This window comes from Medicago sativa, chromosome 1 (assembly GCF_051527215.1).
Source record: "Medicago sativa cultivar Bolivia chromosome 1, Bolivia_mono, whole genome shotgun sequence".
Taxonomy (NCBI): Eukaryota; Viridiplantae; Streptophyta; class Magnoliopsida; order Fabales; family Fabaceae; genus Medicago; species Medicago sativa.
In genome coordinates this window covers 63963844-64035932 of record NC_140749.1, presented here as the reverse complement: position 1 = coordinate 64035932, position 72089 = coordinate 63963844, and the positions used below count along the sequence as shown (strand labels likewise).

The window sequence follows — 72089 nt, the reverse complement described above, 5'->3', positions numbered from 1 at the left end:
TAACTTCTTCAAAAAAAAAAATGTTGATAAAAAGTTCTTAATTTTATAAATATAATGTGAATTTATTGTTATAGGAAGCGAGTGTATCTTAACACTTCACTTTGCAAGTGTACCGTAAAAGCTCCCTTATATTTGTATATATTTTTTTAGCTATATCATTGTTCCGGACTAGACCCAATGGTCCATCTCATCATGACTCATCTCCAAATCACACTAAGCATAAACCTGGTCTAATTAATGGACATAGGATTCATGCAATCTGTAGCGTCTCAACATCTTCAATACCTTCCCACAACTATACGGCCAGACCATTGAAGAATGTCGTTTGTAACGGTCCTTCTTAAGTCCTCAATGGATCCTCTGATACACTACATATATATCTTTTCTCACAACAACACAATTTACACACTTATTTCTACTTTTTACCTCTTACTCTTTGTTTTTACACTAATTTGAGCGTCAGAATGCTTACATATACTCCCATTTCCCCCATTGTCAACATAAACAAAATGTTGCTCCAATTTAGCAAACCTTCTCGGTCTATCCAAATAGTGGGGGGAATTGGGTTTCCTTCATCCTCCATGGTCAAAAAACACTCCAACCCTTGAAACTTCAAAGATGGCCAAAGAGCAGCTATGTCCTAGCATCAATGTTTGCCATACTACCCAAAAGAACGAACGACCTACCACACCTTCACCCTTCACCGATCATGGAGAAGAGGTTGCGCATATTCCTCCGGTTGCAAGAATTGACAAAATTCTTAGTAATCTGGTCCAACTTATGCATAACCAGAACCATATTATTCAAGAGCAAAACTCGCGTCTTCAACGATTTGAAAGACAATAATATTCACCGGAATAACAAAATACTCTCGTGTACCTAGAGCGATCAGTCTGATCTCGTTGTAAGAACGACATTTCTTCCCATCATCCTTCTAGAATGAGAAGGCATTGAATTCACATATATTCACTTATAATTTTTATGAGGATCAATACGAAGTACATACTCCATCTTGTTTCGAACAATAAACAAAACTAACAAACCTCATATTTATTCCTAAAAAAAAACTTCATACTTATCGTAAAATAATCGATTAGGTACAACTAATTTTTTTAAGGGAAAAGCTACTTTTAGTGAAAAATGATCCAGCGAAAACATCACGATGATTGTGGCTAATTACCCTCCTTCACATTTTACTATTTTAACCCACCCATCCATCCATGTTTTCCAATAACTACATAGGATCCAACGATACAAATGTTTCGTGAAACGCTCTGGACGTTTTTTATTGCACTTCTGTTTTTTTAATCTCATTTGAAAACAAAGTGAGTGTATTTCTAAAAGCACTCTTCGTGATATTTATAACGGAAAGATGTTGAAAAATAAAATTTTAATTAAATGAGGAATACTATAAAATTAATATCATTAAATAATGAAGTATTTTTTTTTCAAAGAAATTAAATAATGAATTTAGTCCTTACAAAAAATAATGAATTTAGTGACTAATAAATCAACTACTCTAATAAGAAATTTGATTACCATCAAATTTCCTTAATTAACCTCTTTAAAAGTGACTAAAATCTTTCTTATATAGTTATTTTTTTAACGTATTATTTTTTGAAGTCTACTTCCTTTCACTTTCTTTATTGACAATTTAGCATAGTGTTAGTGACAGCTGCTTCCGGGAGTATAGAACCATATATTAGATATTGGATAAGATTTTTAACAATGGAATATAGGATTTCAAGATCATGGTGTATATTATCTATCCTCAAGATAATGTTTCATCAAAAACTTCTTTAATCATAAATACGTCAATCAATTGCACTACGATTACATGAAAACACTTTTAGAAAGATAGGAATCGTATTTCACTTTTTTTATATAATTTTGCAGTTTCCTTGATTAAATCGTGAATTCACCATTGGACTGGCCTTTACTTTTTCCCAATATATTTTATTATAGAAACTTTTTCCCAACATTACAATCTTCATGAAAGTAACTTGATTAAAGAATCAAGCAAAAAGAAATTTCGGTTTCGTACTTGGGGTTCAAAAAGCAACCCTTGTCCCCTATTAGTGTGTGATTATTATATCCTTGTAGATTTTTTTAGAGGTATAGCCCTTACAGCTCATTAGCTCATTAGTCATTCAGTGTATATATATTATCCTAAGTGGTTTAGGTTTGTGATCTACAAATGTGTTTCGAATCCTCTAGATTCTAGATGATAACAAATTATGTGTCGGACAAGCTCATATAAAAACTTGATCTTGCTTCAATTAAGTCTCAATAGTGGATAATGAATCGATTTTCAGATTAGTTGATCTTTAGGTCGAATACCAAATAAAAAATTTCCCTGCTCAAAATTTTCCACCGATTATATAAGTATTAAATAATTATAAAAAGTTTGATCAACTTCTCATTAGTGGTATGTATCTAATTAAATATTTTTAGAAATATCGTTATCTATGAAAAAGAAGAAAGCTAGTTTTCGAATCTTTAGCCATAGCTCTTTTGTCAAAAAGGAAATGTAGCATAGCATGCCTTTTATTAGCTTGGCAACATTGCAAGGAAGTCCACCATCAAAAAGGAATTTTATACGGACCACCAAAAAAAACTTGATGACTTGTGAATAAGATCCATGGCTCTCTGAAATGGATAACTGATCTGTCAGAAAGACACACAATTTAGGACTTCATGTCACTTTCAATTTAAATATATATATATATATTTGGTATGATATGAAAAAAGGGTTTAATTAAGAAAAGATATTATAACGATACAACATTGAAGAATCTTCTCTGATAACTTCAAAGTGCATGAAATTGATTTCTACAAGTATAAGCATCATCCCCGTCAAAAAAAAGTATAACACCATTAGTATCAATCAAGTACAGTGAGGCCTGGAGTATGATTGGGTACATTAAGAGTTGAATAATACATGGATCATACATAACAATCAAAATTCACAATAATTAGTATTAAATATGTTTCGAGTTTATTAAATTTATAAAAAAAAAATTAGTTTTTACTTTTTAGTATTTTTTTTTTTTTAAGTCCTCAGATATTATCGCTGCTAAAAATATATTGAAAGAACTGGAAATAAAAATAAACTTTGTTACAACGCATATTTTAATTGACTTGACATTTACATGGCAAGTAATCTTCTCCCTCTTATCGGCTTCTTCTAAAATACAAGCTCTTAACAATGTTCCAATGATTGAATAGTTCTTTTAGTATGACCATCTGTGTTGGAACACTAGTCATTCTAGTGAAGAAAGTTGGAAAGAAAAACACTATGAAAGAACTAGTGTGTGGGTGTGACTTAAAAATGTCCCACATTGGAGAGTCACCCCAACTAGTAAGTGTTTATATAAGGGTGGGGTGACCTCCAAGGGTGTGCCCTTGGGGTGCCCATTTTTGTGAACGGGTGAACGCTTACAAAAATGTATATATCACACGCGTGACGACGCCGCCGCCGTCCGACCGGCCGGGCCGGGCTTGGGCTTGGGCTTGGGCTAGAAAAATTGATATATATATTTTGTCACTTGAAAATGTTAAATTAATTAATTAATTTTTCATTATACGAAAGCGTTACGCGTAACAAATTGATGTGTTACATTCCGACCCGTATCCAGAAGCTTCCGGATATTTCCAATTAAGAAAACGCGTTTGCTTGAGGATTAAACAAACTTAATCCCCAAGTCACGCGTTTGCTTAAGGATTAAGCAAACTTAATCCCCAAGTAACTCTGCCTATAAAAGGAGAGCTCGCCCTACTCATTCTACACACCGAAAATTCACAGTCGATGCTTCCTGTGTTTTTTCCTCTCTTCTCCCTCCGACTTGTTTTTAACAAGTTTCTTCTGCTTCTACTCCTTTCTGTCCCTTCGGTATTAAGAGTGTTCTTAAGACCATAGTCCCTTGGTCTTAAGTTCATAGTCCCTTCGATAATATATGATTCTTCGGAATATATAGTACTATTAAGATCATATTAAAGAATGATCTTAACAGTATGTGTGTGTGTGTATATATATATATATATATATATATATATATATATATATATTATTTTAAAGAGAAATGGTGGTATCACCATATTTGAGTGGTCGTAGTGCCATATTCATGTTTTGGAGAAGTTAGAATGGTTGTAACACCATATTTGAGTGGTCTCAGCACCATAATAGAATGGTAATAATACCATATTAATTTGAACGGTTTCGAATAGAGCGGTTACGTACCGTATCGAGTGGCTTCGATCAAACGATTGAACCATATTTTGAGGGTGTAATTCTCGAACGATTTTTCTACAGTGCAGTAGTTAATCTAACAGTTGTAGCTGGGCTTGTTTTATCCTGGAGGCGGCGTGGTTGATAGTCTACCTTGCACAACTTTGGGTAGTGCCACGAAACGTCTTAAAGAGAGCGACCTGGTCGTGACTCAACCTAGTAACAACTTCGGTAGATGATAGAATTTGGAAATTCAAATTTAACAGTTTGGAAATCCAAAAACAACAATTTTAAGACGTTTCTATATGCTATGTCTACCGAAGAAGTTACATATTGAGGTTAAGTTGTCCCTAAATACATTAAGGATAAATCAAGCTATAGATTTACATCTTTCGAATGAAACGACGAAGTGATTGTTGTCTCAATCAACAACACTAAAAATTTATTTGATGAAAACAATAATTTGTTACAAAACAAATTATTAGTTACTAAAAATTTATTTGATGAAAACAATAATTTGTTACAAAACAAATTATTTGTTACAGAACCAAACAAGTTTAGTTTGTTACAAAACATAAAAAAAATTGTTTGGAGCAGAAAATAAAATAATGCAAGGCCGTTATTTTGTTATGGTGAATTCTAAAAGTGTTTTGTTAAACATTGATATCACGTACTGGTTTTCAAATCTTTAACAAGAATTGATAAACATATGCATCGATCGCTTTACATAATCCAAACTTGTAAATATGCAATAAGGAAAATAAATGGAATTGTGAAATTCTATTTATGTTTAAGAAAGAATCTGAATTTCAGATTTCTATTGAATAAGACTGAGTTGACTCAGACTTAAAGAGAGACTTGTGTACCATGCACTCTTGTGGAAAAAGATTGCACTTTGATGGTATGTTAAAAATTAAATTCTCCTTCTATGTTATTAGTTGTGTGATTTTAATATTTGACATATCAAAATTGATCACGAACAAGTGTTTAATTTTTAAACTTGAGTAACTTGGACTTAATTCCGAAGTTATATAATTAAACAATTTTATTTATTGCAGTCAAGATATATGAATCAAAAGTTCATATAAATTAGAATTTAGAGGATATGAATCTCTAAACATAATGATATGTGTTAATTTGATGACACATAAATTAGAAATGATAAAATAATATTTTTATCATATTTATTGATGACTGTGAACTTTGGAAAAATAAAATTGATATGCTTGAATGTTCAATTTTTTATAACGAAAATTGAAATTTATAGAGTACCCAAGTCTAAGAACAAAAATTCTAATTGAGAAATTTTTGAAGAAAAGACAATCCAACTTGTCTTATTTTTCGAACTTGGGATTGTCTGGACTATATTAAGATCCTAGACCCCAAGAGAGTTGAACTCACTAGTAGAGCCTATGAATGTGTATTCATCGGGTATACGATAAATAACGAAACATATAGGTTTTATGACCTAAATGTTAAAGTGATCATAGAATTTAAAAGATGTCGAATTCTATGTAAATATTTACCCCTTTAACTAAAGAATAGTGGGGGCACTAGTGGGGGCTCTAATGGGAGCACGACATTAGTGGGGGCAAAATAAATTTCCCTTTAAAAAATTAAGAACTAGTGGGGGCACTATATCTAATCACATTCATGTAATTAGAAATAGTTATGAAAACATCATACAAGATGTTATAGAACCTCAAGGAGGTAAGAAAGCTAAAATTGCTAAAGAGTATGAACTTGGTTTATACATTGGAAGAAGATTCATTAAGCCTTAAAGAAGTTATATCCTCATTGGATGCTGAATTATGGCAAAAGCAATAAACGATGAAATGAATTTTCTAGAGTCTAACAAAACATGAAACTTGGTTGACTTGTCTCATAGTTGCAAAACCAATCGGTTGTATTTGATTTTTTGAAAAAAAAAAAGGAACTAAAACCTGATGGTACGCTTGATGAATACAAGGCTTTCCTTGTAGTCAAAGGTTTTAGACAAAGAGAAAAATATAGACTTCTTCGACATTCATTCACCAGTCACTAAAATCATATCCATAAGAGTACTAGTCCCTTTAGCCGCCGTTTATAACTCGATAGTACTCCAAAAGGATGTGAAAGTTGCCTTTTTATGGTGAACTAGAAGAACAAGTCTATATGGAACAACCTGAAATTTTTTGCAATTCATGGACAAGAAAACAAGGTCTGTAAGTTAGATAATTATTTGAATGGTCTAAAATAAACTCCTGAGGAATGGCATGAAAAAATTTGACATTCTAATGTTATCGAATGAGTATAAATTGAATGAAAGTGACAAATAATATTTGCACGATCATATGTCTCTATGAAGACGACTTGCTCATATTTGATTTAAAGATTCATGTCATGAATGATGTGAAATCATTGTTTATCAACAACATTGATAAGAAAGACCTAAACAAAAATTGAAGTAATTCTTGGTTTCAAGATTACTAAATCAGAAAAGATAACTTTTTTGATAAATCTCACAAGTTGAGAATATCTTAAAGAAATGTAATTATTTCACCGTAAACTTGCAATCACATATTATGATCCAAGTGTAAGAACACTTGAGATGGATTTAGAAAAACAGAATATACGAGCATCATTGGCAGCACTTAGGTATGCCACTGAATGTATTAGATCCGACATTGTCGATGTCGTGAAACTCTTGTGCAAGTTTACTAGTAGACGGATGGAAAGCATTGCCATGCTATAGAAAGAGTCATGAGAAGACTATGACTCTAAGATTACTTCACTAGGAGTAACATATTGAACCTAAATGGTACAAGATATAAAAATAGAACGTCTTTCAGATGAATATTTAGCGACTAGTGTTTGCACATTGAGCATCACTAGAGGAGTTGTTTGTTAAAACAAATGATATTGACTCAGTCCACTATGGAATGAATTTGAGATGAGAACACTAGAGAAAAACTAGTGAAGAAGCAAGTTGGCTAAGATCCTTGCTAGCTGAAATCCCCTTATGGGATAAACCGTTGTCAGCTGTGTTAATTCATTGCGATAGTACCGCGGCTATTGTAAAGATTAAGAATCGTTATTACAATGGTAAGAGACTACAGATAAGGCGAAAACACAGCACGATTAGAGAGTGTATCTCTAAATGGAGCGGTTAGAGTTGATTTTGTACGTACGAATGAAAACTTAGCTGATCCTTTGACGAAAGGACTTAATAGAGAGAAAGTCCAAGAAACATCCAGTAGGATGGGACTAATGCCTATAGCCCACAAATGATGGTAACCCGACCTATATATGACTGGAGATCTCAAGACTTAGGTTCAATGGGTAAAAACAAGTCATGAAGTGGTAGAACATGCTATGAGAGAAAGAATTTAGAAAGCATGATCCTGCAGCGAAAGAAGGATGAGGTAATAGTAACTCTTAATGAGATCTATACTCTATGTTGAGTGGGGTACACAGCTACAGGAGTACCCTTGATAGACTCACCTATACGAATGTGGAACTTAGGCCGGTCCTATGGAATTTCGAGGCAGAATTCCTAGAGCATTCGTTAAAACCGGGATACACGTGCAGGGCCTTAAAACGCACGGGCTTTTAGAATACACCTATGAAAAGGTTTGTGTGTGGATTCTATGTCTGAGATAGAGTTCAATGCAGTAAGCAACTCTTGTTAAATCAGAATACCTTCCACTATGCAAAGGTTCAAGTTGTTGGCGGCACCTTTGTATATTAGCAAATCTTATGGAAACGTTTTACGTTATTTCTCGAAACCATTTTGAAGTCAAGTGGGGGATTGTTGGAACACTAGTCATTCTAGTGAAGAAAGTTGGAAAGAAAAACACTATGAAAGAACTAGTGTGTGGGTGTGACTTAAAAATGTCCCACATTGGAGAGTCACCCCAACTAGTAAGTGTTTATATAAGGGTGGGGTGACCTCCAAGGGTGTGCCCTTGGGGTACCCATTTTTGTGAACGGGTGAACGCTTACAAAAATGTATATATCACACGCGTGACGACGCCGCCGCCGTCCGTCCGACCGGCCGGGCCGGGCTTGGGCTTGGGCTTGGGTCGTGGGTTAGAAAAATTGATATATATTTTGTCACTTGAAAATGTTAAATTAATTAATTAATTTTTCATTATACGAAAGCGTTACGCGTAACAAATTGATGTGTTACATTCCGACCCGATCCAAACCCGTATCCAGAAGCTTCCGGATATTTCCAATTAAGAAAACGCGTTTGCTTGAGGATTAAACAAACTTAATCCCCAAGTCACGCGTAAAACGCGTTTGCTTAAGGATTAAGCAAACTTAATCCCCAAGTAACTCTGCCTATAAAAGGAGAGCTCGCCCCACTCATTCTACACACCGAAAATTCACAGTCGATGCTTCCTGTGTTTTTTCCTCTCTTCTCCCTCCGACTTGTTTTTAACAAGTTTCTTCTGCTTCTACTCCTTTCTGTCCCTTCGGTATTAAGAGTGTTCTTAAGACCATAGTCCCTTGGTCTTAAGTTCATAGTCCCTTCGATAATATATGATTCTTCGGAATATATAGTACTATTAAGATCATATTAAAGAATGATCTTAACAGTATATATATATATATATATATATATATTATTTTAAAGAGAAATGGTGGTATCACCATATTTGAGTGGTCGTAGTGCCATATTCATGTTTTGGAGAAGTTAGAATGGTTGTAACACCATATTTGAGTGGTCTCAGCACCATAATAGAATGGTAATAATACCATATTAATTTGAACGGTTTCGAATAGAGCGGTTACGTACCGTATCGAGTGGCTTCGATCAAACGATTGAACCATATTTTGAGGGTGTAATTCTCGAACGATTTTTCTACAGTGCAGTAGTTAATCTAACAGTTGTAGCTGGGCTTGTTTTATCCTGGAGGCGGCGTGGTTGATAGTCTACCTTGCACAACTTTGGGTAGTGCCACGAAACGTCTTAAAGAGAGCGACCTGGTCGTGACTCAACCTAGTAACAACTTCGGTAGATGATAGAATTTGGAAATTCAAATTTAACAGTTTGGAAATCCAAAAACAACAATCTGTTTGCATAAGATAGGCTATTCTAGCCCAAAATCAATTCTCTACAGTGCCAAAAGCAATTCTAGCCAAAAACAACGTGTTTGGTTCAGCTTTTCAGAATTGCTTTTATCCTCCAAAAGCAATTCTCCATGAAGCTACAAATCCTAGCTTCTAGCTTTTCTAGAATCAATTCTCCTTAAACAACGTGTATAGGTTTGTATATTTTATTATTACAACATGTTATTTTACTTTATTGCCCTTTATCAATTCTCATTCTTTATCAATTCTCCTTTAGCTATGTCTATTTTAGTAATTATACATTCAAAAGCAATTCTACATAATTGCATCCAAACATAAATCATTTTGTTTAATCAATTCTACATAATTGTATCCAAACATAAATCAATTCTCTCAGAATCAATTCTGTCAGAATCAATTCTATCAGAATCAATTCTCTCAGAATCAATTATATTCAAAGCTGAACCAAACGGGCACTAAGCTCTTCATTGGCCTGGTTCTCAATGTGTGATATTGACTTCCCCAAAATTTCAGAGTTTATGTTATACTCCCTCCGTTCCACAATAGATGACCTATTTAACAATATATAATATTGACTTAACATATTTTGACCGTATTTTTTTACTAATATACAAAGATAAACATTATCATGTAAGATGTTGTTGGATTCGTCTCGATGAGTATTTTTAAAATATTAAATTTTTATAATTTTTTCTAATCGAGAATTAAAGATATTAAAGATAAAAAATATGCATTGATATATGTGTCAGAGTCAACTGTGTCAAGTAATATGGGACGGAGGGAGTACCATTTAATACCAGATTTATTTAAAATAAACCAAAGCTTTTTTAGTTGACTTGAGTTTTAAGGTGTTAAAAAACATAAGAAGGGGGTGGAGTTAAGTCGAACGGAAGGTGAAATTATTGATGATTCTTCCAATCAATCCGATTTGTATACGTTCAAGGCGGGATATTTGTCTTCATAAAAACTTGAGTCATGTTAATTTGTGCCCTAAGGGCGCATGTTAAGGAACCCAAAAAAAGCAACTTTGCATTGAAAAACATGATATTTTAACTTTTTAGAAGTTGACTACACGACTTTTGAGGCGTATATTTCAATAAAGAGCTCTGTGCCCTAGAGGGCACAAGTTAACATTTGCCTAGAAACTTTTGTGGGTTAAGTGGGTGGGATATTTATAAACCTAAGAAGGAAGGAAATTTTGAAAGCAAAATATGTATTAGAAGGTGTAGAAATTTGGGGGGCCTAACGGTGAGGATTGCTTCCTCTATATAAACTCTTATCAAGAGTCTTATCTATACGATGTGGGACATAGAAGGAGATGATGATTTTAACTCATTATTGTTTTATTCTAAGAAAGGGGTCCAAGTATACTTTCCAATGGTGGAAAGACATTTGTGATCTTGGAAAGGTAAGGTGGTGGATCAATGTTGTTTTTTTTTATTTTGGTAAGAAAAAGACAAAGAATGGGGAAGCTACTTCGTTTTGGTGTGATCTTTGGATAATAAATTTGCCGTAAGCGAAATGTTTCCAAGGATCTTTCCTACGACAAATAAAAAAAATAATCTTCTATTAGTGAGATGGGGAGAATGGTCGATGGGTCTTTTGGTGTTGAGGTTTTTTGTGGCGGAGAAATTTCTTCGAATGAGAAAAATTACTTTTTGATGATCTCAGCGGGGGTTAATTGGTGATTGTCAATTGAGCGATGGGAAGAATTTTGGATTTGGAATCTTCACCAATCTGAAAAAAATTTGGTAAATTTTTTGTATTTATAAAAAAAAAATAAAAAAAAAGTTTCTTCCCAATAGCAATCTAAATGCGGGTTTGAGAAGAGGCAAGAAAGCTAATTGGCTAGTTTGACGACGACTAAGGTTTAAACTTTTGCTTGACAATTGTTCCTTCATAAATTATCAACCCGTGGAGACCTCTCAAAAAGGGAGATCTTTCACGGCGATACAATGGCGGATTGTGTGGGTGTCCGGAAAATTTAGAGGAAGAGGATCATCTTGTTTTTACTTGTCATTTTTTCGGCAAAGTTCAGTACCATATTTTTCAAATGGGTATGAACAAGGGTGATTTTGCTGGGAACAATTATTTCTCTTTTTGAACATATTTTCTCATCCTCTTTAAATTTTAAACATTGTAAAAGTTTGATGCTTATTTAGCATTCTACCATTTGGGAGATTTGGGAGGTGAGAAATGGTGTTATCTTCTCAAATAAAAGTCCGAGTGTAAAGGAGATAGTGGACGATATCAAATTTGCCTCTTGAAAGTGACTTCTAGCTAGGAAGAAATAGGAACCTTTGGTTGTATTATTAGTGGTTTTTGAACCCTCTTCGGTGTCTTTTGATTTAGGTGTTTGTCGTTGTTGTTTGATGGGTCGAGTATCCTTTGTACTTCTCCCCGATAGATGGGTCAAGTATTAATTGTAATTTTATCACTTTTTTCAATAAATTTCACTTTTCCATTAACAAAAAATAAGAAGGAGGTTGAATTGTGTTAAATTTAATATATATATATATATATATATATATATATATATATATATATATATATATATATATATATATATATATATAGGGGTTTGCTACAATAGACCCACTCTATTTTATGAAGGTTTATTTTAGCATGATGCACCTTTTCTTTTAGACACAAATACCCATGTTTTTGTTTTTTGAAAAGGATAAAACTAATGGACAAAATTGTAATTTACTATCCTTATTAATTTTGATCCCATCTCTTTCTCTATCCGTATTCATTGCTGTGAAAAGAAACTGAAGAAACAGACTTAATTTTTGGTGCATATTCTCTTTCAACAATTTTTGGTGCATATTCTCTTTCAACATGTCGACCAAATCCCTCTCTCACTCTAACTAAATCCTTCTTCTTCTTTTGATCAACTTCTTCAATTAATCCATGATTTTACAGATCACCTTTTTGACTGATCTAGTTTTAGAAAACATGAAAAGTAGACCAGGTCCTATTTTTATCGATTCAAATGGAACCACACCATCCTGCAATTATAGTGACTTATTCAAATAGCAATAATTTAAAACCTTGTCCAATATCTATTATTTGGAAAATGGAGATTGTTGCAGGTTTGTTGGAATGAGAAAAACATAAAGGGATTTTTTTAATCCACATACAAGTGTACAACCTGCATCATATTAGAAAATGGAGGAATCTTGGTAATACATATGAATTGAAATTTATTTTACGATACAGCTACTACAACGATACAACTACTACATATGATATGTATTGAAGGATAAGGAAGAAAAACAAAAACATGGCAAGTGAAGAAACCAGAAGAGAGAGAACGAAGAACAGTTTTCAATAATAAATAGTACTCCCTCCGTCCCGGTTTAATTGACTTACTTTGGTTTTTCACACAGATTAAGAAAAGTGTATAAATAAAGGGGAAAGTGGAATATATTGTATTGGGAATGATAAAAGTAGTATTATTTAGTGTTATATTGTATTGAGAATGATGAAAGTTGTATTGAAAATTGAAATGAGTCAGTTATTTTGGGACACTTTTTTTTAGAAAATGGGTCAGTTATTCCGGGACGGAGGTAGTACTAATAAAGACAACTAATCTTGGAAACCTTAAAAAGTAGAAAATTTAAAATAAATAAGAAAACATTTACGTGAATTACAATTTTGTCCATTAGTTTTATCCTTTTTAAAAAAGAAAAACATGGGTATTTGTGTCTAAAAGAAAAGGTGCATCATGCTAAAATAGACCTTCATGAAATAGAGTGGGTCTATTGTAGCAAACCCCATATATATATATATAGGAGGGATCCATTGACTCCAAGAGTAAGTATAAAGAGTTACTCCAAATCTTGACCATTAAATTTGATATTAATTGATGGTTGTGATTAATCACTACTAATCCCTACCATAAAATTCTACTACTCCTTCTTCCTGAACAACCCAACACCTATATGGAAATCTCGATTATCAAATAAATGGCTTACTTATTTTTGGAATTTGTTGTTCGTATGACTCTTCCTCAAAGAATAATATATCAACAACTATGAATCTTAGAAAATAACGCAATTTAGTGATACCTTACTATTTATTAAATAACTTTCTTGGATATTATGATTATCTACATCAATAAGTAAATGATCTGAAACAATCAACATAATACCTATGAAGCCCCGATACTTCAAAATGGATGACGTACCGTATCCCCTGCGTATCCTGCACCGATACCTGCCCGATACTTCCCGATACGTATCCGGAGAGTATCCAAATATTAAATTTTATTTTTTTAAAAATTAATTATCCGATACTTTCCGATACGTCCCGATACACACGGATACTTGTGTTTTTTATATTATTTTGATTTCTGTAAAAAATAAGAATAAAAACATTTTATTACTATAATATATATACATTTCCTTTATCTTTCTTTGGTGCCAGTACGACCCACACCACACAAACAATTGCATCTTTCCCTTTCTAAGAAATTAGGGTTTCAACTTTTTCTTCCAAAGTGGTCGCCGTCCACTTTGGCCACCGTCGAAGTCTTGGTATCGGACAACTTTGGCATATATTGCGTATGTAATTGACTAATGACCACTCTCTTAATCGTCAATATTATTTATATTTATGTTAATGTGCTACGAGCCTGGTTTCTTGTGTTTGTTAATATATTTGCATATTAAAAAAATGGTTATAATTATATAATTTTTTTTATTAACGTATCCCAGCCGTATCGTATCTTGATTTTTGAAATTTTTCCGTATCGACGTATCGGTGCAGTATCGTATCCGTATCGTATCTCGTATCCGGGCTTCACAGCATAATACTGATCTTCTAATAAAAAAAGGCTTAATTGCACTTTTGGCCCCCTATCTTTTCAAAACTTGCGGTTACAGCCCCCTAACTAATTTAAATACAAAACACCCCCCTAAGTATTGAATCTTTGGCAGTTTTGGCCCCCAACGCTGACGTGGCACCTTAAATGAGGTGTCACGTGTCATTTTTTTTAAAAAATTTTTGGCCTTGGGGGGCCAAAACTGCCAAAGATTCAATACTTAGGGGGCTGTTTTGTATTTAAATTAGTTAGGGGGCTGTAACCACAAGTTTTGGAAAGATATGGGGCCAAAAGTGCAATTAAGCCTAAAAAAAATGATTCAATTAAATTCATATTTGTCCATCGGATTCAATAAAAAATTGTATACTTCTTGCAAAATTCACAATTTAATAATTCACAATTGAATCAGATTTTTATTTTATTTTAATCAGTCTGCACTCAAGGTTCACAATAGACTCAACGTTTCAAATAAAATGGCTTTAGTTTATGTTTTAGTTTAATTGCAAGAGTTCGTAATTGGATACGCAGTTTATTTGGATTGTTTTAACCTGTGGAGTAAATAGGCAATCCCCCCCCCCCCGCGAAATTGCAAGGTTTGTCAAATATCCCCCTGTAGTAAACGAAACATCAATTACCCCCCTGAAATTGCATAACGTTAATCAATTTACCCCCTCCGTCAATTTTTCTGTTAACTGTTTACGGTTATGATCAATTACCCCCTGAAATTTTACACTTATGTGCAAATGCCCCCTGAACTTGAAAAATTTAAAAAAATTGAAAAAATTATGGAAAAATATTAAAAAAAATTAAAAAATTCTGGAAAAATTAAAAATCAATAAAAAAAAATTGAAAATAGATTAAAAAATTATGGAAAATTGAAAAATTAATAAAAATGAAAAAAATCAGGAAAAATTAATAAAAAAAATCTGAAAAATTTTTAAAATTATGGAAAAATTTAAAAAAAATCTGAAAAAATTAATAAAAATAAAAAATGATTAAAAAAATAAAATAATCTAATAAAATGAAAAAAATGAAAAAATTCTGGAAAATAAAAAATATTCTGATTAGTATATATGTCGAAATTTCGAAATTCTGGAAAAAAATGTATTTTTCGAAATTCCGAAATTTTGATTAGTATATATGTCGAGCTTAGGTTTTTTCAGTGTATTTTTTCCCTTATTCTCGGTTTATAAATACACAAAAAGTTCCCGGTTTATAAATACACAAAAATTCCCGGAAAAAATACTAATGAAAATTTTGAAATTTCGAAAAATACATAAAATACCTAAGCTCGGTTTATAAATACACATATTTTTCCCTTATTCTCGGTTTATAAATACACAAAAATTCCCGGAAAATTTTTGAGAAATACTAATGAAAATTTCAAAAATTTCGAAAATTAAAATTTCTTTTTTCGAGAATTTCCAGAATTTTTATTTTCCAGAATTTCATTAAAATTTAAAATTTCGAAAATTTCATTTTTCTAGGATTTTAATTTTTTTAGAAATTTTGAAATTTTATTTTTTTCCAGAATTTTTTAATCTTTTTTATTTTTTTTAGAATTTTTTCATTATTTTTCATTTTATTAGATTATTTTATTTTTATTAATTTTTCCAGATTTTTTTCATTTTTATTAATTTTTCAATTTTCCAAAATTTTTTAATATTTTTTTTATTGATTTTTCATTTTTCCAGAATTTTTAAATTTTTTTTTAATATTTTTCTAGAATTTTTTCAACTTTTTTAAAATTTTTCAAGTTCAGGGTGCATTTTGCACATAAGTGTAAAATTTCAGGGGGGTAATTGATCATAACCGTAAACAGTTAACAGAAAAATTGACGGAGGGGGTAAATTGATTAACGTTATGCAATTTCAGGGGGGTAATTGATGTTTCGTTAACTACTGGGGGGTATTTGACAAACCTTGCAATTTCGGGGGGGAAATTGCCTATTTACTCTAACCTGTATATTATTGTTTAGGAAGAAGGAGTAGGAAACCTTATGGTAGGGATTTGTAGTTATTAATCATAACCATGAATTAATATGAAAATTAATGGCCAAGATTTGGAGTAACTCTTTATACTTACTCTTGGAGTCAATGGATCCCTCCTCATATATATATATAAAGGGCAATATACTTATTGGCAATTAAAAAAAGTGGAAGGGTATTTTATGTCAAAAGTAGATGGGTGTAGGATGCTAATGCACACCTTCTAAAATTAAGGTGGGTGTGTATTAACATTCCCCATATATATATCATTTAAATGTTCTTTATCAAAGAGTTTTTCCTCTTTTTAAGAAAGACGTTAATTAAAAGGCTGTGAGAAAAATGCATAGAGGATGGTTGTAGACAAAACCAGAAGAGAAAGGATAGATAATAAGACATGAAGATTTTTATACTAATTCATAACAATTGTTGCTACAATTAGTCCTCTCTCTAGTCTTCTTAACAATTTTGGTAAACTTGCGCCGTTGAGAAAAGAGGAGTTTGTATCACTACTGAGAGACTTTACAAATGGTGTGAGTTTGTTATGTGATACAAAATCGAGTTTAAAATTCTTACTCTCAAAGAGGAGATAACAATTTTACTCCTATATCAATTCAAGCATATTAGATTTTATTTTTTTCAAAGGATTAAATATTTTTCATATTATAGATCTTAAAAATGATTTTTTTTTGAAGACCTTTTAATCCTATTATAGAAATATTTGAACGAAAACAAAACTACTATAGAATAAAATTATTGAACATTACTTCTTTTTTTTGTATTCTATCGCGTTTTTGCATTATTATTAGGTAGGTGAGCTTAAACCCATCTCGTCCATATATAGAGGCTCTGTAATTTTGTATTTTTGTTTGTGTCCACAACACTCACAATCATTTGAAAGCTTTGATTTCATACAATCATTTGAATGCTATTTAATAGGAAAAACTATTTTTAATTGAAAACCCGTTTTAAATAGTTTTGATCGTGTTTGTTTAAGCTTCTAAAATAGTTAGAAGAGAGTGTAAATGAGTGATGAGCCAATAAAATGCAACGATATATTAAAAATATTGCCAATCAAAAGTAATTTTACTTTATACAAAACAATGTTTGAAAACATGTAACAAGTTGTTTATACATTTGATTTTGTATTGAAAATAAAATTTTATAAAATAATTAATAAGAAAATCAATTTTATTTTGTATAAACATGATTTATTTATTTTTTTGGCTTTCGCATTGGTTTCCGACCCACCAAAGGTGGACGACTAATCCGGCTCGTGCATAGAGGTTGCGCACCGGCCAAGCATTGTTCTCCCTGAAAATTGAATCCGGTATTCCCCGAATACATCCTTAGAAGGAGCTCCTTGTCACCGGAGCCCAAGCAACTTGGTTTGTATAAACATAATTTATGTTAAAAACATTAACAGCCAAAACTTTGCAATAGATAAAGTATATAGTAATGGAACAATTTTCTTCAAAAAGCATCGGCGACAAATTATATCCGACAAGATCTAAATATAACGTCCGACAGAAAAAGCATCTTGGCTACGGGACAGGATTGCAAGTGCGTACAATAAGCTTTTGAAAGAGACGTTACATGTATTTCTAGACCTAGTAGATGTTACATGTATTTCTAGACCTAGTAGATATGCGTGGATAGGTTAAGAATCACAATATTTTCCTTCAAAATGATGGAATTTAAATGGGAAAACAAATTAAGGAAAATACACTTTATAGAGAGTCTGGTTTACAACAATTTGGTCATCATAAATGATATTCTGGCATCAACGTTTTGATGTCAAATATGGTATCGTTTGATTTTTATGTATATTTTTTAAGGGAAATGATATATGCAGTGAAAAACGGAATCACGAAAGCATCGCGAAGATGTATAATTACTCAGACTTATCTTCTATCCTCCCATGATTTTTGTTTAATAGTACTTTGATTGTTTGACTACTGTTTTAAAAAGGTGACATGTACTTCCTTGCGAGGATCCTGATTGGCATGCTTCACTGCAAATAGCAATCCTCATTTTTAAAATGTGTGTAAACTATAGAAGGGAGATTTAGAGCCTGGTTGTTATAGTTTTTTTAGGGAAAAAATCACTTTTTTTAAAGAAATAATCACTTTTAAGAGTTTTGCATCTGTTTGTTACAGTTTTTTAAAAAAATCAGAATCTAAAAAAAAATCTAAAAACAGCTTCAAATGAGAAGCTGTTAAGAGCAACTTCTCCAAAAATAGATTTTTTTTAGAGGAGAGAGAAAATATGGTTTAAAAGATTGAACTAATTTCGTAATAAAAAATCTCTTTCATATAGTTGTATCCAAACAAATAATATTATTTGTTTTAAAAAAGTGATTTTTATTGTGCTAAACAAACACAAAATAGATTTTGATTTTTCATAAAATCTCTAAAATATAATCTCTAAATTATTTTATGTGAAAATCACTTTTATTTTAATCCGTAACAAACGGACCTTTAGATCCCGTTTGTTATAGCTTTTTTAAGAAAAAAAATCACTTTTTTAAACAAAATAATCACTTTTAAGAGTATTGCATCTGTTTGTTACAGATTTTTAAAAAAATCAGAATCTAAAAAAAATCTAAAAACAGCTTCAAATGAGAAGCTGTTAAGAGCAGCTTCTCAAATAATATTTTTTTTTTAGAGGAGAGAGAAAATATGATTTAAAAGATTGAACTAATTTTGTAATAAAAAATCCCTTTTATATAGTTGTATCCAAACAAACTAGATTATTTGTTTAAAAAAAGTGATTTTTATTATGGTAAATAAACGCAAAATAGATTCTGATTTTTCACAAAATCTCTAAAATATAATCTCTAAATTATTTTATGTCAAAATCACTTTTATTTTAATCCGTAACAAACGGGCCCATAGTCTATGTTTCGATGTACTTTTTTTTGCAGCTAACACACGTTTACAAGCCATCCACCGTGAAAATAAAGAAGCTACTAATTGTAGCTTCTATGCAAACGCACGTCTACTTGGTTTCTAACGCCCGAACAAACAGACACATAGTCTATAAACATATACTCCCTCCGGTCACATTTATAAGCAAAAATTAACTTTTTAGATTCATTGAATGACTAATGTATATGGTCACATTTATAGGTAAGATACATTAGTTATTAAATGTAGGGTTAATTATGTTTCTAGTTCCTATAAAATAGCGACCTTGTAAGTTTAGTCCCTACTTAATTTTAATAGCATTTTTAGTCCCTATAAAAAAAATTTACTTATAATTTTAGTCCCTGCTAAAACAAAGTTTGATTAATTATCCTTAAACTCTTAAATTTTTGAACGATTTTTTTGAGACAAGATTAGAACACTATGAAAGGTTCGTTTACTAAAATTTAGAATTTTCTGACATGAAATGAATTAAATATGAATTTTTAAAACGACAAAAGTTAAAGATAAAAAGTAATAAAATCTGGATGTAGAAATCAAATTTTGCGATAATTTTTTGCGGACGAACTTTTAGTAATGTTCTAAACATGTCTGAAAAAATTGTTCAAAAATTTAAGAGTTTAAGCATAAATTAAACAAATTTGAATTGAGTAGGGACTAATACTCAGTGCAGAAAAACAAAATTAGGGACTAAAAATGCTATTAAAATTAAGTAGGGACTAAACTTACAAGGTCGCTATTTTATAGGGACTAAAAACATAATTAACCCTTAAATGTATCTAAAAAGTTACTTTTTGCTTTTAAATGTGACCGGAGGGAGTATCACATAGGGTATCTGTATTTTGATATTTAAATAACACGATTTTTAGGCATTTTGGTTGCTCAAAAACGAAATTAATTATCTTTACATATGGAAAGCTAAATATTTAATGAATTTATATATTCGAACAAAAAAAGCATGAATTGAAGGTGGATGGTGCTAATTTCTCTATGTTTATAAATATATACAACAATTTGATGAATAAAGGTGATGCATACTTTACTAACGGGGTGAACTCTAGTGAAAGATGTTATACTTCTAAAACGTGATGAATCAAAGTTTGAGTTGCGATTGAGAGATATATTCATATTTTGTGTTTGATAAGATAACAGGAAAGCAAAAAAAAATATGCATACCTAAAATTAAATAACGAGGTTGCTACCCTACTATTCTAACACCCTCAGTCTACATAATTTTTTTCTATAATATTCCTTTTTTTAAAAAAGGTGACATTTACATTACCCATCAACAAAAGGTTAGTAGAGTTACTCCAGTTGAGTGTATACTGTACATCAATCAAACCTCAAACTTATTCATTTGTCTTCCACTATTTATGAATGACTTTGAATATGAGTAACTCTACCCATCTTTTCTTTTATGGATAGATAAAAAAAATCTTTAAAAGTATACATTCAAATATATAAATTCGTTCAGAAAATTATTTTCATAAACTATTTATATATTTTGAAAGTATAATCTTGAAAAACTTGAATATGTCTTCTAAAATTTAAGTCCCATAATCTTTAAGTTTTAAAATCTTGGCAATTTTTTATACATTTTAGAAGTTAAGATTCAAAATGAAATTTACATTTTAGAATTGAACTTTTGAAAATTTTGTATATTCAAAATGTTTTAACATTCTCTGTGATTAGTTGTCGACTGTTTATCAATTTTCGTCTATTAGCCTATGTAGCTCACATCTTCTTAGCATGAACTGGAACCTCTATATATTTGGTCATCTTTGCAAAGGAAGGAAACAAAAGTAGTCCTATACAACAACAAAATTGTCTTCTTTATCATTCCCTAGATTTGATCTTCGTGACTATGTCTTGCGGCATTCTTGAATTCATGTTGCATGGATCACAGGGTGGAGACTGTGGCTGGAGAATATGGTTGTCAAGGAACATTGGAGAATTGAGGGAAAGTGAAGGTCTTTCGGAGATGGGAAAGAAGACAGAGAAGTAAAAGGGTGATAGTTCTCCACTATGCATGATATATTCACTCCTCATTAAGACCTTTATCAAACAAACAACTTAATGAGTTACAATTACTAAATGCAAATTTACTATTCTTATGACTCCTTTTAGAAAACAGAAACTGAGTTAACATAATGAAAATTGCTTTTCTGACATGGAGAAGTTCACATTGACACAAGTAAAATACTAAAATGCCCTCAACGGCAGTTAACTACCGTTGAGGACCCGGCGGCAGTTAACTACCGCTTAATTCATTTCTTCAATTCACTTTCTCTGTCTTCTTTTCTTCTTCTCCATCTTTGTTGCTGCTGAGCCTGGGACTGTGAATTCTGCATCTGTTGTTGCTGATTTGTTGATCTAATCCCATTAACATTCAAAGGCAAATTAGTAGGACTTTGAAGACCAACAAGTGGATCATTGGTGCTGAGCCTGAAAAGCCAAACCCAAATTACCATTATTTCCAACATTACCAAGATCAAGAAAAACACCATCATTTGGCTTAGCATCTTCTCTAACAACACCAGCTCAAACCAAAAACTCTTCCAAAGTCATCTCCTCCAAAGTTGGTTGTCAGCACTCCAAATATTCTTCAACAATTCATCCCTTCACTTCAATATGTGATATTTAATTGAAAATTAATCATCATTAAACTTCTTCAATTTCTTAAATTAATCATCATTAATCATCAGAAAATATCTCTGATTGAATCTTTGGAAAAAAAATTATATTTAATTGAAAATTTCACTAATATCTCCTTCACTCAGATTGTATTGTACCATGGTTGGTTCAGCATAACACCTGCCGTCAAGAAATGCCACAACAGAGTGGAAGAAGGAGAAGAAGAAGAAAAAAAGACAGAACGAAGAAGAAAAGATGACAGAGAAAGCAACAAAGATGGAGAAGAAGAAAAGAAGACAGAGAAAGTGAATTGAAGAAATGAATTGAGCGGTAGTTAACTACCGCTGGGTCCTCAACGGTAGTTAACTACCGCTGGGGGTATTTTAGTATTTTACTTGTGTCAATGTGAAGTTTTTTATGTCAAAAAAGCAATTTTCTAACATAATTGCACTTTATGAACGGAAACTAATATGGGCTTCAATTGGTCCATGTTGATAGCTGATGAAAGTATTTGCCAAGTGTCAGTAAACTTTTTCCTTAATCAAAGGATGAAATAATATTTCATCTACTCCGGTCCTAAATATAAGCAAATTTGACTTTTTAGATTCATTCAATTAATGATGTATGTGGTCCATAATATGAACCACATACATCATTAATTGAATGAACCTAAAAAGTTAAATTTGCTTATATTTAGGACCGGAGGGAGTATATAATTGTCTCACATGTAAAACAGACATTTGAAGTGATATACACCAATTATATATCCATTTATAAATAAAAAAAATTGTCAATTGTAGATCCAAAGCAATAAGCAACTAAATCTCTTCTTTAGATTAACAGCAAAAAGCAGCAGACAAATCATTTCATGGATCCAAGTAAATCAATGACTTTCTGGATCTCTAATCTTTTGAGATTTTGATGTTTATACCAGTCGGAGTCTGGTCAGATCTGAGATGACCAGAACCAATCAAATCACGAAGATGAAATCTCATATCAAGTGGGGACATTCGAAGACGCTTCTTTTCCAAAACGGCCAACATCATCTCCTTATATTGACGACGACTGAGAAGGGAAATAATTTCCTTCCTTCCCTGAACAAAGTAAAACAATTACATTATAATAAAAAAATACTTCCTAAAGACCAAAATACACAAACATTATAAATTTCCATGGAAAAAGTAACTGAGCATCTCTCATTATGTCAAAGAGTACAAATTTGAAAGTGTGTAAATACTACCCAAATCATACCCCAATCAGAATGAAATAACTCAATCCCCACAGACTATCCACCAGCCACTACATAGAATAGATATATCCGGCAATAGACATCAGAACAAAAATGGACTGGCCACATCTGTTGTACTAGTGGTGCTTAACAGTTCAACTCAACCAACAGAGATCAGAATTACGATGTAATCTATGCTTAGTCATTCAGTTGACAACTCTCCTGATATTTATTTACTGCCTTGTGAGCTTGAAATATGTACGACTTTAATGCTTGCAAAAAGAATAATTGTTTTTCAAAAATAAATTAATCCAAACAAGTGAGATGAGCGTTCAATTTAGAGGCTACCCACCTCTTCAGGTATTTCAGAATATCTGAGGTAGTTAACAAAGTTGAGATGTAATACAATATGCATTTGATCGAATACCCACCCACCTCACTCACCTCCTCCTTCCTAACACAATGCCCTTAAATTCCATGTAGTGGATTAAACCTCAAAATAGCAACACGTATTCAAATATTGAACAAACAATTGAAGTACATGCATTAATGTCAAAACATATTACATGAATGAATAATAGAATGGTTGTACTATGCACCACCTACTAGTAGTGCATAGATACACCAGAATGCCAAAATGCTTCCTCCTTCCACCCCCAACCTAACCAGCTCCCTCACCCTCTGGTCTCTCCCAACTCTTTGCTGCCACCCTCCTTCATCCCAACACAATGCCCTTAAATTCCATGTAGCGGATTAACATCGAAATAGCAACATGTGTTCAAATACTAAAGAAACAATTGAAGTACATGCACTAATGTCAAACAGATTACATGAATGAACAATAGAAGGATTATACAATGCACCATCTACTAGTGGTGCACAGATACACCAGAGGGGTGAAATGCTTCCTCCTTCTACCCTCCCTTTACCTTCCCAGCTCCCCCGCCCTCTGGTCTCTCCCAACTCTTTGCTACCACCCTCCATTGTCGCAACCTCTTTCTCCCACCATCACAACCTCTTTCAATCTCTCGAGAAATTTGACCAGGATTGATCAATTTGACCAGAAACGATGTCATTTACCCAAGTACTGTCAATTACCTAAGCCATCTCAGGAGCCACTTTCTAGAAGGTATGAAGCGAATTCTGAGGGCGAAATTTGACAGTGTTTTCTAGCTATTGTTGTTTATTATTTCTGCTTTAAAGCAGAAGTAAAAAAAGCAACTAGATGTCATTTTCTTTGAATTTTTTGGATAACTGAAACGAACCTGAAATCTGTGGGATAATTGATGGCGGAATTCTGGCACCAGATCTAGTGGTGCCACCCATGGGATTGGAGGTTGGACATCAGATGGGCACCATATGGAGCAATGCTCTTGTATTTGAGGAACTGCACAATGTAGTTGTGCATTTTGCTTCAGAGGGTGCGGTTTGAAACCAAAAACTAAAATGATAGTGTGATGAAGGGGGTGAAAGCTGGAGGGGGAGAGAGGAGTTGGGGTTTGTGGAAGTAGGTTAAGAGACCTGCACTCTCTTATTCTTAATTACTATATATTAGAATGTAAGAAAATATCCTTTCATATCATTTGATATTATATTAGAGTACCTTAGTTTATTTCTTGGAACCAGTTTATATTCTCAGAATATCTTAGATTATCACCTAAAATTAATTTCCATATTACTTAGTTATTATAATTTGTTTCTTGCTTTCTCATTTAGGATTTGAAGTCTCAAATCCCTATAAATAGGAGATAGTGTTTAGTCTTTTGTATGAAGCTATCATCAAAGTGTTGAGAAATACTTATATAGCCCAACACCAAATCAAAATCATTTAGGCACACACTCATTAAAATATATCATTTAATTATTTCAAAAAAGTATATTATTCAATTCCTTTCTTTTTCATACTTTTCCCTTTTGTGTGTGTGTGCCTAAATGACTTATATTTATGCTTGTGACCAAGCACGTGTATCTCCAAAGTGTTTAGTGTTTAGTCTCATATCCCTGTAAATAGGAGATAGTGTTTAGGATTTGAAGTCACATATCCCTATAAATAGGAGATAGTGTTTAGTCTTTTGTATGAAGCTATCATCAAAGTTATTACCAATAATGTTCAAGCTCTTATTATTTCTCTCCTTTTATCTAACACTCTTAACTTCAAGACTAAACCACCCTTTTACCTCTATTTAATCGGACGGTTTATTTTAATAGTCTGAATCTGAACATCTAATTACTCTTGTTTTGTGTGCACCAATAGACCATTTAAAAGATGGTCCATGTTATACATGACCACAAATGATATAGATTAAACTATATAGCAAGCATCCAGACATAAAGACATGGTAAACGTCAAATATTCGTACCTGAACAAGACCCTTAAGAAGCGAGCCAATATTTGGAATTGCTATCCAATACATGTTTGGATCAATAAGTTGCCTGGTCTGAAAAGTATGCACCAGAGTCATTATACATAATTATTAAATACTCAACCAAAAGAACATATATACGCACACATGTTATGGATGCAACTAAACAGGAGGAGATAATCAATATAAAATAAAACTACAGAAGTATCACATAAACAACGTTAAAGTAAAAGGGAAATTTGTGTGGATAGAGATTCCTAGCAGTTATAAATTAAAGATGCATATAATCAACATAAGCAGCAGGATAAATATTATATGCCTAATCAAAGGGAAAGTTTGTCTTGTATTGTAGGACTTCAAAGCATGAAATAAGATAAGGAGTGGCACCAAGATTCTCAATGCAGCTAATAACATTTAATGTTAGTGATCGAAAACAAAAAAAAGAAAACAAAAAAAACGCTTAAAGGATTTTCAATGATGTCTAAATAAATCAACAATTTCATGTAGAAAAATGCATGTGAATGTACGATAAGATCAAACAGGAAACTGGCGTGTTAGAATCAGGGGACAATTCTCTTTTCTTTTCCGAATGAAAGAAAGATATGACAAATGAGTGTATAATTAGGTGAAAGTACTTGTAAAGACCACAAGATAACAGTTGTTTCATACTTTTCAGAAAAGTGAATGCTACTGATGTTGGTATTGTAAACCACATTGGCAAAAAAAAAATATGAAGTTTACTTGGCCATTTACAGGAAATGAAGTTGAAAAAAGCTTGTATATGATCAAAAACCTCCAAGCAAAGTTGTGACAGTTTAAAACAGAAATGTTTTTGAATACAACCAAAATGAGCAATGATGCAATCCATTTCACTTACAAGGATGCCTGCATTAATTAGAAGGGAAATGTGACTGTCCTTCACCTTTCCCCCAAGTGATAAGAGTGAGCACTGCATCCAAACAAACAACCATCAGCAAAAAAACTCGTTTAGTAAATATCCTGGGCTAAGATATATATTGACCAGCCTACATGATTTAAAATCAAAGTAAAAATTTAACATGGCAAACTTGAAAATGTCTGTCGTGATGTTAGTATTTAATATATACCACTGTATATGTGAACATGTCAGATTAGTGTAGTTAGTATCCCACGATACATATCCCGATAGGATACGAAAACAGCCGTGGGCAATACGTATCAGGGTCTGTATCCCAAATGACATTGTATTCCAGGCGTATCCCATATATCACGGGAGTATCCCATGTACCCCGATTCAATCTGGTATCCTACGATACTGTGACATTTTCGTTTGTTGCAGAAACCAGGTCGGGTTGCGCAACCCACCAAAAGTTCCAAAAAAACAATTCCGTTTTTTATGGATCAGTCCTGAAATCGGGTTGGGCTTTGCATCACCCTCCAGAAAACCCCAAATTTACACGGTTCCCTTGGGTCGGGTTTATGTGACACATCAGATATTGCAGGTGAACCATTTTGTATTCAAGAGTTTTGTTTAGTAAGCTGCCAATTAATTTGGAGCTATTCCCAAAAGCCACTCACCTTCTCTTTCTTTATGGCTTCCAACACATACACAATCTGTTTCTCTACAGTCTGCATGTTTGATTTTTATTGAATTAAGGATGCTTTATGTTATTTACTTTTGCTTATGATTTGAGTTTTGACTTTTGAAGTATCTTGAAGTTTACATATTATATTTGAAGTATTTTGTAGCTTATATATGATATTTTAAGTCATATTTTTTTTGTTCATGTATCTTACAATACACGATACGATACACGATTCAAAACAGTGGTCAAGCGATGCGCATACATATCCCGATTTGAGTACCATGTGTCAGATATTCATATTGTGCATGAGCATTCTCCCAAAGCCGGACATTAGCCAGATTATAAAGATTTCTGATGAGTAGACAGTAAAATGAGCAGAAGTGGAAATGATTAAACAGTATAGGCTAGTTTGCATATCTTACTCACAAGCTCCTCATGTTCGATGCCAGTATCCAGCTTTGAATCTAGGACATGGGTTTTGAACCACTCAAAAACTTCACATTCTGCTCCCGTCTTTCCTTCCATTCTTTTAACAACACGATCTATCTATGCATAAACAGTTAGAAGAATTAACACGACGGTTCATCAACAAACTTTCAGAATCAAACACAGTTACAATAATATGACCATAAACGCCAAAGACATCCAATTTTAATTATAAAAGAAGGGGCATAAAAGAAGATAAAAATATCTAAAATGAAGGCACTGGAGTAGCACTCGGTCTGAAACTAAAATGATAGCTGACAATCGACACTCAACCCCAACAATACATTCTTGTGACCGAAGACATATATACATACAATATACAACACCAAACAACCAAACATTTGTCAACTAGGAGAGGTTGACAACGTGGGTCAATCAATATCATAAATCCTTATCACGTACATTTAAATATAAACCATTTACTCCGGCTCTGCTTGGATGAACAACTTAACTAAGCACATATAACACAATCGCTTATCCTAAATGTGCTTATGTACATGTAATTTCTATAACAAGAGATAAAATAAGCCACAGTTTTTTCATATGAGCTATATAAGCTGAAAACGACTTATAGAATATGGACATGTCATAGCTGTTTCCATAAGCTCAAACAAGACAATTCAAACAAAGCCCTAAATCTCTCACAGTAGTTTGGCCAGACTGACAACATACATTCATATGTATAATTAAACCAACCTGTTTCAGGTAGTCATCGAAAAACATTACAGCATGATCATCTTGTCCGGTATTTAATTTAAAAAGCCGAAGCACTTTATCCCTCCGTAGCAACTGCACAAATAAATTAACCTTAAATCTTAATACAAATCATCACATTACCAATCCATTAAAACTAAAAAGCTTAAATTAGCAACAACACTAATGTTTAGTAGCAAATAAAAAATCAAAATCACAAAATTCCTAAACAAACAAACCTCTAATTCCCTATCCACTTGTGTTCTATCCTTCACACTGCTATACAATTGAGACTTCAATATAAACGGTTCAACCGAAACCTATAAATAAAATAAACATCATTAATCAAAACTTAATCATATATAATTAATTAATTAGTTAATAAAAAATTCAAATAGTTAATGTTGTTTACGTTGGGAATTTGGGGAAATTGAGCTCGCATGATTTGAAGAGCGAGTAGTGTATCGGTGAATGTGAGATCGTTTTCTGCGAATTGGAATAGAGATTAAGTGAACGTGTAAAGAAAGAGAAATGGAGGTGTAGAATTGAAAAGGAGTGTGTACCGAGTGATGATGAGGTGTTTCCGGCGTCGGAATTTTCAGTTCGCCGGCGTTTGGTGCCCTTCGATGAAGATTCTGAAACATTCTCCATGCGTCGTGAATTCTGAAGAGTGTCTTTTTCTCCTTCTTCCTTTGTTTGTTTGGATAGAAAATGAGAAGAGACCATCGATTATTTTTTATGTTAATTAATCTTCAAATGTTTTAATTAAATTCAAGTATTATAAGTTTATTTAAAGGAAAATGATTTATGGTACGACAACATTTGTCGCACAATTTGCACGATTGCTTATTTCTTGTTCAATTTCTCTCTTTCTTAGAGTTCTATTCCAGCCATCTTTCTTCCTTATTCTCCATTAATTTAAATGATAATTTAAGTCCTTATCACTTCAACATTAAATTTTGGTTTTTGGTTACTGCACTTGCTTTTGATAGCAGAAAAATAGAATGACTATGTTGTTCTGTGTGATACATACACCGTACAGGCTTTGGTGAATTAACGCTTCAATGTTTTCAAAGGATGATACATGTAACCTGCCAAGTTTGATAACACTCCTGACTATTAATTTATTGTTGCAGGAGCACCACTGCAAACTATATGGAAAATCGGTGGAAGCGGTTGGTGGATAATATTTTGTAGTAAATCCATAACAAAGACAACACAATTCATATTGAGAAACAAAAATTTAGTTTATTATTTATTTTAGGCTTAATTGCATGTTTGGTCCCTTATGTTTATTTTAGTTTTCAAGTTGGTCCCTTACGTTTTGAAAGTTTCAAGTTGCTCCCTTACGTTTTAAAAGTTTCAAGTTGGTCCAAAACGTTGCTCATGTTGGAATAAGTTAGTCCTTTATGTTTATTTTAGTTTTCAAGTTGGTCCCTTATGTTTATTTTAGTTTTCAAGTTGGTCCCTTATGTTTTGGACCGACTTGAAAACTAAAATAAACATAAGGGACTAACTTGAAACTTTCAAAACGTAAGGGACCAACTTGAAAACTTTTAAAACGTAAGGGACCAACTTGAAACTTTCAAAACGTAAGGGACCAACTTGAAAACTAAAATAAACATAAGGGACCAAACATGCAATTAAGCCTTTATTTTACCTATGTCAAAAATCAATATTTTAGTGTACTTTTGTCAAATAGCATCATGTGTGAGTGCATACAAGGGCTAAAGCAATTCGTGCGACAAAATTGTCGTGCCATATAGCACTATTCTTATTTAAATACTAAAATCTGATTCAAAATGTTGGTTAGACCACTATAAATTTAAGGGTTATAAATGGTCCCTATAAATATTCAGAATTTTGTTTTTAGTCCTACAAAATAAAATCACACTTTTTAGTTCCTATAAAAATTTGGGCTAATTATGTTTTTGGTCCCTACAAAATTGCGACCTTGTAAGTTTAGTCCTTACTTAATTTTAATAGCATTTTTAATCCCTACAAAAAATTTTCTGCACTCAATATTAGTCCTTACTCAATCCAAATTTGTTTAATTTATGCTTAAACTCTTAAGTTTTTCAACAATTTTTTACAGGCGTGTTAAGAACGTTATTAAAATGTCCTCTGAAAAAAATATCGCAAAAATTTGATTTCTACGTCCATATTTTTGTTACTTATATCTTAAACTTTTGTCGTTTTAAAAAATTCATATTTAATTTATTTCATGTTAAAAAATTATAGATTTTAGTAAATGAACCTTTCATAGTGTTCTAAACTTGTATAAAAAGAATCCTTAAAAAATTTAAGAGTTTAAGGATAATTAAACAAAATTTATTTTAGCAGGGACTAAAATTATAAGTAAATTTTTTTTGTAGGGATTAAAAATGCTATTAAAATTAAGTAAGGACTAAACTTACAAGGTCGCAATTTTGTAGGGACCAAAAACATAATTAACCCTAAAAATTTACATCAGCATTTTTAGTCCCTATAAAATTTTTCCATCAACATTTTTTGTCCCTAAAATGCTTAAGGAAAATGGCACAGAGACTAAAAAGTGTGATTTTATTTTGTAGGGACTAAAAATAAAACTGTGAATATTTATAGGGACTAAATTTAATTTAAATGTTAGAGTTTTCATAATAGAATTTTATTTAGTTATATGATTTTCGTAAAGTTTTTTTTGGTTACAATGATTTTCGTAAAGTTGAGCGTTGATGAATCAATTCATTCTATTTTTTTATCGGTTTAAACATGGTAGACTAACTTGATTTAAATGGTCTAAAATTTTAACTTATTTTGTGCAAAATAACAGGTTAAACAAATTGTTGTGTAGAGTTAAACCTATTTTGTCATCTATATCTATTAGGGTTAAAAAAAATATAAGAAAATAAACAAGCATAAAAGTATTTAAAAATATCCACAAGTACAAAAGGAATAAATATTCATTGGTACCAAAACCAATAAGTGTATTACAAACAATCACGTGAAGAGGAAGCTTGAGGGAAGAGTAGCTCTCCAAACTAGATGAAACTAATAGCAGTAATATCATGTTAGTGATTATGTCAAAAAGTATTATAATGAAATGTTTAGTTGAATCTGGTTTCGAGGACTCATCATGATTAGGCAGATATCAATGCTCGAATATATTTTTTTAACATATTCAAAGATCGTTGATCAAAATATTTACAAATCATTCATTAAAGAGATTCTTTCGTTAGAAATGAAAGATGAACTACGTTCTTACGAGGTATGGTCAACATACTTACCCGTTCAACCAATCTTCACTACCATGATTATGCCAATTTCACTCTTTATTAAGAATGTTGACTTTAATATTACTTGAACGTGGTTGATATCCCAAACCAAGCTAAAGGCTTTGGGAGAAGGCATTTGCATTGGTTATTTATTTACTTGAGGATGGGGCAAGTTACATGGCAAAGTAATGTGTTTAACATTGGAATTCACCGATTTTAATAAGAGCTAGCCTTATAGGGTTTGTTTTCTGGGTATGGTCATGCACACTAGTACCACATGTTTTCACTATGGGCATTGAACTTCATTGTGTTCATCTCATCCTCGTGGAGAACAATAAATGCCATAGACACTTAACTTGGATCTGGATCTTAGCCATAACATTCAGGATTGTGATTTAGTTAACATTAAGTAACCACTTTGTCGTGATCATTATGCCTAAGATCATTTCTTTTAGTTCCAACTGAAATCCAAGTGTCTTTTTCTTTAGGATTTGGTTTGATTCTGTTTAGTTTTTAGTGGCATGAGAATCTAACTCCTATCAATGATTTTTGTGTTCAACTTTTGATAAAAAAAAATATATGTTTCTTTTTTAGGCAAATATTAATTTGTTAGTATATTATTAAAGGGGAGGGGGAAATGTTTTTTTTTTTTTTGAAGGGGAGGGGGAAATGTTAGCACTCTTAGAAAAAATGTATTGTGTCGTTAATTTGTTAATTTCTTAGTATATTATTTTGGACTTTTTTTCTTAAACTTCAATGTCTCATCGCACCTTATACACTTTGATTAAAAATAAATGCTAACGATACACAAATTCTAGAACACTAAAAATTTACTGTATCAGTCAAATTTATATGGGGTTCATTTCAAGAAAATTGTTGTTGACACATATGCATTGGCTGAGACACACCAGTAAATTACCTAAATACCCCTCGGCAGTTAACTGCCGAATTCTGAAGAAAACCGGCTGCAGTTAACTACCGAGGAAAACCTCGGCAGTTAACTGCCGAAATTCAGTTTCACCCATCGGCAATCAAGTGCCGTGGAAACTGGAAACCATTTCGTTCAATTAGATCCATGAACGATGCATATAAGTGATGCCAATAGCATATATGGATAATGTCTTTCCACAATTTTTTATATTTTTCTAATATTTAAGTACAATTGTTGCTATATTGCCTCAAAATAAACAAAAGTTATTAGATCCATGAACTACATATAATTCTCTGTGTCGATTTGGTATTATATAGCCATTGTGGAGTAATTAATTTATTTTGGCATGACTCTCAGTTCATAAACATCATAGAGTCAACTTGCATGTATGTCAATTTTAGATTAGATAGTATATGTACTACAATTCCTGAATCATGAGTCACATGATGCGTGTCCATGAAAGACAAGATGTGGAGAATTCTTGAATCATGAGTCACATGCTGGTGCTGCGTGTCCATGAAAGACAAGATGTGGAGAATTAGATAGAATAATATTGTCAAAATGGTACAAGCCATGAACTTCTTGTGGGTTTTGTGAACGAAATTGAATTTCGGCAGTTAACTGCCGAGGTTTTCCTCGAGAGTTAACTGCAGCCGGTTTTCTTTAGAATTCGGCAGTTAACTGCCGAGGGGTATTTGGGTAATTTACTGGTGTGTCTCAGCCAATACATATGTGTCAACAGCAATTTTCTCATTTCAATTTAAAGAGGCATATGTTGTTTTTTTAGTCAAATACTTTTTGGTGTAACTATAGAGACTAAACCATTGAGTCAAGGTAAACGGCAATGAGCAGTGGCGGAGCTAGAAAAAATATCGAGGGTGGGCCGGCAAAATATATTCTAATATATAAACATAAATTTTTCTGTTGTAATAAACGTGAAGCACAAAGTTTCTTCAAACTGTGATGATAAATAAATCTCATTGGGCTTCTTCAACTAAACTTCAAACTGTTATGTAATTTCTACATCCATGGAGTATTTTAGTAGCAAGTTAACACAAGCATAAAATCCTGTTAACAGATACTTTAACAAGCTATATTGTTACACAATCCACCATCTCTTATACACATATATACATACATTAGTGTATGAACCTAAGCTTTGCAAATTAATCTAAAAAACTCATTCATACATATGTAACAGAGGAATGGGAAAAGGTTGGGTGGGCCACCGGAGAAAAATAAAATAAGCCGAGGATATTTTTGTAATTTCCCTATAGAAAAAAAATTGTTTCTTTTTAGGGTGGGTCGTGGCCCACCTCAGCCATACTAAGCTCCGCCACTGGCAATGAGTGTCAGAGCTTTCTCTTAAGAGAGTTAACTTTAATGTATTTTTAAGGTTGGATTTGAACTCAAGACCTCTGATTAACCTGTAAGAGATTCATCACCATCTCATTCAAGTATTATTGGGTTATATGTTGGTTTATTTTAATTTGGCGTTACTCGTTTAAATTTCAATCATTAAATCTAGTGTCCACATATGCGTTGATCCGGTAAAAAATAAAGCGGGACACCCCTTTTGGTAAAAGGGCTAAAGTTCGGGGGTCAAAAGTCTTATTTTAAAAGTTTAGGGACCAAAATTACCGGTTTGTGAAAGTTAGAAGGTCAAAAGTATAATTTATTCAATAAAAAATAAAGCGGGACACCCCTTTTAACAAAAGGGCTAAAGTTTGGGGGGTCAAAAGTCTTATTTTAAAAGTTTAGGGGCCAAAATTACTGATTTGTGAAAGTTAGAAGGTCAAAAGTACAATTTATTCAAAATAGTACTTCCTCTATTCCAAATTATAAGTCGCTTTGGAAAAAAATTGTTCCAAATTATAAATCGTTGTAGAGCATCCACAATTGATAAATCCATTTTTTAGTGCATAAATGGGTCTCACATGCATGCATAATTCATTTATAACTTTTTAATAATATTACCTAATAAACACTCAATCTATCCAACCTAGCATCTCGCACAAATTTCTTAAACGGAACCCACTAATCATTTATCAATAATTCTATTCATTACATTTAGTTTTTTTTTAATATTATAGATATGTGGACTCGTTGAAAAATAGGATGCTTATTTGAGACCTTCAATCTCATTCGACACTCAAATTTTTCACAATGGTGGTACCTAATAGGTACCAAGTCTTATGGATATCCCCGCCGCATCCTCATCCCACAGTGAATCTTTTTTTTCGAGCCCCGAGGAAAATGTTATACTGCATTTTTCAACAATATGTTAATATTCACATTTCCATGACCGGATAATTTGGTTGCTCCTTTAAATTTCAAAGGCAATTATTATAACATGGCAAATCTCAATAGGGAATAAAGTAATTTTCTACATTCAAGATGAGTTTGGGTATGTGTTCGAGGCAGATATGTATATCCATGTTACCCATCTTGTACCCGTGTTGAGAAATCGGAGAAAACATAAACTCATACCCAAACTCAGTCAAAGAGGAGAACCCCGTCAAAGTGGGGTGGGTTCGGGCGGGTAAACGCGGGTACGGGTTTTGTTGTCATGCATAGTAGAAAGTCTTATAATTGAGGCAGAGATGGTAATGTGTCAAGTGTAAGTTGTTCCACATTGAATGCAAAAGTGGATGTTGAGAAACATAGAAGTGATGTAACCCATATATCTAAGGCCTTAAGGTTTACGGTGAAGATGTGGTGTCAAAATCGGTTGTGTGGATTCTCCTAGTTTGATGTGATAAGAAAATTCAATGTAGGATCCCCTGGAAGTCATGATATTATGATGAACTTTTTTTTAGTTTTTGGACGTCGTTTGTTTAATTTTTTATCTTTAAATTTAGTTTTTGGATATCTTTCTTTTTCCTATGAATTTGTTCTTTCAGCCTTTATTATTTTAAATTTATTCATTTTTTATTTTTGGTGGCAAGTGATAATGGAAATTTGCATATGTGTTATGCTAATTTGACAAAATACATGTTTATTACACATTTAAAATTATGTGGCGTTATTTTAATTGAATCTATTTTTTTTGGTAAAATAATTACGCAAAATTTTCAAACTCTTTCAACAAACTCATAAAATTACCGGCAACTCACACTATTTTCGATACTATTACAAACAAATGCACACTACTTTTTTTTTTCTTACCTTCTTAGATGTTCAATTTTTTTTATGCTCTTTTTCTTCGAATATCGTTTCCTTCTTCTCTTGAAAGGAATAAACAAAAATCTCCTCCATGAAACACCATGAACCAACCTTTTTGAACATGTTGTGTCACTGTTTGACCTTATTTGACTATATCACATAATTACGGACGCGGAGAATTACACGGTTGATTAACAAATGTTAATGTATCAAGTGTGAATTGAAGTTATATATTAGATGGAATAGTAGAATTTGAACAATGAATAAGTGAGATGACCCATATAACATGTCTTAAGGTTTAGGGTGAACATGTGATACCCAGAAAGTTCCGAAATTATAATGAACTAATTTGTTAATTTTTAGATATTATTTTTTTTTATTTTTTCATCTTAAATTTTAGTTATTGGATGTCATTCTCTTTCATGCTATTATTTTTATTCAACCTCCAATATTTCAAGTTCATTGGTGAAATCTAACAATAAAAAAATAAAGATGTGTTTTGTTGAATTGAAAAAATATATGCTTGTTTGAAATTTTAAAATGATGTGACATTTTTTTTAATTGAATCTAATTTTTGATAAAATAATTATCTCAAAATCTTCAAATACTTCAAAATAAAACGTGCAAAATTAGCGTCAAGTCATTTAATTCCTTATACTATCACGGTTAAAGTACACATTTCTTTTCGTCTTTTTTTCCTTATCATTTTGTTCATGTTATAATTCATTTTTCATCGTCTTTCTTTTTCTAATTTAATTTCTTTACTCTCATGAAAGAAAGAAACATAAAACTACCTCCTTAAAACCACCACCAACTACCTTTTCTACCATATTGGAACTCAGCTTAATTTTATTTGGCAATGTCCCAAGATTAAGAGAAATGTCTTATATGTCATATCTGAGGTAAAGTTCTACATTGGATGCAATAGTAGATAGTGGGGAAAATATAAGTGAAATGACTCATACACCTAATGTCATAAGGTTTTTGGTGAAAGAAATGAACATAAATCTCCCTCTTATCCTCTTTATGTTTCTAATTTATTTTCTCTCTTATCATGAAAGAAATGAACATAAACCTCCCTCCATTAGCATGTCATATATGAATTCAAGTTTTAAATTGAACCTAAGAGTAGATGGTGAGAAATATATAAGTATGTTGACTTGTACCTAATCCCTTGAGAATTTTGATGTAGATATGGTGTCATTCTCACTTGAGTGGTTGTTTTTAGCCTAATGTGATTATGCAACTCAGTTTAGGCCCTTTGGAAATCCAAACATTATGTTGATATATTTTTATTTTATTTTCTGTTGACTTGACACTAATTTTGAAAATCTGTTTAAAATCTATATTTTATTCAACCTTCGTTATTTTAAACTCTTTTACTTTTGATCTTTGGTGGGATCTGATTGTGACAAAATATAGATGATCATTTAACCTTCATCATATTTAACCACACACTTCTTTTTATTTCCTTATCATTTTTTTTGAAAGGATTTCCTTATCATTTATATCATGTTAAAATTCAGTTTTCATATTTTCCCTTTTCTGAATTTCCTTTCTTTTCATGAAAGAAGGGAGCACAAATATTCTTGTATTAACCACCACCAACCCACTTTATTTAGCAAGTTGTATCTATATTTGACTTTATTTGGCTATGTCTCTACATCACTTTCGCATAAATTCTCGCACTTAAGGGAGAGATGATAATTGTGTCACGTGTGAGTTAAAATTTCATAATTGATATAAAAGCAGATGTTGAACAACATATAGATGAGAGGACAAAGAATAGGTCATTTGTCATGATTAATTTGATATAAAAATCCTTTTTTTAGTTCATCGCAATTTTTCAATTATAAAGGTTTAGTCTAGTAGTAAAAAGATAGACTTTGGATCTATATACATTATGGGTTTTGAGCCCTGCTAGTACCCTTAGAGATAGGTAAAGGTTAATGACTTTGTGATTTCCTACCTTGTATAAAATCAACATTCTCCCAGCTTTAACTTTTTTTACCAAAAAGAAATTCATAGTGATTTTTTTATTAAAAGCAATAAATGACATGCCTCAATAATCATCATTAAGGAAATATCCCATATACAATTTTTTTGGTCAAGTATCCCATATACATTTTATTTATAAAATTAATCATAAATGTATTACATATATTTTTTCTGTATTAAAAGACATTTATCCTATCAAAAAAAAGGAATTTATGTGCATTATGGTATTAAAAGACATGACATACTTTAATTTTTTTTTAAGACAACCTTTGTAAAGATTTAGTAAAATTGAAATTTGAAAAATAATTGGGTTACTACTCAAATTTGATTTTGAGTATCATTCAATCCTCCTTCAAAATATTGTCGTTATTACTATTTATATAAGAATTTATCAAGAAAATGTCTCAACCAATTAAATTTGTTATTTGGCAGAAATTAAGGGAGGTAATGATGTGAAATTAAGGAAATATGTTAGCAAATACACTGTCTTGAAATTTTCTTGATAAATTTTGTCACTGTATATATCATTTCCCTTTATATAATTATATTGTTTTCCATGTTTGTGTCTTGTGAATAATCTTTCTTTTAGAAAATGCCAAAATTGAGACTTTCATTTTGAATTAAAAAATTGAGGTTTCTAAATGATTATTATCATAATTTTCACTTCAAATAAAACCATTTTTTATGATAAAAAATTTAAGTGAGTTGAGCTCCGAGAACTCACCAGAGTCATGTCAGACTTCATGCGTCAACGAGTGCTTATCGAAGTATTTATAGATCACACACCAAAGAGGTCCTCACACTTACAGTGGAAATTAAATTCACAACCTTGCGCTTGAATCAACTCATTGCAAACTGATTCAACTTTCATTGGCAATGTTATTATAAGTAATAATAGCAAAAAGAGTGAATCAAAGACATGTTAGCATGTCCAACTTTAGGTTTATGTCTCTTTGAAGGTTTTGGCTTGAGTTCCCCCTCTTTTTGTATGCTTTTCTCTTTTAATGAAGTTAAGAGGTTGCAGTCTTTCTATTTGTTAAAAAGAAAAAAGACATGTTACCATACTTAAAAATAGAACAGGATAGAACATATTAATAATATTAATATAATTTAGTTCTCCTTCAAAATGTTTCAATATAATTACTATTTCTATAATTATTTGATTTTCCATGTTCTTGAATAATTTATAAAAATGTTAGTGATTTATTATTTAAACAATTTTTTTACACTATGAGAGAACGTCCTTCCTTTATTCAGTTAATGGCATTCGAATCTTGATTAATTCATGATTTCATGATTGTGTTTGTTGTTATTCATGCATATCCTTTATTATAAAAGCTAGACTTGCTTGGCTAGCATGTTTGCCCTAATCCTCCCTATTTTGCCCTAATTCCCTAGCTTTTTTCCCTCCTAAACATGTAGTAATTGCTCGAGTAATCTCATCCGTTCAAGCATTTGATCACATCCGTTTATTCGACCTTGAAAAAAGTTCTCTCACTTCGTTAATGCAATTGAATACCTTTTTTTTTTGGCTAAGCAAGGAGAAAGGACAGGCATCAGGAGACATCGTCGACATCCCAACTAGGTTGGCACCCCGAGACGCCTCCATCCTCTACCGCCAAACTCAAAGAAATTTTATTAAAAAAAAAGGAAAAATATTTACAGAAGGAGGGGGGACTAGGGCAAAACCCTCATAAAAACAGCAGAAACAACAAAAACAGAAACATACAAAAAAAACAGACTAAGGAAATCTGTAGTTCTGTAAACCACATCTGTCCCGAAAGAACTCTAGCGAAATAGCATGAGGGAGAGTGTCTAGCCAAACTGCTCCAACCACAGAGTGACCCAAATGTGACAAATAATCAGCACAACAGTTACCCTCGCGGAAAATATGTGAAGCAATCACCTGAACCCGAAGATTTCGAGCATTGTGCCATCGGTTACGTAACAATACGGGCAGCAAATGAGGTTTCGAGAAGATCATGATAGCACTAGTAGAGTCACTCTCCAACCAAATATTCCTCCAGCCATGTCGGTCAGCGAATTCAATGGCAAAAATAATGGCCAAAACCTCTGCATAAAAGACAGAATGCATTCCAATATTACAAGCATATGCTCCAAGAAAAGATCCTCGGTGATCCCGAAACAGCCCCCCACAAGCGGCATAACCACCTATTACTGCCAATATTACAATTGAATACCTATTAAAGCCTAATCAAGTCGAAACATGTACTAATCACTCTACCAATTACTGCCAATTGAATACCTATTAATGCTCACTTATAATGGCAATTAAGAACGTAGTTAATGGCTTGAAAACGTTGTTAATGGCCATTAAAAATGTTTCACGCATACACATAAACATCCCTAAGTTTATGGCAATTGAAGATGTTTTGCGCATACATTTTTTAGGCCTTGGTGTTTCACGCATACACGCCTTGTTGTTTCATGCATACACTAATTCCTGTCGCATTAGGCTACTGACATTTCAATGTTTCACATATGGATTATTTACACCATACTGTGCTATCTGATACAGAGTGGTAGGAGGATATGCGTTTCAAGGTGAAATTTCCCTCGAATTTTACCACTAAAATATGCACTAATCACTCTACCAATTACTACATATTAAAATTAATTATGACGTACTTATTTCAAAAAATAACACGTATCATGGTTGATCCGATTTTGAATAGTAATTATTGCGTACTGTTAATGTCAATTAAGAACGTAATTAATGGCTTGAAAAATAACACATATCATGGTTAACCACTCTACCAATTACTAACTATTAAATACAAATATGACATACTTATTTCAAAAAATTATTGCTGTTTAAAGGTTGATTCGAATTTTTTTTTTTTAGGGAAGGTTGATTCGATTTTGAATATGACGTAGTGTTAATGGCAATTAGAAACGTAGTTAATGGCTTTAAAACGTCGTTAATGGCAATTAAAAACTTTTGAATAGTAATTATTACCTTTAGAACACTACGATTATTCACATTTGAAACTGACAAAGAGAATTGCCAATTACCTATTTAAATACCACTTAGTTGTGCTATTACAACCATTCTCTACTTTAAGCAAATATATATCAAATATAACTCTTTCTTGCACTTGCTAATATGGAAAACACTTTCACCCCCATCTCAGCTGTGACAGGTGGAAGGAGGGATTTGAAGTTGATTGTCCGTGTGGCCCATATATGGCTGATCCGTGATAAGGAAAATCCAGACGATGTTATCTTCATGAACATGATATTGGTTGATGAGAAGGTATATTATATGTTTTGATCCTTTATTATAAAAGCTAGACTTGCTTGGCTATCATGTTTGCCCTAATCCTCCCTACTTTGCCCTAATTCCCTAGCTTTTTTCCCTCCTAAACATGTATTACTTGCTCGAGTAATCTCATCCGTTCAAGCACTTGATCACATCCGTTTATTCAAACTTGAAAAAAGTTCTCTCACTTCGTTAATGCAATTGAATACGTATTAAAGCCTAATCAAGTCGGTCAACATTCCTATACACTAATTGCTAATCAGAAATAACTAATTCCCCTACACTAATTGCTAATCAGAAATAATATAAACATCCCTTAGAAAGCGGCAATTGAAAATGTTTCACGCATACATTTTTTACTGTTTCACGCATACACTAATTCCTATCACATTATTCTACTGACATTTCAATGTTTCACGCATGAATTTTTTTACACTATAATGTGCTATTCGATATAGAGTGATAGGAAGATATGTGTTTCAAGGTGAAAATTCCCTCGAATTTTACCACTAAAGTATGCACTAATCACTCTACCAATTACTACCTATTAAAAGCAATTATGACCTACTTATTTCAAATATTAACACGTATCAAGGTTGATTCGATTTTGAATATGAATTATTACGTATTGTTAATGGCAATTAAGAACGTAGTTAATGGCTTAAAAATGCCGTTAATGACAATTAAAAACTTTTAAGTCGCATATTTTTGTATAGGAATTACTTTTAATTGCTTTTATGCATTATGCACCAATCACTCTACCAATTACTACCTATTAAAAGCAATTAACTACGTACTTATTTCAAAAATTAACACGTATCAAGGTTGATTCGATTTTGAATAGTAATTATTACGTATTGTTAATGGCAATTAAGAACGTAGTTAATGGCTTGAAAACGTTGTTTTATCTTGGTTTTCGGGTGTCAAACATTGATTAAGTTCGAACCTTTTTAACCTTGGATATCTCATTTTTTCTTGGGAAGGGAAAAAATAAGCAAAACCCTTGAGAATCGAGGTCCGGGAGTTGTATTCGCTATGGGAAGGTGTTAGGCACCCATAACGACTATAATATCCTATAGGAACCGTCTTTATTTTCTACGCGCGAGCTTTATTTTTAAATGCTATTTGAAAATTGATATTTACACCTAAGGTTTACTAAGTCAAGAATTGGAGGGAGAAGAAAGCGTTTGAATTTTTATTTTATTTGAATTGAAGGAATTTTGTTTCCTTGCCTACGTACCCGTTTAAGGGATCAAATCCACCGTAGTTCTCTTCCAAAAAATGTTTTTGTTTTTGTTTTCGATGGTTTAGTTTTTAAAACATGTGACATCTATTAAGCATTTATGTGATTTATACACATAAAATTATAGTAATGGTGCTCTCTATTTCTTTTAAGAAATTGAATGGAGGGGATCTTAACCCTAAATGAATATGCTAAGGACTAATTTGATTGTAAGTGGATAAACAGAGAACCAATTGATAGTATAATAAGTTGATATAGAGAACCAAATTATTAAAATACAGAGACTATTGATAGTAAGTTGTCAAACATAGAGACCAATTTGACAATTTAACATATCGAGAAACTTTTTGAAATACTCATAATCTCAATCTCAGTAACTTGTTAACTTTTAATTTTCAAAGTGAGGAAAGATCATTTTTTTTAAGCAAGTGAGGAGAGATCATTGATAAGTCATATTTTTTGTTCATGCAATTCTTTAATATTTTATACGAATTGAGATTTTTCAAGTAATTCTTGCTATTCAAAAGAATATATAAATCATAGAGTCATGTAAATTACATGATGTAATCAGCTTATTCCTTTTAGGATCTTTTTTATCATGAAATACATAATAAATGAGATGATTAATCAACATAATTGAAAATTAAATAGCATTTATGATTGAATATTCTCCTGTTTATTACTCAAATCGAATGGAATGAAATTATTTGAAATTGATCATATAGGATGACATATTTGGCTTCACTTGATTTCCAATTAAAAAAATTTGGTTGATACTCCTTGCATCAATCATTTTTCAAAAAAAATATTATGAAGCACATATGATTTCGCATTGCATAAAAAGAAATATGAATAAAAATTGCTAGAAAAAATTTGAAAACAATTTTTCTTTATTTTAGTGTTAACCCTCCAGTTCAAAGTGTAATTGGACCAATGTAATCTGAAGTTTGTCACAAAGTTATTTCACTAAGAGATCACACTTGGGTTATTCAGAATAATTGATATTTATATTATTAAATGTTCATGATATATTTTAAATTATTGTATTTTCAAAATTTGTATGGATTTTTACGTCAACTTGATTTAATATGATTGCACTCGCTATTTTGATCATGCAAAGATCCAATATGAATAATATCATATATCTATTGCTTACTGAATATCATGCACAAATTCCGTATTCATTCATTGGGTTGTTATATCAATACAAAAAATTAAGATGAATTGTAATAGCATTTTTTTTAGGAAAATGAATTGTAATAGCATAAAAATAAAGAGAGACTTGATTGTTAGAACCTCGGCATTTTTTTTATATATAGTCAACTTTCTAAGATCTTGTAGAAGAAAAAAAAAAACTCTCATAAGAAATCTCATCAACCAACACTCACAATGGTCTACATCAAAAACAAAAATATCTAAAATGAATCACATCAAAATAAATAACATCAATTATTCCAAAAAAAAAAACATGGTTTTTCATACTAAAAAACATGATGTACTTTGATTTTTTTTTCAAGACAATTTTATTAGAAAATTACTAAAATTGGAATTTGAAAAATTAATGGATTTTGCTTAAATTTAATTTTGGGTATCATTGATTTCTTCCTCATAATCTTGTTTTTTTTTTGACAACCTCATAATCTTGTTGTTATTACATTTCTATAATTATATGATTTTTTTTTATGTTCTTGAGTAATCTTTTTTCTTTTAGAATATCAAAATTCAGGCTTCCATTTTGAACAAAAATTTGAGGCTTTTCAACGACAAATATCAAAATTTATATTTTAAAAATATGATTTTTTTTTTATGTTCTTGAGTAATCTTTTTTCGTTTAGAATATCAAAATTAAGGCTTTCATTTCGAATAAAAATTTAAGGCTTTTCAACGACAAATATCAAAATTTAAATAAGTTTGGTTTTGAATTTATCACTGACGTCATGACATGTCTAATGATTCAAAGAGCGCTAACACAAACACTTGAAAATTATCCATCAAAGTGGTTCTCACGCTAACACACATGTATATGTATGTGTCTGTGTGTGTGTGTGTGTCTATATCTATATATCTATATATATATATATATATATATATATATATATATATATATATATATATATATATATATAATATTAGCAAAATAAAAATAATCAAGATAATTACATTTTACGAATTTCCAATATTTATTTTATATTAAAAACGAAAATGCATTTATTTTAAGGATAATAGTGCTTAATGTCTGATGAATGCTACATTTGTTTTGGCAAAAATGCTACATTTTTTTAAAGTGATGAGTACTACCCTTAAATTAATTAAATTTGATTTATTTTATGATCATGTTAATAATTAGTTTTGACTTTAGTTGCAGATATATCAAAATAAAATTATTCTACATTACTTATTCTTATGAGTTTTGATAGTAATACAATGACAGATACTACCCACACCCCAAATAATCCAAGTTACACCCCAAAGTTACTAATATACCCTTTATTCATGTTCACTGCACATTAATTATGTATATGTAAATTCAGTTTACATAATGTATGTAAACTCAGTTTACGTAGTGTATGTAAATTCAGTTTACGCAGTTTATGTAAATTCAGTTTACATGAGTTAAGTAAACTGAGTTTACATACACTACGTAAACTGAATTTACATAAGTAAGTTAAGACTGAGTTTTTAGTTCATGTAAACTGAGTTTACATACACCAAGTAAACTGAGTTTATGTGTATGTTATTCTTTTTAGAATATGTACGTAAACTAAATTCACGTGAGACCTATATGTAAACTTAAATTATGTTACCCTTCTACGTAAACTTAAATCAAACAAATCGATGTCTATTGACAAACGTGAAATTAACAACAACTATAAACATCCATGGTAAAATTAACAACATCGAATAAATCATAGAGCAAACGATAAATAGAAACTCGAAGAAATTTATGAAATTCACTTACTTGTATTAATCGAGTACGTATCAATGGAAGAGAAGTTGATTCAATTGACGATTTTAGTAGGTATTGATTGCGTATCCATGGTGGTTTGTGGGTGAAAAAGGGGTGAGAGTTCAGAATGATAATAAAAGAAGGGTTTTTAGAAATTTAGATGAAGAGGGCAATTTTGGTATTATTGTAGAAATTTTAATAAATTTGGGTGTAACTATGATTATATGGGGTGAAACTAGAAAGAGTCTAATACAATTTGTTTTTTATGTCCTCTAAGCTTTTATACTTGTTTTTATTTAATATATTTTTCTTTGCTTAAAAAAAGATAATAATACAATCACATCAATTGATACAAATTTCCTTATCTAAAAAGAAAAATAGTACTCATTAATGAAAAGATATATATTAATAAATGTAAATCAATCAAGATCGAAATATTTTAATACCCTAAAAAACAGTAATTATGATTATTTACTCTAAAAAAGTTATTACAATTATTTATAAGTATTTATGTGTTTTAAAAAATTTCATTTTACTTTTTTTTGTAAAAAAAAATTCATATTACTAATTGATTCAATTCAAGTGAGATGATTGTGTCCACCATTATTAATTAGTAATAATATTAATAAAACCAATTGACTGCTATTTTAGTGATGTATACAATTTTGAGGCAAAATTTTTGTTTTGTTTTGTTGAGGTGAATAATGCTTGCAAGTTAAAGAGTCAAAACAAACAAAAAAAGTTATATAATATTTAACAACACAACTTTATATTGAAGAAAAACTACATTGTATTTGACAAAAAAAGAAAAACAGACTCAGAAAAGACTTTCAATAGAATGAATTACCGAAACTCATAATTCTCTTACATATATCAAATAAGAGAAATCAAATAAGTTTTTACAATACATGTGTCATGGAAATTAATAAGAAAAATGTTTAAAAAATTGACAATGTAACAAAGAGAGAAAATAAAGGTTTGGAGAAGACTTTCAATAATATGAATTGTGAATAGAGAGTGGCGTGAAAAGTGTGAAAGTCAAACCCGATATTTATAGCCAAAGACATAAAGTAACCAAAATAATCAAGTACTTCATTCAAGCATACAATCACGAAAAAATAATATTGTATATTAATATTCATCAACTGGTACATTTGATCTTAGAAACAAAATCGCAGTAATTCAAACTAAATGATTTTATTTTATTGATGACCATATATTTGACATTTACACACACTATTTTTTGGCCAAATATATTATTATTTAATTTAAATGTGTAACAAAAAAACTAAAAATGCGTATAAACATATTATATACCATAACATTCATTTCATGTTTCATAAACTATGGAAGGTGTTGCAAAAATTTAGAGAGTTGTCTCTTCGTTGAAATATTTAAAAAGAAATTTGTAATAAAAAAACGAAAAATAAAGAAAAAGAAAACAAAATTAAAACACAATGCATGAATAAAGAAAACGAAAGCTAATAAAATTATAAACATATTTGTGAAAACAATACTTATGCATCAATGATGTAACAGCCCGATTTTCAAAACAGGAGTGCATTTTTTTTTCTTTTTTTTAAAACAACTCAATGCCATGCACTAAAGGATTCAGGATTGTCTTTAATTTAAAATCAGAGTAAGTAAAACATTTTGAAAGCATTACCAACAATACAATCTGAATCAAATGTCATATTTTATAAAACAATATTAGGCAATGAGCTTTTACTATCAAATCATGCACTACGGAAGCATAAAATAATGTTCAAGTATTCATTTCTCATGGTAGTATCATTTACGGCGGTGCCCAAACAAAAGAAGTAAAATTACATAAACATAAGACACCACAAGTAAAACATCTAAGCTGATCCTTAACTCTGAACTGGGATGACATGGTACAAGATCCCACCAATGACATCAAGCCTGACTGCCAAACAGCTACACCTCCAATGCCTTTGCTATTCCTGCAAAGCACACTCCCTATTTGGATATGGGGCAAAGCCCGATCCACGGATTAATGTAAAGGGTCACGATCTAATAACAACATAATTACAAAAATACTGCAGGCATATATACTAGCATGGTAAATGGCATCAGCATAAACATTCCTCACACAAAATATAATGATGCACAATTAGCCTAGCAAATGCAGACTCTACATGTGTGATACAACCTCCACTTGGCCTATCACATGCAAATGATTCCGGAATAATCCACTCTGCAGAGGGTAAGAAAATCATGATTCTCATAGATTTAAGGTGGGTTCCTTCACGGCAGTCCACACCCCGCGCGTCCGTGCGTCTCCACAGACTACCGCGTACTATAAGACCAGATTTAAGGTGGGTTCCTTCACGGCAGTCCACACCCCGCGCGTTCGTGCGTCTCCACGAACTACCGCGTCTTATAAGACCCAATCTCATAGATTTAAGGTGGGTTCCTTCACGGCAGTCCACACCCCGCGCGTTCGTGCGTCTCCACGAACTACCGCGTACTATAAGATCCGTGCGTCCAACGGACTAACACGTACCATGAAATGCATGAGCATATATTGCCCACTCAATATGTGCAAATGCAACTCTTATACATCATTCAACATATGTAGTATAAAAACATGCCTCAACTTGCAGTTCACATATTATCTTTCAATTCATATCAACCAACATTTCATAAATCAACATGCATTTCATATATTTATTCACAAATCATATGAAAGCAACGCACATCAACATATCATAATCAAGTTGATTGCAAACAAATCCCACACTGGGCAAACACATTCACTTAACATATCATATTCACAATACACACAATAACACATACACCATCCAGGCATTTAAGTAACTATGATGTTGAAGAAAGTGCCTTTACCTGAGCAAAGCATTCCTTACAACGTACTGCTCTACACTCGTAAGCATCTACAACAGGAACGTCTCTAAACCCTCGAGCTAAGTATCCTAGCAGATACAGTGACTTAGGTAAATATCGGCTCTAAAGCATTCTACCCATTCTAGGTGAAACCTTAGCAATTCTCGATAATACGATCAAAATCGATATTTTCTAAAACATAAATAAAATATTTTCCAACACGACATTCATCTCAAAATCCTTGAAAATACTTTAAGTTTTATCATGACCATAAACTTTCCAAAAGTGAGTCCAGGGAACTTTTTCCCATCAAAACTTTTAAATTGTGAAAATGATTTTAGCAATGGATTTGCATCGTCGAGACGGTCGAAATGGACCTATGGTTTGCAGCGTTTCGACGACGAATGAATTTATTGTGAATTTCTGAAAAATAAAATGTGTCTGAGCTGACGCTGGAAGTGACTGCTGACACTATCAGAGTTCGAATTTTTATGTTTGAACTGTTGAGTGGTGAAAATATTTTGTCTGTGAATTTGTGTTAGGTTGACTGAGCCAGAGGCTCTGGTAGGCGATGTAAACACAAAGGAGACTCTGTCGAAAATTCGTCAGATTCATTTTATCTTATTTTTGAGTGGTTTTGAAAAGAGGTTTCAAAACGGATAATATTTTGGGATTCACCTGAACATGAAAAGTATTTGTCAAATTGTTTGGAAATCTTTAAGGTCTCTCAGAAGACTTAGAGTATTTGAGAAAATATTTCCTTGGATGATTTTAAGGAAAAATGCAATTTAAATTAGTCTCATCGAAGTATTTGGAAATGTTTTAGAAACACTGTTATTTTGAGATTTTGTCTTGAGAACAAAATGTTTTGTGTAATTGAGTATTTGAAATAAAAGTTTCTGATGGGAAGGAGTTCCATGGACTCACTTTTGGCAAGTTTATAGTCATGATAAGACTTAAAGTATTTTCAAGGATTTCGAGACGAATATGGTGTTGGAAAATATTTTATTTATGTTTTTGAAAATATTGAAGTTGATCGTATTTTCGAGCGTTGCTAAGGTTTCACCTAGAATGGGTAGAATGCTTTAGAGCCGATATTTACCTAAGTCACTGTTTCTGCTAGGATACTTAGCTCGAGGGTTTAGAGACGTTCCTGTTGTAGATGCTTACGAGTGTAGAGCAGTACGTTGTAAGGAATGCTTTGCTCAGGTAAGGGCACTTTCTTCAACATCATAGTTACTTAAATGCCTGGATGGTGTATGTGTTATTGTGTGTATTGTGAATATGATATGTTAAGTGAATGTGTTTGCCCAGTGTGGGATTTGTTTGCAATCAACTTGATTATGATATGTTGATGTGTGTTGCTTTCATATGATTTGTGAATAAATATATGAAATGCATGTTGATTTATGAAATGTTGTTTGATATGAATTGAAAGATAATATGTGAACTGCCAGTTGAGGCATGTTTTTATACTACATATGTTGAATGATGTATAAGAGTTGCATTTGCACATATTGAGTGGACAATATATGCTCATGCATTTCATGGTACGTGTTAGTCTGTTGGACGCACGGGTCTTATAGTACGCGGTAGTTCGTGGAGACGCACGAACGCGCGGGGTGTGGACTACCGTGAAGGAACCCACCTTAAATCTGGTCTTATAGTACGTGGTAGTCTGTGGAGACGCACGGACGCGCGGGGTGTGGACTGCCGTGAAGGAACCCACCTTAAATCTATGAGAATCATGATTTTCTTACCCTCTGCGGAGTGGTTTCGTCCAGACAACTTTTTTCAAAAACTAATCGGTTGAATCAACTCATTTACTTGTCTAAAGCATAAATATCAAATAAAATTCACATTTCGACACTTTTCGAAAAACACTAAAACTTTAAAATGAACGGATCGTAAATTTTCTTTCAGATCTATACTCATACGGACTTACCCAACAACATTAATACATATATAAAGAGAAAAAGTGTGTGTGAAATGAAGATAGAGGGAAAGGATGTCATATTACAATGAAGATGAAAATGATGACAAACATATTGACTATATATAGGAAAAAAAAACCTAGGTAAAGGTTGTAACGCCCTCCTTTTTTATTTAATTATTTTAATTAGTTTTAGAATATATTTATATATTTATATGATGTATATGAGGGATATATGATTTGTTGAGATTAGATGTCTTTTTATAATTTAGTTAATATATTTTGTTGAGTGATATTTTGTTATGTTATATGTTTGTATTTACTAGCATAATATATTTGTTAATTGTTATAGATATATATTTGTTATTTGGTGTATTATTATATATTTAGTAGAGAAATATTATTTATTAGAATATGAGGATTATTAGTGTGAGTGGATTTGGGGGTTAGAATAGAAAGAAGAATAAGTTGTTGGGCCTAAATAGATTTGGGAAGAATATTTTAGTATTATAAATAGAGAAGCTTAGGTTGGAAAGAGTTTACCTTAAACCGTTTTTTGGAAAAGAGGAGAACAAGAGAGAAGAGAAGAGAAAAGTCAAGAGAAGAGGAGAAGACTTTAGGAAAGAAGAACGCTGCTGCTGATTCAGGAATTAATCTAAGGTGAGGGTGAGACTATCTTGCATTAATATTAAGTTGTTAAATCATTAGATTACATCTAACAAGTTGGGGAGAGTTTGTGAGGATTGAGGAATTAGGGTTTTAAGTGAAGAATTGAGGATTAACCGATGAAAAGTTGTTAGATTGATGTAGAAACTGTGTACAGACCTTAGATAATCCATAGGATGATTATTGGATATAGTTTTGAGATTAGAACCATGGAATTGGATGAGATGTCGGTGAGTTTAAGAATTAGGGTTTAAGAATTGTAATAGGTTGTTAATAGATTTGAGAACTCTTTGAATTTGCATACAGTAGGTTGATGAATAATTAGTGTTCTAATGATAGGGTAATCGTAGGGTAATAATTAGGGTCAAGTTTGGAGAGTATTGGATCGAAAACGAAGTCGAAAAGATTTCCCCAAGGCGAAATCGCAGCTGAACTGCGATTTTACTGTCAGTGTGCAAAACGCGTTTTTATTGTCTCAGTTTGACAAGTTTAAGTTCCGAACTGGGTTTAGGTGTAAACACGAAAGTTGTAGGTATGGATGTTAGCTTTCTAATGCCATTGGTCTCACGTCAAAACGATTTATAGAACTTGAGTTATGGTCAAATTACTGCACGTAGGTCACAGTGAATTTTTATGGACTTTCAGCACAACTTTTCCGAATTTAAAATAAAAACTGGTATTGATCGGTACAGAATTGGTCTTAGGCGTAAACATGAAAGTTTTAGATAATTTTGTTAGCTTTCCAGTGGCTTTGGTTTGACGTGAAAATGATGTTTGGTCTTTGAGTTATGATGAAAATACTACAGGGAGGTCTTAGCGAAATTGTATGGTGACAACATTCTCTGTTTCATGTTTTTGCGTTTTGTTCATATGTTTCTGTTTTGAATTGATCTTTGTTGTAAACATGAAAGTTGTTGATATTTGTGATATCTTTCCAGTAGCTTTGGTTTGACATGAAAATATGTTGTGGATAATTTATTATGTTTTTACAAAGATACATAGTGAATTATTGTTGATGTTTAAATACGATGTTATATGATGTTGTTGATGATTGATGAATAATGATATTATCATGCGAAGATGTTGTTGTCGTCAATGAAGTCGAAGTTGTTTAAGTTGTCAGTTGTTATGAAGTCGAAGTTGTTTAAGTTGTCAGTTGTTATGAAGCCGAAGTTGTTAAGTTGTAAGTTGTTACGAAGTTGAAGTTGTTAAGTTGTTGAGTCCATTGCATACTCATATAAGTTGGTTGGGGGCTTGATGCCCTGGAATGCTTAGCCATTCACACGATGGGTGAGGGCTTGATGCCCTGGAGCTTTTGCTCACTATGTTGGGGGCTTGATGCCCTGAAGAGCCTATTTACGCTCATATAAGTTGGTTGGGAGCTTGATGCTCTGTATTGGTACCAAATGCATTTGCAAGATGTCTAAGATGATTTAAGATGTTAAGATGTCAAGTTGTTAAGATGTCAAGTTGTCAAGTTGTTAAGATGTCAAGTTGATAAGTTATTAATGAAGTGCTATGATGAATGAAGACGAATGATTATGACGTTTATGTTGATGAGTGATTATGATGTTATGTGATTTATGATAAGATGTTACGTGAACTATGATATGAATTATAAGTGATGTTTTATGAATATATTTATGATGATGCTTATGATTATATTTGATATTAGGTGTTGATGCTTATAAATAATGTTTGATGAAATGTGGTGACGTTTGTGATTAATATTGATGCTATGTGATGATTGTCGGAGACTATTATTTGATGTTATATGATGATGTTAAGATTAATAATTGATAATATATGAAGATGTTTATGATTAGTATTAAGATAGTTTTATGACTAATGTAGGGAGAATAATGACACTAGTTAAGGAAGTTTAAGTTGTTGGATATGATTAATGAATTATAAGTTGTTTAAGTTGTTGAATGTATTTTATATGATTTATATGTTTAATATTTTTGTTTTGAGAAATTTCACCCCTCTGCTTGGAAATGTTGCCCTTCGTATGGGTAACTTGCAGGTAATCAAGGTTAGCTGCAGTCGTGGGTGGCTATCTCTCACAGTGTCTTTAGGTGCTCTGATACGTAACGGGATGTGACTTGACTTTACTTCTATTCCTTACGTATTGTTTATGAACTTTTATGAATAAATATTGAACTAAGAATTATGAGATTTCCTGATGAGACCTGCGTGCCAAAGACTTTTTATGTTGAATGAACTAATTCCGTTAGGAAGTTTTGAATTACTTATGTTAAATGATTTTGAAGAATAAATTGTTATTTATTCAGTTTATGAATTTTTAAGAAGTGTAGCATTCCGTTTAAAGTTGTTAAACTCTGATTTTTATTAAGAAATTTTTATATTGGGAAAACGGGGTGTTACAAAGGTTAGAAGGATGACATGTATTCTCAAATTTGATTGGTTGGTAATTTCAATCATGAATCATGATTGGCTGGTAATTTAAATCATGAATCATACTCAAATTTTATTGGCTGATAATACAAAACGTATTCATGATAGACTTTTTTTGGTAGTGTATTCATGATAGGATATTAAATTGTTTATAATTTCCATTTTGGTTTTTAATAAATTAATTGAAATAAATGAAATTTGTTTGAGTGATACAAAAATAAATATTTACTAAAAAACAAAAAGAAATATGATTGGTTCAACAAAATACATATTGTCAATAATAGTGTGGCTGAGATTTGCTGACCATTTAAAATATAAGAAATATGATTGGTTCAACAAAATAATATTGACATATAAAAAATATTTTCTCATATTGTTAACAAAAACATTGTCTCACATCATATTTATTATATTATTACTAAAATAAAAATACAAATAAAAATTAAGATATTGATTTTTTTCATAATTGTTTGGCATTCAATAAAATATGTTATTAAATTGTCTCACAATTCACAATATTATTATTATTAAAATAAAAATAAAAATTAGTTTGTTTCATGAAATCATTAATTTCATAAATTCATTAGTTCATATTTACATTTCAATAAAATATATTTCACATTTTTTTGAAAGAGAAATATATTTGAAATAGTCTTAACCAAACAAATAGTGTCACATTACTATAATTATTCTGAAATAAAAATAAAGATAATAATTAGTTCATTTCATTAATCCAATATTTCTTTATTATTCTTTTTTTCATTAATTGTTAAATGCACGAAAATGCTTGGTTTGGTTTAGACGCCACATGTCACTTTAAAAAACAAATGTTTGGTTTGGTTTATGATGTCACATGTCAATACCAAAAGAAGAGAAAATAACTTGACATGAAATAGGTCCTAAATTTATATTATATAGATTAATTTTTTTGAAGAAAATTTAAGATTAATTAATTACTATTATGAATATGTGACCACATGCATTAACCCATGTAAGGAAAAAATGACAAGATTACAGCTAGATGTTGTTACTTAGCTCCTCAACATTGGTAAATGGACTTACCCCCTTTTCATCATCTGAGAAAAAAGTTTGGGATTTAGATCTCACCATATCCCAATCCCAATACAATACCTGTGACTTTGATGAATGAATAAAAAATGATAAGATTCTATTGTTCACCCTTTAGCAACATTTTTCATCGTTTGTTTTCTGTTCCAAATCCATTACCTCACTTTCACTCTTTCTAGCAAGGTACGTGCTTCAATCTTCTTCTTCATCACCATTTCTCAGATCCATTTTCATCCTCTTATTCATACTTTCTTGTTTTCAATTGTCACTTACATTTATAAAAATGCCAACTTTTTCCTCTTCTTTCATCTTCCACTTCAAATTCTTTGTGTCATCAATATCTGTTCAATCACTCAACTATATTCATCAAATGGGTCATTGAAAGCTTGCAACTTTCGGTGATGCATTTTCCACCCCACCCCACTTTTTCCCTCTTTTCCTTTGTGCAATTTCTATGGATTTCATTTCATTCACGTACAAGTAATGGATTGTTTTGCTTTTAGCTATTAGAAAATACTATGATTGCCACAGCTTGATTTCTATTGTATATTCATGTGCTGTAATCAGTTAGTTAGTTAGTTAGTTATGACAGTTTGGTTTTTTACTTTTTCTGTTGAGCCAGTTTTGTGGTAAACACTATTTCTATGTAAACTTTTATCTCATGTTATGAATTCAAGAATTTCATTTCTGCCTAATCAATTGTGTTTTACAAGCTTTCTGTTATGATAGTAGTGTTATTACTGATTCATTGATTTTAATTTAAATGTTGTATGCAGTTCTTGCTTTGTGGTTCTCAACTGTATCACCTAGGTGATTTGTGGAACTTGAGTCATTAAGTCGAGGGCTTCTTGGGTGATATTTGAATCAGTGAGTGTCTGAGTTAGTGTGGTGAGAAAATTTTGGGATTGTTATTTGACTGGATAGTTTTTTTCATTGAAATTATCGATTTTTATATTTGGTAGTTGAAGTTATTGAAATGTGATTTTTGTGTAGTGGCAAGAATGGCTAAAGGAAGAGCAAATGGGAACCCGAGAAAGCGATTGATCACAACCATGTTCGTTTTATTCATTGTTGGTGGTTTAGTTTACCTGTATTCTCGGAATAGTGGCTCATTATCTTCTATTGAGTACACTAGCAAAGCTTTAGATGCTGGAGGAGGAGATGACATTGTTGTACCGAGGACCATTCCTGTGAGTTATCTCAACCTGAACTAAACAACTTTTACATTTTAAGCAGTGTTGTCAAATAGCGGCTATAGTGTTATAGTGTAGCAGAATTTTAACAAACCACTATTGTTCTGAGATATGCGATTTAGTACAAAATGTTGTTAAGTAGTAGCTATAGCAGCGCTTTAACTCTATAGCGTAGTAGAATTTAAACAAACCGCTATTTTTTGCAATCCGTGATTAATTCTGCCCTTCCCGTTAGCCTCAAGTGTTGGTGTCTATTACAAAGCATTCAAGTTAGTTTACTCTTTTCACTTTTCAAGGTTTGTGATGATCGGCACTCGGAGCTAATTCCCTGTCTAGACAGAAATCTCATATACCAAACAAGATTGAAGCTTGATTTGACTTTGATGGAGCATTATGAGCGACATTGTCCAATGCCCGAGAGGCGTTATAATTGCTTGATTCCCCCTCCTCCTGGGTATAAGGTTGATTTCTCTTAGACACTGCTTATATGGAATTAAGAAAGTTCATTATAAAATTTGAAATTTTCAATGCTTAGAGCTTTTAGTATCTTGTGTTGTTCTTGATAATAATAGATTCCAATCAAGTGGCCCAAAAGCAGAGATCAGGTATGGAGAGCAAATATACCTCATACACATCTTGCAACTGAGAAATCTGACCAGAACTGGATGGTAGTAAAAGGTGAAAAGATAGTTTTTCCTGGTGGAGGAACTCACTTTCATCGCGGTGCTGATAAGTATATTGCATCAATTGCCAATGTAAGCTGGTTACTCTTGTGATTTTATTTGAGTTTGACTAATTACAAACATAAAACTCTTACACATCAAGAAAAAGCAATGACTTGATATTTTTGATTTGGTATTACAGATGCTCAATTTTCCAAATAATATTATAAACAATGGAGGAAGACTCCGTAATGTTTTTGATGTTGGCTGTGGCGTTGCAAGCTTTGGAGGATATCTTCTTTCTTCCGATGTACTAGCAATGTCATTAGCACCGAATGATGTTCATGAAAACCAAATCCAGTTTGCTTTAGAGAGAGGAATTCCGGCATATCTTGGTGTTCTAGGGACATTCAGACTACCTTACCCTAGTAGATCTTTTGAACTTGCTCATTGTTCACGTTGTAGAATCGATTGGCTTCAAAGAGACGGCATACTTCTTCTTGAACTGGATAGGATACTCAGACCAGGAGGCTACTTTGTTTACTCGTCTCCTGAAGCTTATGCTCAGGATGAAGAGGACCGGAGAATATGGAGAGAAATGAGTGCTCTTGTAGGGCGGATGTGTTGGAAAGTAGCTGCCAAGAAGAACCAGACTGTCATATGGGTCAAGCCTCTAACAAATGATTGTTACTTAAAAAGAGAGCCCGGTACACAACCTCCACTCTGTAGTTCTGATGATGATCCTGATACTGTTTGGGGAGTTAAAATGAAAGCTTGCATAACACGTTACTCTGATCGTGAGTGATGTTTTCCCTATTTCATACAATGATTTGTTTTTCTTTAATCCCAATATTACTTTTGTTGTTCTTGATAGGTCCATGTTCTTTTTTATTTCGTTATATTTGACACTAGTTACACAACTGCATATTTGCATATGTTAGTGTTGCACATTGTTCTGTTACATCAGCAATTTCCCGAATTAATTCATGACTATTGTATTATAAGTTGAAAAATCAATAACCAGATATTCTCCTTGACTATGCAGAGGTGCATAAAGCAAGAGGAAGTGATTTGTCTCCTTGGCCAGCTCGATTGACTACTCCACCTCCTCGTCTTGCGGACTTTAACTATTCTAATGAAATGTTTGTAAAGGACATGGTAATTTGAAATATATCCTTTTTTTCCACATTTAATCGAAGACATGATAGTTTCATGGCCAGCTTGTCTGATCGTGGGTATGACCCGACTAATTTTGTGCAGGATGTTTGGCAACGGAGAGTTAGTTATTACTGGAAACTGCTAGGCAATAAAATAAAACCTGACACAGTTCGGAACGTGATGGACATGAAGGCAAATTTGGGTTCTTTTGCAGCTGCTTTGAAGGACAAAGATGTTTGGGTTATGAATGTAGTGCCTGAAAACGGGCCAAACACACTCAAGATCATATATGACAGAGGGCTGTTGGGAACAGTTCACAACTGGTATGGCTCTTATATAGATCTTCTCTGCCTTTATATTAACAACTATTCATGTCTAATTTATTGCTTCATTTTTTAAAAATATTATACCTTGTTGCAAATAATGAATATAAAATGCAAGATACCCATTTGAAACCACCTATATAATATGAACCTTAAAATAAAAGAAGAGGCCTGTATCAATTGAGTTTCATGCTCTAGTTAAAGATGTATCGTTCGGGAGAATCCGAGTTCGAATCCTAACTGTAACAATCATTGGTCAGGCTTTATTTACCTAAGCCGCACTCCGGATTACCAAAGGGTCTTCCCCTGGGAACCCGGAGGTTAAGACCAAAAAAAAAAAACTTTTTATAACCTTGTTTTGTGCATCAATGTAACAACAGGTGTGAAGCATTTTCAACTTACCCTCGCACGTATGATCTACTCCATGCATGGACTATATTTTCTGATATCATCGAGAGAGAATGCAGTGTACAGGATTTATTGATTGAGATGGATAGAATACTGAGGCCAAAAGGTTTCGTAATTATTCGTGATAAGCGATCAGTTGTGTTGTCTATAAGGAAGTTCTTGCCAGCATTGCACTGGGATGCAGTGACGAAACCTAATGTGGAGCAAGATTCAGGTACAGGTGAGGATGATGCAGTGTTAATAATTCAGAAGAAGATGTGGCTGACAACCGAGAGCATCCGGGTTTCAGAAAAATGACATACTCCAACAATGGGCAAACTCTTAACCATTTCACTTGAAGTTTAAAACTTCAGCAACTGAGTGAGAAATGAGCACATCATTGTGAAAATTTGCTTTCATATGATGTAGGTGTTCCTTTTTATGTTGTTCCTCTTCTCTACGCTACAGGCTTGAGTTACAATGAAAGCTCATCCTAAATCGTCTTTTTGAACTTATTTGATTTTGAACACACCTTGTTATTGTGATTAGGAAAATTAGATGAATCTGAGAAGTAGTTTTACACTGTCAGTGCATAGAGATTAATCTACATCGAAATTGATTTGAAGTTAGTGGATATATATAGAAGCTTCAATTATTTCTGAGAATAATGCTTTGCACAAATAAGAGCATATGGTGCTGCCATGATAAAGCTCTCAAATTAAATGACACGAGTATTCTTTTTAGAAAAATGTAATGTGATTATTTTGTTCGAAAATTGACATGGGAATTGGAAACATGCAAATTCTTTTACCATCGTTTAAACGGGTTATGAATGTTTCAATTTTTTTTTGTACAAATAGCACATAAAATATTTTGATCTCCCATTAACATCTTCAAACACGTCTGCGTGAAAATAACAGGGTAGTCCAATAATATTGAAAATCCAAACTTAAAGTTCATTAGACACCTTTACCGTGGGAGTTGCGATCTAAAATGGGTTTTACACATTAATATTCCCTCAATTATATTTTGAAAAAAATGGAGATTATTTCTGCTTTCTAGGTCTATGTCTAACCTTTATCCAGAAATTACAGTGCGTTGTCTTACAAATTTTTTTGAGATCATACACATTCAATGTGTTAGATGGCTTTAGAGCGAGTATGTATTACGCAAGTACTAAAAACTTTCCTCATTTCAAATCTTGTCCACCCTTACATACCTGAGACAGCTTAAACGTACAATCAATGTAGACATCTATCTATCAAATATCAATACCATTAAAGTAGTAAACAAAAGCATGTTACTGCATGCAACATTATTGTTGGAAAAATATATAGTAGTATAACGTACTAAGATTATGATAGATATATTGTGCGTTGCGTATGCAAGAATGTTGGTAGTATAATTGTGTGTAGTGATGTATATGTGTGTATTGGCACAACACATGGATGGAACTTTCCCAGAAATCGAAGCTAGATCGAGAAGAAGACGAGAGTGGTGGGTCAACTGTGTTAGATGGCTTTAGAGCGAGTATGTATTACGCAAGTACTAAAAACTTTCCTCATTTCAAATCTTGTCCACCCTTACATACCTCAGACAGCTTAAACGTACAATAAATGTAGACATGCAAATACCAATATGGTACTAAAATTTAACAAATGGTAAAAATTACTCCAATATTAAGTGATAACATGTGCAAGTAAATTGCTTTATTTGTTCAACCTTCAGTCTGATACGTGGAAAAAAAAAATGCTTATTGTTTCCTTTCTTACATGTCATGTAATTTCTCCCTTTCATATTTAGCAGGGCTCTATACATAAACTCAAACGGTTAAAAACAAACACGTATATAATCCCTAAAAAAAAAAAAAACGTTGCGCATAAATTATATATCAAAAAAACGCATTGCGCATAAATTATTATATCATAAGAATTAAGATAAGGCCTCTCTAAAATGAACTCGCCCTTTAATTAATTAATTAAGATAAGCTATTTAACATCAAATGCAGGTAGCATAAGCTAAAATAGGTGGTTTGTGTTGATAGCTTCATCAGAATAAACCATGATCAAGTTGTGCAATATAATGATCTCTAAACTTGTTATAACATAATACAACAAAGGTCCTACAAAATTGGATTAGTACCATCTCTCTAGAGGGAAAACTCAAATTTTCTATCTCTTTATAAATAGACATTTTTTGTTTTGCTCATGCCGATTTCAACTTGGCTGATGTTGAAGCAAGATGGGAAAGAATCCTGTGTCCAACAATCATCGTAAAAGCTCCCAAAAGACCAAGTGTCTTGAGTGTGGTAAATAGGTCCAGCTGCACAAGAACAAAAACGGTAAGAGAAAAAATTGGATGAAACTGACAACATAACACTGCTCCAATGAAAAACCTGACTTAACCAAGTTTAATACGTATAATCTTAAATGAGCGTAAAGTGGACATACCTTCAACCAGAAAAGTACATAAAGCAACAGAATTGCAGCAAGACCAAGATGGAAAAGAGTGGCAAATGAAGCAGGTACTGTTGAACCAGGGAAATTCTTCAGGTTCACCCCCAATCGTAACAACTGTAAATGATATAAAAGAGAGCATATAACGTTAGTTAACTACCAAAACTAAGATCAAATCAAAAGAAAATAAAGCAGTGCAACAATCATTGTTGTTTGATACAGCATAGAATGCAGGAGCCAAAACATCCTTTCACTTTTCGCTCTATGCATACGAAGAAGGTAAATATACCTATATATTATCAACAGATACCACTGCCAGCCTTGACTGACAATAAAAAGCTTAAACGCTAACAACATCAAACCATCAATAGACCAGAGGCTCCGAAGAGGCCTAGTTTTATAAAGATCACTCAAAATTTTGACGTTTTAACTTTTAAGCAGCTTATTCAAAATATTACATGTTAAATTTTGAAAATATTATCCTCTATGTCATGCTCTAAACTTGAAATACTAAGCACTCAAGGAAAGACCATTTCCCCTTCGTAAGCCATTTGCATTTCCGATAGATCTTATTGGGAACTGGGAAGAATGTTCAAAAGGTAACATGAGAGATAGAGTGATAGACTATTCAATTTGGGTCTCAGTAACCTAACTTGAAATCACCAAGCATTTTTTGTTCTAATTTAGTTTTAATCCTAAAAATTCCAAAAAACTACATTACTGACTTGTTGATGGTTTGTAGATTACATTCATAAAAGTAACTTTACCATTAAAATAAATAGCATGTCTAAATAAATAGGCACAGCACAGTACATTTGTGCTGTTCTCTAGCTAAGATTATAAGACGACTTACCCCGACCAAAAAGCCAATGAATGGCAAAAGGATCAAACCCAAAAATACGAGAGAAAGTTTCTGTGGTGGCCGCTTTTCAGGAGCCCTGAATATGTGATTAATCTCTGCTTTGGGGCCATATCTTGAGTAAGGATCAACAGGTGGTGCAGGAGGACGTGCTGCTTTTTCAGGAGCTTCTGGAAGATCTAATTCGACATGGCCTAGTAGTCGTGAGAAAGAGTTCTCCTGAAATAAAATATTTTTATTCAGATTTCCTGTAGAATATTAGGGGAAGAAGAGGACAAGATCGGTAACTTTAAAGTAGGAAGTTGTGCACAATACCATGACAGCATCACCAACAGTCAGCTCAATGTCATATTTGCCAGAGAGATAAAAAAGTTTTTCCACCAAGCCAAGAAAATCCTAAGAGCCAAGTTGACATGTCAGCGGGAAAAAAATGGAGGAAGATGAGAATCAGACTAAGATACAGCCTTTCCAGATAAGTAAGGGAAATAATATAAGCAGTTATCGCAGCCAAGCTCAAAAACAGAGTGATTTATTACACAATGTAATCAGTTGATAGTGTACTCAAGAGATCGTTAAACCTAGACAATGAGACAGGTAATAAGAGATATACAGCCTTTCCAGATAAGTAAGGGAAATAATATAAGCAGTTATCGCAGCCAAGCTCAAAAACAGAGTGATTTATTACACAATGTAATCAGTTGATAGTGTACTCAAGAAGAGATCGTTAAACCTATACAATGAGACAGGTAATAAGAGATATGAGATGCTTACAAATTTAATCTCAAATTTCTTGCCCTTATTTCCAACCAAGAACACATGTTCAATCTTTGTTTCATGTCTTAATGTTAAAAATGCCTGCCAAACAAAAAAAAAAAAAACTCAATAAACAGAGCATTGAAATAACATTCATTCATACAGTTTTAAGAAACAACTGCAGACCTGATGAGGCTTGAAAACACGACCATCAGGAGTTTCCAATTGTAAAGAAAGCCTCAACTTCTGTAGGTGGGTGGCCGAGAGTGAAACAACATCATTTCCAGCCAAATCTAGCCTGGATAGGAAAATTGTGGGTGAAAGTTGAAAATGAACAAATTCAAACCATACGTGAAGCAGGTACAAACAAGAATACAGCATTAAGATATAAGTCTTTATGTTATGCGTACGTGATTCAAATGCATGACATGATATAATGAAGAAAATCATAACATTGACATACTAACCAGAAATCCAAAGTATCACTGCAGAAAATTTACAAATAGAATGCTTAACAAAAATAGAAACATACGTCTTATGGGTTTCAACATTTCCAAGATCACTGTCCAAAACTGCTAATTCTGCACTGCCAACTTTAATAATTCCAGTGACGTATATTGGCACATGAATTTGGCCCCCAGTAGCATAAATTTTGTCACTTTCAGAATCTTGTAGCACAATCTACAAAGTAGGGTAAATTTTTAAAACAATAGGTTGAATCAAACATACCCTGATGCAACTGAAATGGAAAATATATAACTGAATCACGCAAACAGGAATACCTCGAAAACAAAAACATATGTTCCCACATCAACATTGTTTGGGAAGGAATCCAAGAAATGAGATCCACTTTTTTGGTCATACTGAAGCTCCTGGATCAAGCAAAGTAAAAGGCACCAGAAATAAGAAAAGATTCCTAGTATACTAAACAATTGTATTATAAAGAAAAGATTCTCAACTCACAACCCTCAAAAAAGTTGATGAATCATCACTGACCTTGCTTTCAATAACAGCTGAATCTTTTGCACCAGTGCTAAAAGCTCGGACAAGCTTGACTGTCAGAGGTGGTGCAGCTGAACCAAGCACTGTATTGACCTTGACCTGATTGATTGTGTAACGGTTATATATCCTCAACAATAAAAACTAATATAAATGCTGCACAATCACACCTAATAGTGTGAAGAGACGACAACAGAAGATTAAAATTGTCGGACAAAAAAGCAAAATGTCATTGTTGAGATCCCACATCGACTACATATATAGCCAAAGTAATAAGGCTTTGGCAATCCTCCCCTCTTGACTTAGATTTTGGGGTTGAGAAAGGCCTCATGCTCATATTCTAAGATGATATCCGAGTCTATCATAAATCTATTATTGGGCCACTCATATTTGAACCTCTGGATGTCCGGTCCTAAGCATAGGGGGTAGTTATTAGGTCACCGTTGTTTGTACATGATCTAGATGTATAGTCACAGGCGAGAGGAGGTGATGGTGTGTGTTGACATCCTACATTGACTAAAGATATTACAAAAATAGGGGCAATCCTCCTACTTGAGCTAACTTGAGTTGGGTCTAAAGCCCAAATTCTGAAGTCCTGATAAGGCAATGTGGCTGTGATTATTGGTATCTCACAATACATGTGTTTCGTATCTTGATTCGAAACAAAACTAAACTCAACACAACAAAATGACACGTGTCTATTTTGGAATGAATCTCGGCAGGAATCTCAATTCATTGTGGTGAATCTTATGAATTGCCACTTGTCCCTGAATCGCATGTTTCACGTTCAATATCGGGTGCAACTTTGAATCGAGACATGTTGTGTGGCCCAATTTCAAAAAGGCTTGCTGAGGTAGTTCTTTTGCTTTTATTTCTTTTGCAAATAACCCTTCTACACTGCTTTTTTGAACCCCACACACCCCCACCCACCACCACACCAAACACGGAGTGTTATTCTATTCTTCCAGCCTACATAGTGTTTTGCACCCTTTCTCCTTCATTCTTCCCTGTTTTTGGTCCTCTTGTCTAGTTCGGAGACAATGCACTCTCTTCAATCCCCACTTGCTCTCTAACTACATGTGCTTTGTTGTTTTTTCCTCTCTTATATCACTTGGTTTTACTTATAAATGTTGCTTTTATTATTATGCACCTTACAATTCATGATAAGATTTGATTCACACACAACACAAAAAAACAACCAAGCATTATACCACTAAGTGGAGTTGGCTACATGAATCAAACGATGCCACATTGTTCTATCAAAAACCATATCCCACTCATTAATATCTAGATCCCTCCTTGATAGTTTCTCTTATAGTTTTTCTACAAGAGGTTTTCCAGTTCACGATTTGAATCTCGATCCGATAACCATGATTGGGACAAAATCCCAATGTATGCTGCCAACTAACCGTCACATTTCATGTTCTTGGCAAAAAAATAATTATAAATACTAGCAAACTAAGGATTCTAAATCCATTAATTTAGTTGCATACCTTAAGCTGCCCTTTTTTGGTCAATGAATAAACTGTTTCAGGAAGTGACAAAATCAAAGGAATGGAAATCCTACACCACAATAAGAAATCCCAGTTAAATATTGTTGCTGAACGATAGAGGCCAGCATACCAGCACAGAAGAAAAGGGAAATATCTCCATGAAGCTGTAAATTAAAATAACAAATTGATGCTTGGAAAGCACTTGCCTGTTGCTCTCTAAAAAAGATAACGATTCAACTTGATGGAAGAAGTCCTTGGCATCTCCTGGGATTCCAATGCCGAGGAAAAACTTTGCTAAACCCAATATCTCCTGGGATGGAACCTGGAAAATGCAAAGCCAAAACATTAACAATAAATTCCAACATATTAAAACATTAAATAGCAATTCCTCGTTCCTTACTCACATTTATTTTCCCAGACGTTACTGCAGAAAATGCAGTAACCCCTCGAACAACTGAAGAAGTCGTGGAAAGAGAACCTTGATGCTCAGATCCTCTAACAGTTTTCTCATCAAAATAAAATGCTCCATCATCTGAAACATGACAGGTTCATCTAAGTCCGATATGATAAGATATAAAGAATGGCAGGGCATCTATGCAATTCACAGATTTTAGGGAAACAAATTTATTTAGGTAGAATAGGGGGGGAAGACTGTTCTTAATACACAAGAGCTTCAAGAAAGTTATGTCACTTGATGTCAATTGGCACTCTGCAGAACCAAAATGCATTGCAAAATTTCAAGCCTTAAAAAATCTAAACCCTACAGGATAAGTAGAAGTTTGTTGTAGGTCTTTAAGATTTAAGCAATTTGAAGAGGTGTACCTACTCTCTTGAAGATACTTGGTTCTTAAAACTTAAAAGCAGGGCCTAAGTTTCTCAAATAATACTAAGGTTCTGTTAACCGAGGCAGTTAATCCAAGAGAAACCGTCAATTCTAGTAGTTTCCACTAAGGAAGCTTACACCCACAGTCCCGCATTATCACCTTAGAGTTAGATCTTAAGGAGGTCATTACAACTTAATCAACTTTTAAGCATCCCCTCCCAAAAAGAGAAACAAAAGAGAAACAAAATGTGATGATACAAAATGCAACAAACATGACACCATGGCTACTAAATCCAAGCTAGGTAATTCTAAATTTATAAACAAACATGAATATATGTCGCTTAGAATGAGTTAAAAGGTAAAGGCTTCACATACCATATTTCTCAATGCTGTCGAAAAGCTTCACTATACCATTGTTTACTATACTGACCTGCCAATATGGGGCGAATATAAAATATTGATATAAGTGCCAATATAATAGTATGTAGGTAAAATTTATCAAAAGCTAGATAAGTATGTGTAGCAAAGGCTAAAATAGATATTCAGCTAGATGCAGCAACAGCGCTGGTGAATTTAACTTTAGATTCACAATATGGCCCATAACATACTGTGTAAAATACAATTCCGTGCACGAATTTCCGGACAGTATGAAATTATTGTTCAACTATAGGAATTAGGAGCTTTAAAATAGTGAAGCAGTCACTGAAAGATTAGGAATTAGGAGCTTTAAATAGTGAAGCAGTCACTAAAAGATTTAGAACTTTACCTTACTCTGATCAATTTCAGAAGATGCTAGTGAAATCACTCCAGCAAGTGCTTCAAGTGCTAATCCTGTGAAGTACAAGATATGATATAATGTAAGAACAGATAAATGATAGTGATTGCAATGTTTTGAAGGACCTCAAAATGCTAGTTTCAACAACAAAAGTGTTACATATATTAGAGAAAACTAACATACCGGTTATTATGTGAGTAGATGTTAATTTGTATTTATTTATAATTATAAAAATCACTTTTATAACATTCTCATCTACCACACTTCGCTATTTCTCAAAAACTACTCGAGGTAGCTTTTCTTTATAATCAGATTTCACAATTGTACATTAAAAAATCCTCAAAAGTGATCATTTCTCAAACACAAAAGGCTGTTTTTCATAAACAAAATAATACTTATAAACAAATGAGCTCTGAATATCAACATATTTTCATGTGAAATATTACCAGCAGCATGGATACTAGACTCTGGATTATTGGAGCTGTAGCGCCATCTTCCATCACTTTGGCTTAAAGCCTGCCAAGATTGAAGGACGTTGAATCAAACGTGCACTAGGCAGTTTAAATTGAAATTGCAGAAGAGTAATCACGAAAAAGCAACCCTGTTTAATCTCATTTCATAAAAAACACGATAAGTACGGACCTTAATTGAATGAAAAATGCCATTAGCATCAGTAAGAAGAACATCAACATTAGAAGCCTGATCCTGCATACAAAGAAGGTAAGGAACGAGGAGTGAGGACCGTAACAGAACATAATACCACATAACAACCCAAAAGCCACACCAATATATAACTTGTCTTTACAATCAAAGAGAAAATTAGGATACACTCCGCATAAGCTGAAAGACATAAGGAGATTATGAAAATTAGGGTACATTCTGCATAAGCTGAAAAACATATTAAAAGGACTGCTCCATTAAAATAAACTGTCTAGAGGAGTTTATGTAAATAATATGAGTAGCTTATAAACATATCATAAGCCATTTACATGAGCTCTCACGAACACTTGCACAAGTGCTTATGTCATACGATAAGTCCAAATAAGCTCTTTCAAACAACTCATAAAAAAAAGTAATGTGCCAAATATCTAAAAATTACATAAGAATGTTTTGTACATTCAATGAGTAAGAGATACCATAACCATACGGATGGGTGAATATGTAATAACCTTCGTTAACACAACAATATTCCCAAAGGATTCTAATAAAAACTGGTATGAGTGCTTGACGTAGCCCTCTGAGCACAAAGAGTAAAGTAGAAACCAGATAATTACCTTGATAAGAACCAAGCTTCCAACTGAGTAGTATATGTCAAGCAAATTGCTTGCATCATTGACAGTGGCTTTAAGTCTTGAGGCAATATCCTTCACAAAAACAAATAAATAATACTGACATCAGTTTTCAGCAAACTAAGCAACGACGCAAAACAATTAGAATTACAATCAAAGTAATGATATTTAGACACAAAAAGTTGACACCATATACAAACACCATATAGAAATACACCCAATTTTAGTGTTGATTTGATTAATTAAAAAAAATAATAATAATGTATAATGTACGATGATAATGTCAACATCTTGTGCCAAATTTACATTTTTGTAACAATAATGCAAGTGGAACGAAAACAAAAAACAAATACCTTGAAAATCGCAGCATCAACCTTGCATTTTAATATGCCATTAACCTTCAAGGCATAGAATGCATCCTTGAGAGGCGAAGAAGATGAGCCTAGAGTTTCCAACACTTTATCGCAAGTCTCTTTGGTAACAATTGGCTTCTTCTCAATTGATAGAATCTCAAAAACTCTCAACGCCTCATACGCATCTTCCAAACTGATAATAACATGCAACAACAACACATCAATTACGCATTTCAATTCACTTCAAAACAAATCGATAATATAAATCTAAATCTAACAATATTTCCAATGTAATTCGCATAGATCAGAATCAAACGCTTCATTATCGTACAAAATGAATTGGAATTGATGGAAAAGAATGAAATGCAATGGATCGGGAATCAGGAAATGAAATTGGGATGAAAAACGAGGGTTTAAATTAGGGTTTTGTTTGTTATGACTGACCTGGGAGAGACTTGGGTGAAGAGATTGGAAGCAGCGGATCGGTGAGAATCGGAGATCGGTGGAGAGATGGAGATGGAGAAAGGGAGAAGTAGCAGCAGGAGAATCGCTGCTGCTCCAACGGCGGTTGTAGCCATGGATGAGATGAGATCGGAGAGAGTGTGTGGTTTGTTACACTTCGAAGACGAAGACTTCTACTACTGACTGTGTAATGCGTGATGTAGCTAGTTAATTATACCAATTGATTGTCAGAGAAAATTAATCTTGTCCAAACAATCATTTTATTTTTTATTTTTAATTTTACTATTTGTACGATTTAGTATGCTTCCGAAAATCGCTATCAAGTTTTGCATCATTAAGATATTTTCATCAAGCTCTTTAATAGATGTTTACCTTAATGTTTGATGTTAAGTTGGTATGTTCAGATTTACCACACTCAAAAATAGGTTTCATAGATGTATTAGTTGGTTTTGATTTAAAACAAAATTGATAGATTATTTGATTTATAATATTGTTGATGAAATACTTGTATTTAAAATTAGGTTTGAATTTAAAAAATAAAAAGAAAATGTGTGTAACTAATCATATCATGGTTCATAAATTATTTTTAACAAAGTTGTGGTAAATATTAAACTACTTATGACCAGTCTGTACCAAACATAAAAACTCAAAAGGACCAAAATTTAACAAACAAACAAAAAAAGACCAATTTGTAACACACAAAAAAAACAAAAACAAAACTTAAAGGATAAATTTGCAAACAAAAAAAACTTAAATGATCAATTTGTACCCAAAAATAGTTAAAAGACTGACTTATTATTTAACTTAAAGGTCCGTTTGATTCAGCAGATGATAGAGGAGGGAGAAATTTTAATAAAGGGAATGGGATAGAATGGAAGGAATTTTAATTAAATACGAGTTTGGTTCAAAAGATGGGAGAAGAGGAAAAGGGAGAGATTTTAATTAAAGGGTTAAATATATTTTTGGTCCCTATAAACTTACTAACTTTTTGTTTTTGTCCCTTTGAAATTTTCCTTCAACTTTTGGTCCCTGTAAAATTTTCAATCACTACTTTTGGTCCCTATTTTAAAGTAAGTTTTTGTATTTTTTAATAAAATTGTACATAAATGTATATAATATTGTAAAAATCACTCAAAAAAATTATACTTTTTTAACAAAACATAAATTAAATATGAATTTATTACCGTAAAAAATATAAAAATTCATATTTAATTCATGTTTTGGTAAAAAATTCTTTTTTTTTGGAGAGATCCTTATAATATTATAAATTTTCTGCACTATTTTGTTCAAAAATATGAATTCTACATATGAATTTACTTTAAAAGAGGGACCAAAAGTGAAAATAATTTTTTTTTAGAGGATTAAAAGTTGAAGAAATTTTTTAGAAGGACTAAACGAAAAGTTGACATATTTATAGGGACCAGAAACATATTTAAACCTTAATTAAATATGTGTTTGATCCATGAAAGGGATGGGAGAGATTTAAAATTAATTTATAATTTAACCTTTAAAATAATTAAATATATGACAACAGAAGAGTGATGTAGTTTTTATTTGGGTATTGTTAACCGGTGCCCCGGGGTTATTGGTTAAGGAATTCATTAAAAGAAATTTTGTCTTGGAAATATAAGGTGTTAATTTTGACTAAATAATGATTATATCATTTTTTTAAAAAAACTTTTTTGTTTTGTATGTTTAACCAAGGTCTGCGGGGACACTGTTTAGAATTCTCCTTTTTTATTTTTATTTTTGTCAAGTGGCTAGGAACCTCAACCCTTGCATATAGTCATGCATATATTTGTCAACTGAGTTATATCCACTAAGACAAAGTGAGGTATTTTTTAATGTAATCATTCTTTTATCGTTTATAACTACGTAACTCTTTTTTTTACAAGGAAAAATAAATAAATGATACTTCCTAAAAAAAAAACTCAACACTTTATATTTTTTTATAAAAAAAAAAAGCTAAAACACTTTTTTGGTCACTTATCTTTATTACGAGTTTCACATTGGTCCCTTGTTAAAAAAAGGTGCAGATTAGTCTTTTTATTTGTTTAATTGGTATACGTTAGTCTTTCCCGTCTAATCCGTTAATCAAAGTAAAAAAAAAAACAGTTGGGACCACATGGCACATATGTGTCAATTGAGAAACAAAAGCGAAGAATAAGCAAACCAAAGGACAAAGAAAGGAAAGGATCATACAATACAAAGGAAGGAAAAAATGAAAGGCTTTGAGAAGAAGATGATGGGGGACAAAAATTCATTGGCTTCTTAAATCAAATTCATCATTCATCGCGTCTATTTGTTTGTGTTCGCCAACAGTTTGTGCCGCTTCAGATCAAGGTAATGAGTTATGGGTTGTGATAAAGTGGGTTATGGGTTATTTTATCTCCTCCATTTTTAGGGTTTTTAAACTTGAATGTATTATGTTAAAATTGGTTAATGGGTTAACAGTGTGTTTACAATCGTTAACCGTCTCTTTTTATTTTGTCTTCTCCATTTTAAGGGTTTTCAAAAATGGGTTATGGGTTATGTTATGATTTTTAAGGTACTTTTGTCTATGTTTACGATATTTTCTTCTCCATTTCGTTCATTATGTTCAGTTTTCATATAAAATTCAGGGTAGTTTTGTTGACGTAATAAAAACATTAATTGCTCTCCTAAGAAAAAAAAAACGACAATTTAGGGAGAAGCAGAAAGTGGTGTTAGGAGGGATTTTTGGCTCCCCTCCCATTCTAAAAATAGAACCAAACTTAAAATACTCCCCCCCCCCCCCCCCCCCTAAAACTCTTGATCCAAACCAACCCTAATGGACCTTGGAAGAGATTTAGCTTATTCTTATTGACTTAAATAAATTTTTCGTCCTTTATCTACCAGGAAAAAAATTGGTCCTTTATCCAAAAAATCATCAAATAAGTTAACAAAAGTAGTGAATGTGATAATCACGATGTTAACCTTAACCAAGGTGGCATAGAAGATAGGAAACGACGTCGTTTGAATTAGGAGAAGTTGCAGACACATTTGACCAAAAAATCTGGGAACTAAAAGACATTGAAGTTCTCTTAAACTCATCCAAACAAAATTACACATAAAATTGGAGAAATGTGATTGCAACTCTCTCAAACACGAAGACAAGGATTAGGACGCGATTGCAGATCTCTCAAAATAGGTGACCAAATTATATAAATAAGGATGCACTAGTGCAAAAAAAAATGTTGCATTGGTATTATAAATTCACGGTTATTTTAAGACAAGAAAATATTGGAACAGTTATTTTAAGACGGTGGGAGCACTTGGGAATATGTTGCAATTGGAGTAATATATTATTTGAGTGACAACTATATATCTTTTAGGAAGTGAACAACCAAAACTAAAAACAATTATATGTTATCTATAATTGATGATAATGCGTATGTACTTCAATTGTCAAAATAAACTTATTATAATTAGTGTTTCATAATTTTTTTATTGAATTAAACCATCTAAATCGTAGAGCTTGGTATATTGTATACATGTATTATTTATGCTACATAAGTTATGTTTTCACACCAGACCGATAATATAAAGACATCTATCTAAGCCTCCTTGGGAGATTTGGTGGCCTTAGATGGAGTCTTACTATAGTTAGTGTTTCATAATTTTTTTATTGAATTAAACCATCTGAATTGCAGAGCTTGGTATACTGCATAGATGCATTATTTATGCTAAATATGATATGCTTGCACACTAAACCGAGAATCTAAAGACATTTATCTAAGCCTCCTTGGAATATTTGGTAGCCTTAGATGATGTCTTGCTAGCAATTGCGGCATTTTTTGGTCTTCTTAGACAAAAGCACATGGTTGATGTCAAGAACATCACCACCATGAGCAATGGTAACTCCAGCCTGCAATTTACCAAGCTCTTCATTGATCCTTATCGCCAACAACATATGCCTTGGGATAATCCTAGTTTTCCTGTTGTCATGAACTGCATTTCCAACCAACTTAAGCACCTTAGTTGCAAGATATATAGCCATGATATTCACTAGAAATTGTTAACAATAACAGTTTGATAAAATGATCATATCATTCTCAACAAATGATATACTAATAAAAATTATAATGAGAAACTAATAAATAAAACAAATTAATTAAAATCAACTAAACACCAACATAACCACAAATCAAGACACATATTTTTTTATCCAAACAATTTTGATGAAAATCTCAACAACAATGTTACCGTAAATCCGCAAGTGCACGGGTTTACCGTAGTAGTAATAAAGAGAGAGTATCGATCCACAGGGAGTTATTTAAATTCCAATCAAAAGTAGTA

The 72089-nt window shown here is 32.3% G+C and overlaps 4 protein-coding genes and 1 long non-coding RNA gene across 8 annotated transcripts; 1 reads left to right on the top strand and 4 right to left on the bottom strand.

The window, feature by feature from the left end:
• Nucleotides 1–21049: 21049 nt before the first annotated feature.
• LOC146956329 (Serine/Threonine-kinase) lies at nt 21050–28733 on the bottom strand. 2 transcript variants are annotated; one of them, XM_085728423.1, is made up of 9 exons: nt 28580–28733; nt 28429–28502; nt 28256–28336; nt 28020–28112; nt 27264–27383; nt 26150–26221; nt 25270–25347; nt 22613–22775; nt 21050–21492 (listed from the first exon to the last, which is right to left on the bottom strand). In XM_085728423.1, the coding sequence occupies exons 1-9, from the start codon at nt 28665–28667 to the stop codon at nt 21437–21439; spliced, it is 825 nt and encodes a 274-aa protein (XP_085584549.1). In that variant the 5' UTR covers nt 28668–28733; the 3' UTR covers nt 21050–21436. The 2 variants fall into 2 exon arrangements, with proteins under 2 accessions (XP_085584549.1, XP_085584556.1); XM_085728430.1 differs by lacking the exon at nt 21050–21492 and having other exon boundaries at nt 22428–22775.
• A 10372-nt stretch (nt 28734–39105) lies between these two features.
• Nucleotides 39106–39699, bottom strand: LOC146956328 (uncharacterized). Its single transcript, XM_085749228.1, has 2 exons — nt 39645–39699; nt 39106–39542 (listed from the first exon to the last, which is right to left on the bottom strand). Exons 1-2 carry the CDS (start codon nt 39697–39699, stop codon nt 39106–39108), a joined length of 492 nt encoding a protein of 163 aa, XP_085605354.1.
• A 6817-nt stretch (nt 39700–46516) lies between these two features.
• Nucleotides 46517–47991, bottom strand: LOC146956327 (uncharacterized). Its single transcript, XR_015020092.1, has 2 exons — nt 47706–47991; nt 46517–46817 (listed from the first exon to the last, which is right to left on the bottom strand). It is a non-coding gene; the product is annotated as an uncharacterized LOC146956327 (long non-coding RNA).
• A 5747-nt stretch (nt 47992–53738) lies between these two features.
• Nucleotides 53739–58135, top strand: LOC146956326 (putative methyltransferase PMT3). Of its 3 annotated transcripts, none has more exons than XM_085728440.1 (9): nt 53739–53970; nt 54564–54654; nt 54781–54977; nt 55277–55441; nt 55553–55735; nt 55845–56439; nt 56688–56800; nt 56903–57123; nt 57504–58135. In XM_085728440.1, coding segments are annotated over exons 2-9 (1800 nt in total). In that variant the 5' UTR covers nt 53739–53970; nt 54564–54653; the 3' UTR covers nt 57829–58135. The 3 variants fall into 3 exon arrangements, with proteins under 3 accessions (XP_085584566.1, XP_085584568.1, XP_085584570.1); XM_085728442.1 differs by having other exon boundaries at nt 54564–54675; XM_085728444.1 differs by lacking the exon at nt 54564–54654.
• Nucleotides 58136–59459: 1324 nt separating this feature from the next.
• Nucleotides 59460–67953, bottom strand: HAP6 (ribophorin II (RPN2) family protein). Its single transcript, XM_085728435.1, has 19 exons — nt 67755–67953; nt 67311–67503; nt 66943–67032; nt 66311–66373; nt 66115–66184; nt 65660–65724; nt 65269–65323; nt 64475–64602; nt 64277–64392; nt 64071–64140; nt 62575–62679; nt 62361–62450; nt 62111–62259; nt 61765–61876; nt 61597–61680; nt 61141–61221; nt 60820–61044; nt 59961–60083; nt 59460–59832 (listed from the first exon to the last, which is right to left on the bottom strand). The coding sequence occupies exons 1-19, from the start codon at nt 67886–67888 to the stop codon at nt 59716–59718; spliced, it is 2070 nt and encodes a 689-aa protein (XP_085584561.1). The 5' UTR covers nt 67889–67953; the 3' UTR covers nt 59460–59715.
• Nucleotides 67954–72089: the final 4136 nt, after the last annotated feature.

Excerpts from the sequence above, each read along its gene's own strand:
- LOC146956329 (XM_085728423.1), bottom strand. The coding sequence starts at position 28,667 with ATGGAGAATGTTTCAGAATCTTCATCGAAGGGCACCAAACGCCGGCGA. Across the intron at positions 27,384-28,019 it reads TCGATGACTACCTGAAACAG|ATAGATCGTGTTGTTAAAAG; the intron begins GTTGGTTTAATT and ends GTTTATGCATAG. Across the intron at positions 21,493-22,612 it reads ATCTGACCAGACTCCGACTG|GCTCAGCACCAATGATCCAC; the intron begins GTATAAACATCA and ends TTGGCTTTTCAG.
- HAP6 (XM_085728435.1), bottom strand. The coding sequence starts at position 67,888 with ATGGCTACAACCGCCGTTGGAGCAGCAGCGATTCTCCTGCTGCTACTT. Across the intron at positions 66,374-66,942 it reads GAAGCTTGGTTCTTATCAAG|GATCAGGCTTCTAATGTTGA; the intron begins GTAATTATCTGG and ends CTTTGTATGCAG. Across the intron at positions 61,222-61,596 it reads AGAAATTTGAGATTAAATTT|GATTTTCTTGGCTTGGTGGA; the intron begins GTAAGCATCTCA and ends CTTGGCTCTTAG.
- LOC146956326 (XM_085728440.1), top strand. Across the intron at positions 55,442-55,552 it reads CCCCTCCTCCTGGGTATAAG|ATTCCAATCAAGTGGCCCAA; the intron begins GTTGATTTCTCT and ends TGATAATAATAG. Across the intron at positions 56,801-56,902 it reads AAATGTTTGTAAAGGACATG|GATGTTTGGCAACGGAGAGT; the intron begins GTAATTTGAAAT and ends AATTTTGTGCAG.
- LOC146956328 (XM_085749228.1), bottom strand. The coding sequence starts at position 39,699 with ATGGCCATTAACAACGTTTTCAAGCCATTAACTACGTTCTTAATTGCC. Across the intron at positions 39,543-39,644 it reads GTTCTTAATTGCCATTATAA|TAATAGGTGGTTATGCCGCT; the intron begins GTGAGCATTAAT and ends TAATATTGGCAG.